Source organism: Besnoitia besnoiti (genome assembly GCF_002563875.1).
Source record: "Besnoitia besnoiti strain Bb-Ger1 chromosome Unknown contig00015, whole genome shotgun sequence".
Lineage (NCBI taxonomy): Eukaryota > Apicomplexa > Conoidasida > Eucoccidiorida > Sarcocystidae > Besnoitia > Besnoitia besnoiti.
The window spans coordinates 1,525,712-1,584,696 of NW_021703917.1; the positions used below are offsets into that span (position 1 = coordinate 1,525,712).

At 60.7% G+C, this 58,985-nt stretch overlaps 7 protein-coding genes across 7 annotated transcripts in view; 4 read left to right on the forward strand and 3 right to left on the reverse strand.

Moving 5' to 3' along the window:
• Window positions 1-846: 846 nt before the first annotated feature.
• BESB_029260 (uncharacterized protein) lies at window positions 847-6,523 on the reverse strand (the record flags this gene model as incomplete). The annotated part of the gene is made up of 8 exons (XM_029361600.1): window positions 847-1,740; window positions 1,964-2,182; window positions 2,575-3,724; window positions 4,042-4,075; window positions 4,369-4,467; window positions 4,972-5,293; window positions 5,842-5,906; window positions 6,370-6,523. The coding sequence occupies 8 exons, from the start codon at window positions 6,521-6,523 to the stop codon at window positions 847-849; spliced, it is 2,937 nt and encodes a 978-aa protein (XP_029215500.1).
• A 400-nt stretch (window positions 6,524-6,923) lies between these two features.
• BESB_029270 (ribosomal protein RPL35) lies at window positions 6,924-8,797 on the forward strand (the record flags this gene model as incomplete). The annotated part of the gene is made up of 4 exons (XM_029361601.1): window positions 6,924-7,054; window positions 7,247-7,307; window positions 8,205-8,518; window positions 8,743-8,797. The coding sequence occupies 4 exons, from the start codon at window positions 6,924-6,926 to the stop codon at window positions 8,795-8,797; spliced, it is 561 nt and encodes a 186-aa protein (XP_029215501.1).
• A 4,093-nt stretch (window positions 8,798-12,890) lies between these two features.
• Window positions 12,891-18,841, forward strand: BESB_029280 (AP2 domain transcription factor AP2XII-8; the record flags this gene model as incomplete). The annotated part of the gene is made up of 3 exons (XM_029361602.1): window positions 12,891-13,295; window positions 13,617-13,688; window positions 14,018-18,841. The coding sequence occupies 3 exons, from the start codon at window positions 12,891-12,893 to the stop codon at window positions 18,839-18,841; spliced, it is 5,301 nt and encodes a 1,766-aa protein (XP_029215502.1).
• A 4,357-nt stretch (window positions 18,842-23,198) lies between these two features.
• Window positions 23,199-30,802, reverse strand: BESB_029290 (uncharacterized protein; the record flags this gene model as incomplete). Its single annotated transcript, XM_029361603.1, has 9 exons — window positions 23,199-24,211; window positions 24,876-25,317; window positions 25,885-25,962; window positions 26,210-26,288; window positions 26,768-26,941; window positions 27,336-27,449; window positions 27,885-27,979; window positions 28,477-28,680; window positions 29,306-30,802. 9 exons carry the CDS (start codon window positions 30,800-30,802, stop codon window positions 23,199-23,201), a joined length of 3,696 nt encoding a protein of 1,231 aa, XP_029215503.1.
• A 2,762-nt stretch (window positions 30,803-33,564) lies between these two features.
• On the forward strand, window positions 33,565-43,211 carry BESB_029300 (uncharacterized protein; the record flags this gene model as incomplete). The annotated part of the gene is made up of 5 exons (XM_029361604.1): window positions 33,565-36,664; window positions 37,063-37,821; window positions 38,063-41,373; window positions 41,816-42,796; window positions 43,164-43,211. 5 exons carry the CDS (start codon window positions 33,565-33,567, stop codon window positions 43,209-43,211), a joined length of 8,199 nt encoding a protein of 2,732 aa, XP_029215504.1.
• Window positions 43,212-46,822: 3,611 nt separating this feature from the next.
• On the forward strand, window positions 46,823-48,843 carry BESB_029310 (putative eukaryotic initiation factor-4A; the record flags this gene model as incomplete). Its single annotated transcript, XM_029361605.1, has 3 exons — window positions 46,823-47,188; window positions 47,729-48,193; window positions 48,445-48,843. 3 exons carry the CDS (start codon window positions 46,823-46,825, stop codon window positions 48,841-48,843), a joined length of 1,230 nt encoding a protein of 409 aa, XP_029215505.1.
• A 5,885-nt stretch (window positions 48,844-54,728) lies between these two features.
• The window catches only part of BESB_029320 (pentatricopeptide repeat domain-containing protein), a gene marked incomplete at both ends in the record, with an annotated part of 7,243 nt that continues 2,986 nt past the window's right edge, over window positions 54,729-58,985 (reverse strand). The window contains 6 exons of the mRNA XM_029361606.1: window positions 54,729-56,420; window positions 56,664-56,747; window positions 56,920-57,099; window positions 57,352-57,444; window positions 57,789-58,066; window positions 58,320-58,985. The exon at window positions 58,320-58,985 is cut by the window's right edge and continues 2,986 nt beyond it. Of these exons, the coding sequence (XP_029215506.1) occupies window positions 54,729-56,420; window positions 56,664-56,747; window positions 56,920-57,099; window positions 57,352-57,444; window positions 57,789-58,066; window positions 58,320-58,985 (2,993 nt within the window). The remainder of the gene's footprint in view (window positions 56,421-56,663; window positions 56,748-56,919; window positions 57,100-57,351; window positions 57,445-57,788; window positions 58,067-58,319) is intronic.

The following is a 58,985-nucleotide window of genomic DNA, read 5'->3' on the forward strand; positions in this document are numbered from 1 at the left end:
CACTTCCTCCCGCGTTGGTCATTCGCCTAGCAAACTGTACTCTTTCGGAATTAACAAGAGGGGCAGTGCAGGCGCCGAACGCATCATTCACAAGAGACTGGAGGAGGGTCCGCAGGTGAAGGGAAAACAGAGTGCAATAAGGCAGGGAGATCAGTCGAGCCGAGCGATGAGCACGGCCGTCCTGTGTAATCGACTTCTCTTACCGTCCTTATGCACGACCTGCATGCGCAGAGTCCTGCCTTCGCATCCGCGCCGCCGCTACCTCTATGTATACCTACACGTAATTTCCTGCAAGCACGGTCCCACGTGCATGGAGCTGGAATGGCACACACACTAAGGCACGAATACACAAAGCATGCAGGCACGGAGCGCCAGCCGGTCCTCGGTTCGGATCACAATGAATCTTTAGGGGGGTTGCCCCTGACACCTACAACAAGTGAAAACACTCATACAAACGTTTTCAGATCCGTGCCGCTCAATGTAGAGCAACGTCGGTTGCTCTCCTTCTCGTCTGGATCCCAAATAATGTCACATCACACTTGAATGCCACACTTCAACGGCTCAAAAAGGCTTCCTCCGTCGCGCAATCGAGACTCTGCCTACGGCGTCTCAATTTCCTTTGCCTCCCGCACGTCCAAGGCCTCGATAGCAGCCACTCGCGCTGCTGGGCTTCCTCCTACTCCGGGTCCGAATTTCAACACTCCATTCATTCTGCAAGGAGCAGACGTGGGTTACATCCAACGTCACCCCATCCAAGCCTCACGTTGGTTCTCGCACACGCCGTTCGGCCGTCACTGAAGCAGGCGTGTGGCCTTCCTGGCGAGAAAAGATGCGTTTCCTGTCGCTTTAGGACAGAACCATTTGTCCGCCCCTCTTCGCCTGTTCGAGAAGCTCTGTAACCCTGTGGTCTGTCGCGCCCTCCACGCTCGCGCGCTTCGCATGGTACAGCAGTTTCTCCGTCCTCGGCGACGCCGCGTGGAACAGTGGAGATCTGACGCTCAGTCGCTCGGTGCTCACCGGCCCTGAACAGTCGGAAATGTCTCGGATGGCCTCGAAGGTGTCCCCCTTCTTCAGCGACGCGCGGGACGCGCCCTTTCGCATGCTGTGTAGGCGCTTGGTGTGGCTGTGCCTCATGTCGGTCGACCCCGACGCCACACTCAGGTTGTCGCTGCATTGTCGCTCACAGCAGGTGGAGAAGAAGCAGCTTGCTGCCCTCACGCGGGCCGAAGACGGGGAGGCGCGGCGCCGTCCTTTCTGGCTGTGCATGCCGTTAACCGTTGAGTGTTCCCGCGAGATGTCAACTTGCCTGTAAGACTCGCTCGCCGGAATGCTTCCAGCCTTGGAGCCAAGACTCGAACCCCGGACATCCGCGCCGATGAGCTCCGTGACCATCTCTGGGCTTTGTTGAGACCCTGGAGCTTGCGAGTGTCTCCACATGACCGTCGACGAGCAGTCCGATCCAGCCGAACGGTGCGACAGGCCAGCGTGATGTCGGCGGTTCCACTGGCAAGCAGGAGAGCTCAGACACGGCTTCACGGCAGCCGCGCACGGCATCTCGGCGGCGTCCTTGAACGCCGCGGCCAGGTACAGTTGCTCCTCCTCCGGAGTCATCGCCTGCGACCACGCTGGCTGACCAGACGCGAGAGGCGCCGACAGAGAATGCGGCTGGTGAGCACCGCTCTGGTGAGCCGAGGACATCCCGCGTCCCAAGATATGGGCGGCTGTAGGCAGATCCTGCGACTGAACAAAAAAGGCAAACAGAAGAAAAGTCCAGGTGCGAAAGTGGAGGCGCGGCAGGAACCGGGTCTGCGAGCCCCAGAAAGGGGGCAAAAACGCAAATTTCTGGGCGGCACAGTGGGAGACGGACAGGCAAACAAGTGCTACGCGGCCAGTGAACGCCGGAAGACCTTATAAAGGCCCAGAAACTCGAACTGCGCCGCGCGGAGAAAAACGAGGGGCGTACTCGGAGAGAGCGAGGGACGAATTCCACCGGAGACGAAGGGGGCGACGGCGGGCCGGAAAAGACACTGCTCAGTCCTGGAGTCCTCGACGCAGCCTGTGTCTTTTCCACCTTGTTCACTTCCCACACGAAGTTGCGAAAGGCGCCCTGGTTTGGTGGCAGAAGTTCCTCAGGAAGCTCAGCGCCAAAGGCCAGTGAATACAGGCCTCGCAGGCGCACTTTCTGCAACAACAAACAAGACGTCGGTATGGATCGCGTGAGTCGCACGGTAGTGGGGGTTGTGCGCCACTAATACAGAGCGTAAGTCCCCACTACGTGGCACGGAGCGAAAATCTCCGCCATGGGCGCAGAGTCCTCTGTGCGTGTGTGTCTTCTGCCTCGCGCGTCGGTGCATCCACTCTGCTGAACCGCCTCGTGCCGCACACTCTTCCGCCCACAGGAAGAAAGAGAGCGGGTGAGCAGATTCGCCCGCGCGCGCAAGACCAGATCGGCTCAGCTGCGAGAAAGAAGTCACGGCAGTTCACGCTTCGCAGCAACGGTGGGCACGCGCAAGAGCCGTGACCGTCTGGGTGCAAGAATAAATCGCGCAGATTGCACGGTTCAATTTGACTCACCGCTTCTTCTGGGCTGAGAGCCTCGGACCTGGCGGAGCGCCCATCGACGGAGTTCGCTTCCGACGCCTTCTGCGACTCATGCCGAGACGAGCCGCGCCCTGGGGTCTCGGAGTGCGTAGCCCGAGCCGCGAGAAGAGTGGCGCCGCTGCCTGTGCCTTCCTGCGCCTTCTCTGCGGCTGCTCCACAGGGGGAGGAGCTGGCGCGTCTCGTAGATGTAGACTCCTGTTGTCCGTTTGCGGGCAAGGTCGCCGAGGCTCCTGCCGCAGGCGAGTCGCGGGGGGCGACCTTGGAAACGCCGGAGGGAAGGGCTCCTGCGGCTTGGTCCTCGCGGCCTGGGCAGAGAGGCCCGGAGACGCCGGCTGACTGCTTCTGCGGCTCGAGCGCGGGACAGGCGGTTGTCGTTTGCAGCTGTGTTGTGGCTGAAGCGCAGGCGCGGGCGCCGGCCGCTGCCTTGGCTTCAGCGAGCAGACTCTCTAGGCGGCTCACGGTGTCCTGCAGCTCCTCGACAAGCACGGCCTGGTTGTCCAGCGTAAACCTTTGTTCAAGCACTGTTGCTGTGACTTGCTGGAGATTCTGCGCAATGACAGCCTGCGGCCAGATGCCTCGCTTTTCGCGCGCGCACGACTGCGAGCGTCTGAACGGCGTCCCCAGGGCAGTATTCACCGGATTCGGGACAAAGAGCGAAATCCCGCCTTCTCTCGGGGTGCGCAGAAACCTCTCTCCCTTCGCGAAAGACCCGGCCCTGGAGAGGCCAACGAAGCCGTCCCGCCCTCGCTGAGTCTCTGACGATCCCAGGTGCTCGGGAAACTGTCCCTGATGCAGTCTATACACGTCCTTCCACTCCATCGGTTCCTCGCCTTCAACACAAACGCGGAGTCTTTGTTCCACTGTGCCGAGGTCGATGGCCAGGGGTTCGCACGGCTTCAGAGACACGCAAGAATCGTGCTTCAGTGCAGTCGAGGCTTGAGCCGCATTCGCAACGCCCGGTGTCCCTCCCTGGACGGATTTCCCGGCAGCCGCGACATCAGATCCAGAGAGGTACGCGAGGCTCAGCTCATAAAAGAAATCCGCGGGGACGGGCAAAGGCACCTTGCCCGCGGAAACCTCTGTAACCAGTCGCCTCAGAGAAAACACCTCCGCTCGAGCTCGCCTGCGCGGACACAGAGAGACAGACAGCAACGACAGTGCGCCCGATGCAGCGTGCCGCTGCGCTACACACATTCGTGTTGCCTATCCGCTTTCACGTGGGTAAGAGGCGTTAAGCTAAGGAACTTTCCGCCCGCAACGACTTGCGCTCCCGTCAGGCGACCCCGTCAGTGTGTCAATGCATACACAAATACACATGCCTCCAGGCCTGAATGCGCATGCATACACAGACAGCCGGGACGACTGCAACCTGCGGAGGTCACCAGAAAAAAGAACGAAATTTACAGCGGATCGGTGCCCTACACAAAGCAAGGTACTTACTGCAATTCTACTATCAAAGCCGCAGACCTTGCTTCTGAAAAGAGACACAAGGGATGCATAGCAGAGGTGCATTCCACTTTGCCTCTCAAAATCTCCGTCCGTAAGCCTGCTGTCTCCCACTGCAGGACAGCTCCGGACGCTGACTGAAACACGGCAGAGCGGCCGGGACGCAGCCGGGGGAGACAATGTGGCTTTACACGCCCACTGAATGGAAAAAAACGAAATCCGAGCAGAAATCTCAGGGTAGGCCAGGGCGGTCGTCCCTCTCACTTCCCCGAACTGAAATGTGGCTGAGGAATCGCTTAGTCATCAAAAAAACCTACTTACGGTCTAGCTCCTCACCTGCCTGCTCGGCGCGAGCCTGCAGCCGGTTGACCGCCACCCCGGCGCCCTTAAGCGCGCAGAGCTCAGTTACGTCATTGCTTCCTGAAAAAGCCAAATAAAACTCACTCAAGCGTGTGTTTCACTGAGCAGAAAAAACACGGCTGGCGGGCAGATGAACGTGGCAGACAAGCAGGCCGCCGTGAGGCTAACAGTCTGCTAGTCGCCGACTGAAAGAAACCACCGCCAAATTTTCGTAGCTAAGGGAATGCAAGGAAACAGGTGATTCCCATAGCGCTGAAGGTCATGTGATGCTGTCGCGTGCATTGCAAGAGGCACCAGCGATGCACTGCCTCGTCACTTCATGGGTAGAAGGGACTTCACCAACTTCTCCAACTGCGAATTAAGTCGTTTACTCTCCGCTACACAGGCTGGTCCCAACGGTCCCTGCTTCGCCCGGGAGAGCTGCGATCTGGTGGATGTCTCAGTTGCCTCAATCTCTCTTCAGGCTGTACCTTTTTTCTGGATCCCCATGTCCTGCCCCCCCGCCCCCTCTCCGGGGCCGTCCCCACCCAAAGTACAAAAGGCTTGCACAGCGCCTTGACGCACCTCCGCTCTGGAGCTGTTTGAGCGTCTCCTCAAGGTTGGCGATCGAGTCCTTCAGCTTCTCGACAGTTTCGCCTCCGTCTCTGAATTTAGCCTTGACTGCCTTCGGCTCCTTTGCGGACGCCTTTTTGTGAGCAGCCGTGGACGGAGTCGAGACAGCCGCCGCCTTCTTCTTGGAAACGGCGACGGGAGTCGAAGTTTTTCGCGCGTGCTCGCCGTCATGAAGAGCGTTGGGAGAGAGGCGCGCGACCGTGGAGCTCGCGGGCTTCGATTTCTTCTCGCCTCGGACCGGCATCGTGATGACGTTGCAGGAGATGGCAGGAGGCTGAAGAAAAACACAGGAAACAGCGCAGCGGGCGAGTCGATATCGAAACAGTGCCTCAGCAATGGTGCAGCGTGGAGAAGCGGCGCTGGCGCTCTGCACGCTAGGGACGGTCATGCGAAGGACGGTAGCGCGAGGTTCTGAGTCCAGGCACACGGAGCAAGGCGGAAGCATGCAGCAAGAGACGTGCGCGGCGGCCGCCACAAGCGCTGTCCAACACTTTTCTGCATGAGTGAAACTGCAACAACGAGCAAAGACGAAACTCGTGCCCAGGCGCGCCCACCGAGGTAAACGGCTGCACGAGCGGGTACCCCGCGGGATTTGCCGCCCACGGAGGTCGCCGTCCGCGACGGCTGCGGGGCTTTCAGCAAAGAAACTGCCGTCAAAAAACGCCGCCCGCCGCCTCGCTCCTCTGCAGATGGAAAGGGCGGCCGGTGAGGAGCTCTAGAGAGGAGAGAGAACTGCACAGACGCGAGTTCATAGGCGGACGTGTGCGTCCAGCGTTCCACGGTTGACTCGAAAATAGGCGTCCGAGGTGTCACCTGGCGTACCAGATCTGTCGTCCCTTTCTTTGGAGATCGTCCTTCGACACTGTGGCAATCAGCCCACGCCAGTGCTGACAGGAAAATTTTCCAGTGTCAGAAAGAAGTTCTCTGATCGCGCAACTCTGGAAAGCGTGAGTGAGTTCGACTGAGAAGGGGGGGGAAGCACACGGACGGTCCACGTGCAGCGGGGTAATAAACGCAATCTCGAGTTTTTTCGCGAACTGCGCTCGGGTTAAACAGAAAGAGTACAGTCCAAGACGACATTCGTCTTGTCAAACCGTTGCGCAGAGGAGAAGTGGAGGCACCAAAGGCACGGCTGCGTCGGCAATGAGGCGTCAACAGCGCGCAGTCTCCCGCTAGCGACGAGGAGCTTGTGCTTCGGCTGGGGAAAGAGTCAGTCTCGTGCGTCGGAGAACTGCAGCCGGGTGACTAAGTAAGGTTCTCCACGAAGCGGAGTTGGAAAAAAAGGGAAAATGCCGGCACACCTTCTGTACAGTTTGTGCTTGACCACATCTCCGGCGAAATCCGCCTTACTCTTCGAAGCCGAGCTCCGGAAGTCTGACGCGGCCGGCGCGCTGAGCAGCGCAGACCCCAGCGACCTGCGACAATCGAGGTGTTTACGGGCCGAAGCCAGGGGCACCGGAGTCACAAGCAGGACAAGGCAGATTTGAGGAAATACGGAGGGCATGAAAACCCCAAATGGATGATCTGGTGAAGTGACTGAGACAGAAGAACAAAGGGAAGAATTTGGGAAAAGATCTCGTGCAGGAACCTAGGCCCCGTCACGGGTCTCGGACCAGGTTCTCCGTGAGCTTACTCGCTCCGAGCAAGGGACTGACAACCTGGTCGACGAGAACGAGTTCACGGGAAAGCGAGGAGTTCTTATGCTTCGCGTGCACTTGACTCAGTCCAACACTTGCAATAAAAAAATCGCGGATCTGAAAAAAAAAGCAACGTTTGTGCTACGGGCAAAGAAAAGTGACTCAATCTTGGCAATCCGCGACAGCGTGCCACATGGCGAGTTCCGCGCAATGCGACCCCGTGGCCTCTTGTCTCCATGTAGCAGGCGAGGTGACAGCTGGTTGAACATGTTGCAGCCAGCTTATCTGTTCATTGACTGTTCACAGCGCAGCCGCGCGCACGCGCGCGTGGACGGGCCGGCTAATATGGTAGACAGGAGGTTGGATCTGCGCATCCCACCAGGTTCGGCTTATGTGCAGTGGGAAAAGTGGAAAGAGGCCCCTCGTGGTAAAGGAGCCCTGCCGCATGCACATACTTGAATAACGGATGCCGCAGGAGAGGGTAAGTGGGGTTCCTCTGAGTTCGTTGCTGGAGGCTCTACGGCGGAGAGTTCTGCGCTTTCCGATGCCTACGCATCCTCCATTGCTTTACTTCTCGTGATTTTCTTCAGGGCCCGGATTTGTGGTTCTCTTTCTGCTTCTCCCGCCTCTCCGTCTCTCTGCTCCACAATGGTAAGGCCCCACGCTGCGCTTCGTCTGGCGGACGGCGTTGTCGTCTTTTCCTCCCACCCCTTTTCTCTCGGACTGTCGGTCTGTGCTATGCACTCCCGCTCTCTCTTCGCCTTGCAAGATGGGCATTCGCACGTCTTGTTTGCTGGATCCATGGTGCTCGCTACTCCGATGCAGCAACTTGGGGAAATATGGCTGCCATAGGGAGCGGCGTTGAGGACGGCGGAGAGCATGTGCTCAGCTTTTCTCGCCGCAGTCGACGCACTCTGCGTGGCGCACATTCTCGAAAGAGACGCAATTTGAGGATCGCTATTCTCGATACGCAGATGACGTGGCATCGGGGAGCACTTCGAAGTGTGAACCTACTGCCAAAGTCTGACGCACGTGTGTATGACTGTGTGTACAGTGGAAGCGGCGGACTACGCAGTGTATGTCCACCGCAAGTCACCAACCTTTTGCAGTCAGCCTTACCGGGGGTGGCACGCCGAGAAAGGAAATTGAAAGTGGTTTGTGTGGGGCTGTGCTGTTGCACCTTGCATAGACGGCCACCGAAGAAACGGGCTTTTTTGACCGCGGTCGCTCTTCACTGTCGCGACTGTCCCTTCGCGATGATTTACTAGTTGCTGGAAGCTGCACCAATCCTTTCCCCCGTCCTCAGGTTTCGCTCACATCGAATCTGGTGTGCAGCACGTGCTGCCTTGGTGTATTCAATACAAATGCACCAGATTTCGGGATGCAACCAAGAGCATTTTTCAATTTCGCTCTCTGTGTTGTTCCCTTGGGGATTTAGTGCGTGTATTTACGTTTGCTTCGGGCGGCTCTCGTCTACGGGGAAACTCTCTCCAGTGTGTTGGTTCTGCATTACCCACCCTCCCTTTGATATATGCATGTGGCGTGCAGGTGAAGGTTCGCGCGTACGAGTTGCGGGGGAAATCCCAGAAGGAGCTGGTGAAGCAACTGGAGGACTTGAAGAAGGAGCTCGCTCAGCTCCGCGTTGCCAAGGTGACTGGAGGCGCGGCCTCTAAGTTGTCCAAGGTGACGGAAGTCCGCAAGGGCATCGCTCGTGTCCTCACTGTCTACACCCAGAAGCAGAAGGAGGAGGCGCGAGCCGCCTTCAAGGGCAAGAAGTTCCTTCCGAACGACCTCCGCAAGAAGAAGACCAGAGCCATCCGGCGCCGCATGACTGTCTCCCAAACCAGGAAGATGACCGTCAGGTGAGAAAGAACTCTTGTGGTGCCGCCAGCTCTCCCCGACGTGCGGCCAGCGGATGCTGGTAGCGCGGGAACATCCTTTCGAACGAGTTGGTTTGGCTCAGAAAAGTGCAGGCACTGCGTCCCGATGTGAGCATCTATCGAGCGCGACGGAAGGGAAAAGGCTGTCATCACTTCGTAGCATACTCTTGCCTTCCACCGGTTCTTGTGTATGTGTGTTTGAGCAGAAAGATGAAGCGGACTCAGAATGTCCCCAAGAGAAAGTTCGCCCTGATCGCCTAAATGTTCTTCATCGTCCGCCTCTCTGCAGAGTTGTTTCGTTCTCTCAAGCGCCCCGGAAAGGAGTGAGGGGCAAGTGCCTGGAAGGGCGACCCAGCTGCAACGCTGCCCCGAAACGGGGAAATGAAGGGGGTAAGAGGGTCCTAAGGCGACCACTCTTCCTTTCTCCGTTATGTGTGATCAAGGAGCCGCTTTTCCCTCTTCTTTTTCAAGCATTCAGGAGGCAATACTGAGGGCGAGGAATAACGGCAAATGAGGGACGGTCTACTCCCGAGTGTTGTCGCTCGTTTCTTGAGAAACGACTCTTTTTTCGGTTCCTGGGGTGTCGAGACACACTGGTTCAACCGGGGAGGTGTGGCTGTGACGCTGGGAAGGAAGGGCGAAGCTCTTCGTTTCCTGTTGTCGCGTTTCCGTCTTCGTTTCAACTCTTTCCTTTGTCTGTGCTAAAAGTTTTGGAGGTCCACGGCGGCCGCTGGATGTCGGAGGTACCGAAAGTTCTGCTCTGCTGTCCCGACACCTGAGGCAAGCTCGCGCTTTCGTTGCGACAAATCAGGCCTCAGTCTGCTGTTCCCCACAAATATGTGGCTCGCGTAGTAGAATTCTACAGTTGTAACCACGAGTCGCTCTACTACTATCTTTTCGCATACCGCTGCAAGCAAGGCGCCGGGGCACTCACTCTAAATATGCGCGCAATAAAGGAAAAGTGACACCAGCACGGAAGCAGTTTAGCCTCATGTACTCGGAAGGTAAATCGCAACTCCAGTATGCAGGCGCATCCTTGCGCCTACGCGAATAAGGGGTGATCCCAGACAACTTAGCGCGCCACAGCGGAACAGCATAGGAAGTCACAGCGGGTGGAGCGGCTCCACGACTCGCCGCAGCGCAGCGAATAGGACAGTCAATGTCTCAGCACCGGCATGCCGGTTTTGCCCGGGCGGGACGTTACTGTGTCGCTCGCGTATCTCTCATCGCAAGTGACAACGCAGTACTGTAGCCCAACACCGCATAGTATCATGGCTGCGTCACCATTGTCACAACCGAGGAAAGCATGCAAGGAGTCCCACATGGTTCTTTTTGCCTGCTCGGGGAGGAATGCTACAGTGCCTATCACGTTTCTGGGAATCGTAGTCGGCGTATGTCCGGCCAGAACTGCGTCGATAGTGCCACCGGTATTCCGGGCATCGTTCTTGTCGGCTGAAATGATGATAGGCGAACAAATCCTAGTTCACTGAGGAAGGTTGGTACCGCACAGACGTGTTTCACTGACAGATAGTAGATACTTTTTGACTCGACTTGCCGAGAGGAAGAGCGGCGGCGAAGAGCTCGCCGATGGACCGCGGTGAATGTAACAGAATCTGCAGAGGGCACCGAATTCGGCCGCGTGATGAAGACGATGCATCAGACAATCAACGGAGCGCTGGAGGTGTCATGCCATCCCCGTGTCTGCTCAATTGGCGTTGGCACCTCGAGGATTTGACGTCCGCACAAAGAGAGCGCCGCCAGCTGACTGGCGACCTTAGTGCCGCTTGGTCCACGCCTGGCTAACCGCGCGGTGGCGGCTTACAGAAAGGTGCCACCAATATGAGAAAGAGATCTGTGCTTATCAGCACACTCCAATAGGAACTCCTACCTGAAACCTCGCGCGAATAGTCCTTCGCATGTGCTGGGATTCCGGGGCGGTTCCTGGATTCCGAGTCTAATAGCAATCCCTATGGTGCCGTCTTGAATGCAGGTAGGCTGGCGCGGAAACATCCTTCGCGCTACATCTATCTACAGTTTGGAAAGTGTGCAAACTGCCGACCTTTCTTCCGGTGTCACATTAACACAGTGAAAGGAGGCAGCACGAAAAAGAAAATGGAAGGAGTAGCGTATTTGAGGATGTGCTCTCCTGTCATTCGCTACTGCCTTAAATTCGGAGAGGGCGCTGGAACACATACGCGTGGAGCCCTTCGTCAGTTCCTGCCTGCAAACGTATGCTTGTGGAAGAGCAGATACATGCGTCGCCAATGCGACTAAGCAGGAAATGACGCACTTGCAGGTATCCAATTTGGCTCGTTCTCTAGCTCTTAAATACATCTGTGCGCGGAGCTGGGAGCCACCAAAGTGGGCGTGGACAGTTCGCCTAATTTGCTTCCCTGAAGGTTCCGTTCAGTTTGCTCCAGGGTCACACAGCGGAAAGCTTTTCGCCCTGGGGATGCAGCCAGCGGTACGTTTGTCGCCGTGTGGCCGAGCTTACACGCGCATGTCAGTGGCCTGGGTGAAGAAACGCGTGTTGTCCGTTCTCTGTAATAGAAGCTTTCCTGTGGCGAAATGCGCTACGAAGCGGCACGGAGATAGTTTCGCCTGCGGTGTGGCAAACGCATGATGCGGGTGTAGCGACGGCGGCGCTGGAAACGATCGGCAGCGCGTTTCGCCGCAGTTCACGTGGTGCACCACCCGTGGTGATGCGCGAGTGGCGCAGTAGGGTCGGGCGTGCGAAATCGACCGTTTGATGACGCCTGGGTGTGGGGCAAACGATCAGCGCTGTTGGTCAGGCTTCTTTTCCGCCGCGTTGTTGTCGGGGCCTGCGCAGCCACCGGAAGACCAGTTGAGAGATCAGCCTCCAGTTACTAGACAGCACAGAGACGTTGCCGCATCGTTGGTTCGGAGCCCCGCCTCTCCTTCCTAGTCTCTCGGTGCCGACGTGCTTCTGCTAGCCAAAATTTTGGCAGATGGCGAATATTGACTCCTACATCTCAGCTATGCTAGATCTCTTCTCGTCGCTTTGCTTCTTGTCGTCTTTCCGGCGCCTTCGGGGCGCGTTTTGTTGTGTCGTTTAATAGCAATGGTCTGGATCCTCCGCTCGGAGCCGGATAGCGCACGCACGCAGGCTGCGTATGATGTGCCCTGCGACACATCATCCCTGGATATGTACTACGAGCACAAGGAAATGCAACGGAAGGCGCGCGCTATTCATGGAAGGATATTTCAACAGAAACGTGGCCGTCTCTCTGTTTCTGCCTGTGACTGCTGCTGCCGATTCAGCGGATTTGGTCGCGTAGCTGATAAATCGAACCAACTCAAGCCGTAGCATGTAGGAACACGGCTGTAACCCTGCTCCGTGCTTTTTTATTCTACAGAGAAGGGTGCTCTACGCTTCAAAGTGGAGATCAGGACACGATGGAACTGGTCGCATCGGAGCGATTTCTCAAAACTTCTTGCGAATTTTGTCTCCTGCGTTACTCAAAGAAGTTGATGGAGGAAGTCTTCCGCTTTGTCGCGCTGCCTCGGTTGTAAAGCCGTTTTCTTCTGCGTCGCAGCTCCTGTGGTTTTTTCCCAAATCGGCCGTCTCTGTCTCATCGTGCCGTTTGCACGCATCGAGAGGAAAACCGGCGACGGCAGCAGCCTCTTCGGGCGGTTTCCCGTGAAAGGCGAAGCAGTGTTCGCGTTTTTCTTTGTCGAGATCGATCTACATGTACTGGTCCGTAGCAGCGGCCTGCGACCTTTCCGACGTGCGTCAGAGTCGGCAAGGAGAGTGCCCCGGGGGAGGACTGCATTCTCTGCTTCATCTGTATTCAAGGGGAGAACTATTTTTTTTCGGGGCGCTGCATAGCTCATGTTGTTAGCCTTTGTGACTGTTCCCGCCGTTTTTTTCGTCGCAGCTCTTGCAGCGTGCGTTCGCCGGCCGATTATTGGTCTCGGCGGTTCCCGTTCTGCGTATACATGAACCGAGGGATAGCCCCGTGATTCGTGTTGTCCCTGTAGATCTGCATAGCAGCGATCCGCTTCTCAGTTTTCTGGCCGCCGAGCTACCGGGCGTATTTTCCACCGCGGTGCCCCGTTAGTTTCCCCGACTCACTCTCCTCCCGCCGCGGATATCCCGATTTTCCTGTTGGGTTGCCGGTCACGACCAGCGTCGTGCTCAGCCGGCGTCCAGCTTTGGGATTTTGGTATTTGCCGCCCTCTCGCATTTTTGCCGGGTTCCGGTATTCTTTGTGTCTCTCCTTTCCTCTCGTTCATCGCACGGCTATGACCGCATGCGTTTTTTCCTGCCTTTTCTCCCCGATTCGCTTCCGTGACCGCACTCGGCAGCCCGCTCCGTCGTCTTCTTGGAACGATGCATAGTGCCGAGGTTTCTCCGCCACCAGCCACGCCGCGAGTTCCTGATTCCTCTCTGTCTTCCGACCCAAGTTTTGTGCCAGACCGAAAACTATTCAGGCCGCCAGACGCTCTGCTGGCGACAACGATGGCAGCGCCTTCCACAACAGTCCCTCCTCCGCATCTGCCGCCGGGAGCGCTGCAGCCGACTGGCGCGCCGCTCGGCGCAGAAGATGCCCCCATCACTCCTGGCGCAGCGGCGAGCACAGCTGCGAGTCAAAGCAGCGATGCCAGTTCTCTCTCCCCCGGCCTCGGAGGAGCGCCCTCTGCGGCTTTGCCGAGTCCCTCTTCGGCGGCGAATCCAGCGTCGTATGAACCCGTTGAAGCTGAGGCGGGACACATTTACCAGCCCGGCACAAAGGCCGTAAGAGGCACCGGGAAACGGGCGTCGGGAGCCGCTCCACCAGCAGCATCGCCGCAGGCCCGTCGCGAGGTTCTCCACTGCACACGACAGGGAGTCTGGGTTGCGCTGGAGGACTGGGGGCGGATCTGAGAGACACACCTAGGCATCGCTGCAGCAAGGGAGACACGAGGCCGGCTGTAGGCGCGCGCCGGCTAGAGTCGTTGTACAGGCCACGATGTGTAGACTGCAGTGGGGAGCAAATCTGTATCCTAGGGCTCCGGTGTGAGGTGAAAACTCTGGAAAGCCGCGCGTGGCTGGGCTCACTGTGTCTGTCTGGTGCAGGAGGTTCGGTTAGTATACCGTATCAAGAAAGGGCCTGGCGCGGGGCGCCATCAGAAGTCCTTCTCCATCTCGGTGAGTCACTTTCCCCCCCCCCTCAATTGGAGTACTTCCTCCCGTGCGTGCGCGCCCGACGCACACGTATGTAGTTGTTCGCCGTATACTCCGTCGGCAGCTTCCGGTGCTTTGTTAGGCCTCAGTCTCCGGCAGAGTTGCGTCGTTTGCGAGTTGCGTACAGCAAGGATGTTTCATTCTCGTGCCTTGCGGCGGCGTCGTTCGTCTCCCCGCTCTGCCTTTGAGTCAGTTAATAGTCGATTCTTCGCGGTGGCGTGTGCCGCGCGAATTTGTGAAGATCAGGTAGACACTTCGTGTTGAACAGGTGGGTGGCTGTCTGCGTTCTTCAGCGCTATGGTGTCCAAGGAGCGTGGGAGCAAGCTGAGGCAGCCCGCCAATTCATCAACGCAAACGGGACGCTGCCGCCCCATTTTGTAGTGGCCTCTCTGCCGTCGCGAAACAGCCCGAATGCGTCATCCGGCGGCAGCAGTCAGAAAAACCGCAGAGTCGCTTCGTGCGGATCTGCAAACGCGACGACCAGCGCCGCAGGGGCCGCCTCCCTCCCGGGGGCGCTCGCCTCTCAGGCCCCCAGCGCCGGGGCCGGAGTCGCGGGTCCAAGTACCCCTTTGACCGGGAATTCGGCTGCGGGTCGTTCGCCCCGAGGCACTGGGAGATTTGCCGTCAGCGCAGGCCGCGGCAGCGCCACCGCCGCACGGGCTGCCGACGGTCCAGTCGACCGGAGACGAGGCGCAGCTGGCAGCGGCGCCTCGCAGGGCGATGAGACCCGCGACGAGGCAGGCACGCCTGCAGGCTCTGCGGCGGCAACTCCGCGGGGCGCGCGCAGTCGCGGCGCGTCGGCGCGGATGGCGACGGCGCTGAACGCAGCAACCGGTGCGCCTGCAGGACCTCGAGGACCCCCCCCACCCGCCGTGGGCGGCGCCGCGGGCACGTTTGGGGCTGCTGGGCTCCACACGGGCGCATCGGCGCCAGCAGCGGCAGTGCAGGCGCCACCGGCTGTCGGCGCCGGAGCCATGCGGCCAGGCGCCCCCGGCGCCGTCCAAGGCGTCGCAGGGTGTCTCTTTCCAGCGGCCGCCGCCGTTGTCTCTGGAGCCGCTGGAGGGGCGGCGGGCGTTGTGGGGGCGCCGGGGTGGACTCCGGGTGCAGCGGTGAGGGGCCCGAACGGCAACATTCTCACGGTGGAGGATCACCAGCGGCTCGCAGCGGTAGCCGGCGCGACCGCGGGGAATGGCGCCGTGCTCAACCCCCTCAATCCGTCGCCAGCCTTTTTTGGACTGTTTCCAGGCTTTGTGGCCGCGCAGGCGACTGCGGCCTCGAGCGGAGCAGCGCCTGGCGATGGCGCGAAAGCTGTCGCGGGTGTTCCAGCTCTAGGCGTGTCTTCCGTAGCTCCCGCCGCAGGTGGAGGGCTGCCTGCCGCATCCGGCGTCCGCTCCCTCGCAGCCTCGGGTCTTCCAGGATCTCACGTGAACAACCCGGCGTTAGGCATCGTTGGAGGGGGCTTGCGCGGCAACTTCCTGTTTTCGTCGCTCCCTGGTTCACACGTGTCCTTCTTGCAGCGGGAAAATAGTGGAGGCGACGCGGCAGGGAGCTCTGCGCAGCCGCCGCAGCAAGCGGGTGCGGAGGGCAGCGCCACAGCGCAGCCGAAAGAAGAAGGCGAGCAACGTAGTATCCCAGAGGGTTGCTTCAGGCTGCTTCTCCCGTTCGGAGCCCTGTCGCGGACCTTTTTCGCTCCGGCGACCGCGGTCGCGGCTGCCGGAGTCGCTCAAGCGGGTGACGTCTCCACACCGTCGAACGCGACTCCCGGCGCTGCGCCGGCAGTCGTGGGAGGAACGCAGTTACATGCCGCCCCTGGGTTGGGGAAGGGCTTTGTTTTTCATCCGCCGCCAGCGACGTCGCCGTCCTCGTTTTCTACAACGGCCTCGTCTCCGAGCGCAGCGGACGGCAAGCCTCACCACGCCGCTCGTGCTCCGCCGCCCGCCGGCGTGGCGCCTGCGCATCAGCCAGGGACCGCTGCGGCCTCGTGCGCGCCTGTGGGTTGTCAGGCTCAGAGTGTGGCCGCTGGAGGGTCTCCAGCGTGCAGCAGCAGCACCAGTGCTGGCTGTGCAAGCACTGTAGACGAAGAGAATCAGAGTCGAAACGGGAGAAGAGGAAGCGAGAGTAGCAGCTCGAGTACGAGCTCCTCGCCGGTGAGTAGCAGAGGCATTGCGGGTGTCGCGGGGAAGGAGGCGGATGGCCGGCGAGGAGAGGAGGAAGTTGTGCGAGTGCAGCGGGCGAATGGCGTTGTCGTGGACTCGGCGGTGGGCAGCGGAGGCAGCAGGCAGCCCGCATCCCGCAACGAGCAAATGGAGGTGAAGGGCGAAGGAGGGGCCGCAGCAGCTGCGGCTCCTCTGGTTGCGGCCGCAGGCGAGGGAGTCGAGTATGACAGTCGCGGCGGGGCGGGAGTGCACATGCCGGTGCATGAAGGAGATGCGGCGGCGGCGCGTGAGGGCGAAGCTGACAAGAGGTGGAGACAAGGAGACGAACAGACAGCAGCCCAGGCGAGCCGAGAAGACGGCTCCTTCTACAGGCGAGAAGAAGAGGAGGGACAGGCGGCGGGGGGACGAGGCAGCGGAACAGCCGGCGCCAGGCGGCGCAGATCCGAGTCGTTTAGTCACAGCCGAGGAGGGAATCCGTCCTGGCTCTTCTCCCTCGTGGACGGAGAGGGGGACGGCGAAGAGGGCTCCGGTCCCGACTCGAGAGATCGGGCATCGTGCGAACAGGAAGATCAGAAAGACGAGGAGGGAGAGAGCATTCGAGAAGGCCGCGACGGCTTTTCTCGCATCCGAAGCTACCAGTTTTCGAGTATTCCGTCGCCGCCTGCGTCTTCCTTCTTGTCTTCTTCCTTCATCCCGTCGCCGCCTCCGTCTCCGCCGTTCTCCCTGCCAGTCCGGTGTCGCCCCGGGGGGTTTTTGTCGTCGCCGAGCTGCAGCCTAGGCGCAGGACGAGCGCTCAAGCGCCGCTGCGTGGATGTGTCGCCTCTCCTCCTCGCGTCGTCGTCGTCTCTCGTGCTCTCGGCGACTGGGGAGCGCAAGCGGTTCTTGGAAGACCGTGCAGACGATTCCGGTGGCCGGTCGACCTCTCCGCGACGTTCAGCCAAGGGCAATGTCCTCTCTTCACCATCCACGTTTTTTGGCAGACGTGCGCCCTCAGGATTCACGTCTTCGCCGACTCTCGAGAGCAAAAAGTCGTCGTCCTTGTGTTTTTCGGCCCTCCCGCCCTCCTACACGTCGCTGCGACAGAGCGAGCGTATGCTGGCGGAGAAGCGCCTCAGGTCGGGCACGGGGTCGGCAGCGGACGTGGATGAGTCGAACCGAAACCTCGGCGACGACGAGGAAGACCAAAGCAAGAAGAGTGGCTGCCTCACGCAGAGCGCGGACGGGCGGCACGACGAGGACTTCCTGGATGACGAGGACGACGCCTCTCGAAGAGGGCGACCAGCAGGCGAAAGCCGACACGAGAGAAGGGGAGAGCGAGACAGTGAGCGCTTCTCGCTGCCAGAGCGTCATGCTTTTGCAGATGGCGATGGCAAGGACGAGGCGTCTGGTGGCGGTCTGTCCAGTGGGAGGAAGAACGCGCTCGCATACCTCTCTTCGCCGATCAGCGACCTCCTGGCGTCGCCTGTCTTCCCAGGCAACAGCTCTGGCTGCTGCTGCAGAAGCGGCAGGGGGGGTTCAGAAGGCGCCGGAGGTCCTTGCACATGCGGAGCTGCAGAGAAAGATCGAGCATGGCGCCGGCGAGGCGCGCCGTCGCAGCCTGGACTCGGCAGTGAATGCATCTCTTCGTCTGTCACTGAATCTCCTAGTCTCTCTCCTTCGCCCTCTGCCTTCCTGCCCTTCTCGCCCTTCTGCGTGCCGCCGCGGCAGTCTCCGCCGTGCGGCCCCTCGTTGTTTCCGGCGCCCATCGGCTCTCCGTCGTCGCCGCGGCGCGGGCCGGCCGGCAGCGGGCGGCGGCTCGTGTTGCTGCCGCAGTCGGCGTCGCTGGGGGCGAGCCCGTTTGCGTTGGAGCCGCACGGGACGCCGCAGCTCTTCAGCAACTCACTCCCGCCTGTGTTCTCCGAAAACCTCTCTGCGTCGCCCCTGTCCTTCGCGCTGGCGTCCCCTTCCGTCACCTCGTCTCTGATGATTCCGCCCGCGGCGCCTCTGCCGAGCAGCGCGGCGCGCGCCGCGCAGGCCTCCGCGGGGGGCTCGCTCTCGCTTCCGCGGTCTGACGGCCAAGCGTCGTCCCCGTCGCCGGGGAAGGATTCGCAGTCCGCGGCTGCCGCGCCAGCGGAGGGGCAGCCGCCCGCTGCGGCGAAGACCGCGCCTGAGGCGGGAGGCACCGCGGCGCCGGAGAACTTCTCGTTCTTCCAGTCTCACGCCTCGTCTTCGTCGTCGGCCTTCAGTAGAGCCTCTCCGCTTCTCCCTGCACTCGACCTGGGTGGCGCTTCGGAGGTCCTGCAGGCGGCGGCGAAGGCGGCGGCCGCGGCCTCAGCCGCGAATGCCGCCGCGGAAGGATTTGGCTCCGGAGCCGTGGCCACGAGCGAGGCAGGAAAATTCGGTGCGTTCTTCTCAGGTGGCTCTGGAGCCCCTCCGACGGCGCAGCCCGCATCCTGCGCGAATGATAACGTGTCTGGAGAGCTGAGCGGGACGCGTGCAGCGCAAGCAGGAGGCGCGCTGACGCAGCAGATGTCGTCCGCAGTCAAGCCTGAAGAGAGAGGGGGGGCTGGTTTGCGTTTGCCCGTGGCAGCGGCACCCGCATGCGGAGGCCAGCTCGGGCTGCCCCAAGGAAACGTGCTGCCCGGCGGAGACCGAGCCGGAGTCGGAGGTCCTTCGCTCTTGCCGCCCCCTGCCGTCAAGCACGATGTCGGAGGCTCTCTCCAGCGGACGCCTCTCGAATGCAGTCCGCAGTCCTCAGGCCAGCGAGGCAACTACGCTGCGAGCGGCGCGTCTGCCGCGGCTCACGGTCCCGCGACGGGCGGTTTGAAGGACCCGAGTACGGCTGTGGTGGCGGGCAGGGAGACAGGGACTGGAGCGCCAGGTGGAGACACCGCAGGCGCGGGCCCCGGTGTTCCCTTCGCGCCGTCGGGCACGACTGCAGGGCCGCTGCCTGTCTCAGTTGTTGCAGAGGCCTCGGCTTGAGGAGGCAGTTACGAAATGAAGGGCGAAAACATGGTAGAGGAAAGGATTCGGATGTGTGATCGTGTGGGCTGTCGTAGACGCCTGTCTGTGTTGCTGGCAGTATCTTGAGTCATGTGCCGCGGGAAGCGGCGTATGCCGGCTAGGCCAGCAGTGTAGAATGGAGGAAGGAAAGGAGCGATTTTAGACTAGTGTAGAGGACATTACGCCAACACACGTGGTATTTCCGCTTTTGGTGGCAAGGAGCCTGGTCGCCAGGAGCTATGTAGTGAGGTAGGTTGCTTGTGATTCTTGCACACTCTCAGTTCATCTCAACCGGCCGTCGCGTCGCTCATCTCTCTTTTCTTGGTCTCTCGCGGCTCTCGCGCTCGACTTCGTCGCCAGGAAGCACGCGCCTCAGTGCCTCCAGGCAGACGCCTTCCTGACGGAGCGACGTAGAGTCGGTGAACGGAGTTGCGCCGATGTGTTCCCTTGTGCATTTGTCTTTGCGAGTCAGTCGCGCCGTTTGTTTTATATAAGTTGCGGTGTGCATGCACATGTCATGGAGCGCTAATTGCGGGTTTTCTTTCCGTCTGTGTCTGTCCCCATCTGCTGGAATCCAATGTTTTTTGAGTCCCGCGTGAACGCAGCGAAACGTTTCACGTTGCTCTCGCTCGCTGCCCGCTGATTCCTCTCTCTCTCTCTCGCGCGGCTGCTGGACCGCCGGGCGGGCGGGCGTCGCCGTGTCTCGCGTTTCTTTTCCTTTTGAGTGCGTGGTAGGTTTTTGTACGCGCAGCACAGAAGCACATCCGAGTGACGAGAGAATGCAGTGGCGCCTTCGACGTAGGGTTGTCTTCTCCAAGGTGCGCACATGTCTTGTCTTTCCTCTGTTTTCAATTCGGCCTTCCACTTACTCTCGACTTTGGCCGTTCGTCTTCGCTTCCGCGTGTATTGCGTCCGTCGTCTTGCGCCTCCGGCGGAGGCGCGACGTCACTACCGTGTGTGCCTCGCCTCATCAAATTTATATAGCTCTCCCCGCCTGCGTGTGAATCAGTGAGCATACACGCATTGCCATGTACGTGCGGCTGGGCTGATTATCGCGTGACGCGTTCTCCCTCGCTGCTGTTTGTGATTTTTCCTTTAAGAAGGTATTTCGGTTTTCGCGTCTGCGCCGAATCCGCGCGTGTGCGCAGAGGCAACCCGTTCACGCCCTGCGCGCGCCAATCTTCAAAGAGGCGGGGCTTTCGCGTTTTGGTCTGGGACCTCATGGTACTCCCCTCACTCCCCAAACAGCTTGATCAGAACTCACCGCCATGGTAGACGAGCCAGAATTTGGTTTCGTGCTTACGGCGTACCAACATGACTACATATTAGGACGGTCGACGCGAGAGCAGTTAAAGACAGACGTCCGCATTTTTCATTTGAGATGGAAGGTCTCCGTGCGTGCGTTAGAATGAAGTGAAGGATCGCCACCCGTGGAAGCTGAAGAGAGCAGGTCCACCAGCAAGGCGCACACGCAGTTCTGTGAGCCTCGCCCTGCCCTCTCGCCTCTTCTGCATTTGAGTCCTCCATTTCACTCGGCTGAGTCTTTCTGCTGCAGCGCCGCTACTCACACGCGGCGAGCTGCGACTTCCACAGACCTGCCTTCCGATTTCTTCTGTCGCCGGACAAGCAGTGGAAACAGTCTGAGAAGGCAGTTTAACTGAAGAGGAAGGAAAGGGCTGCAACGCAGCGGGGACGCGTGCGTGTGGAGCGGATGGAGAGGCTGTCCGCGGCCTGCGCAAAGTGTAGGAGGACGGGTACGGCACAAAACGACGCGTGACGGAGCCGGGTGGCGGATAGCAGCAGGCGGTGAAAGGGACGGTGAGGCAAACAGGGAGGAACAGACAGCCCTGGCACGGCTACTAAGGGCGATACATGGAAGGCGGGTAGTAAACAGTGGAGGAATGAAACGGGGAGAAGTGCAGAGCGGCATCGAGGGATGGAGCGGGGGGGGCTTGAGTTCTGCGATGAGAGGGATGGAGGGTGGTCGTGGTCTCGAGCAGGATCATGAAGGCGAGGGAGGCATGCTTTGTTTTTCCGTTCTCGAGGGATAGTGGAACCTGAGAAGGTACGCAGAAAGGGTGACTGGCAGGTATATTCATGGGGACGGCGTTGGCGTTTGTCTTCTCACTTCGCTTCTTTTCACGTGTGCGGCGCTCCGTTTACCTTCTTCGGGTGCGCCGTTTGTCTTACTTGGTTATGGCCGTGCTCGGGTCGGTCTGCATGTGTCTCGGTGTCTCGGTAGCTGGCTTCTTGATTCTTTGTGCCGTCTCGTCGAAGGGGAGCCCAAAAGAGTCCTCCTTCCGCGCGGGGCTCATCCTGTTGGAAGGCCGCGCTGCTTGCGCTGCGGCGGGGGGGGGGGGGGGGGCAGGGGGGGGGCAGGGGAGGCGTGAGGAGAACGAGAGGGGCGGTCGACTGGTCGCCAGGGGTTGCTGTGGGCTGCGATTTGCTGGTTCGCTCGCGCGGAACTTCATTGCCGGGCCGCGCCCGCTACCGTGTGCCTCTGTGCGGCGAATCACGGCGCCTCGACTTCCCCTCGGCGCACGCATGCGCAGTGTGAGCCCCTGCTGGTGCATCCGTACATGCGTCTGGGCGTCGAATCCAGTGCGGCCTCAGGCAGTCTCGGAGACGAGAGTAGGTCGCCGCAGAGGCAGTCGGCTCTCGCGTTTTCCTCGGCGGTGTGCGCGAACGCGAAAGCGCGTGGATGAAGAACGAGCTTGTGCGACGGCTGGAGTTTGCTCCTTCCTCAGGTTGGTTCGTCTCCAGAGGACACTTGCACGCCGGGAGAGAAGCTCGCGAACTTCTCGCCTCGATCTCTCAAGCAATTCTGCCATTCCTCTTGGCTCTCCGTGTTTTGTATAATATTGGGAAGCACTGCACGTTCGAGAGCAGCGCCAGCCGGCAGGCTGGCGTTTCTCCAGTTTCACTGGCGCCCCACCGCGTCGCACGGCGTGCGCAGAACAGCGTCAGAGCTAGATCTCTTTCCTTCGCCGAAAGCAAAGGCGTTCGCGTACAAACCATGAAGAAAAACCGTCAACTTTTTTGCTTATTGCCATAGGAAACGAACTCCGCTCCAGCGCGTGGCTCGGCCTTCAACGTCGCGCCGTCCTATGGCGGCAGTTCTGCCGCACTCTCCTGCCAGTCACTGGGAGCAATGTAGCCCCGCTAGGACACACAGACGTGCATTCAGCTCGCCGTGGAAGCCGCACGCATTTATTTCTCCGTGAACATCTATTCATCCACGTATCGTAGGTAGATGCGAGCCAGCACATACTTCACTGAGCACTTCTCCTTATCGCTAGTAGGCTCGGCGGCATTGTCAAAGAGATGCGGGGCAGCGCAGGCGCCAGAGTGCATGCTGCAACATGACTTCTGGCCTCCGACAGGCATCTGTACGTATACACGAATATCTCTCAAAAAGTCCACCAACAGGTCGGCATAGGCTCGACGCCGCTCGCTGTGGATGCAACGCTACGCAGGTGCTTCCGATGTAACCTCAGCCGATACCGGTTGCATATCGTCCCTCGGTGGAAACGCTCCTTCGCGTAATTCCATGCCGTGGGCATCAGCAGCGGATCTTCGCATTCCAGGTCGCCTTGCCTCGTAACAGAGACAGACAGCGTAGATAAGTATATATGTACATATATAAGTACAAATATATGTATAAATATATATCTATTCGACAACGTGCATGTGTGAAAGCATGTTTATCGAGGCTGTGCGCACGCCAGCCGTTGCCGCCGTGAGACTGTGAAGACTTGGTTTAGGGTTTAGGCTTTTTCAAACCCTAAACCCTGCGTGTGTTCTGAGGCGAAAACGCGTCGAGGGGACGTAGCAGGGTGAGGAGCAAGAAGCAGTGAAGATCTTAAAGAGTACAAGCATTTGGAGGGGAGCCCAGACGAAATGGCATTCGTGGAGAGGCAGTCAACCAGGCGGGCCTCGGAAAACGAAAGGAAAGAGGCAATCCCACGGAAATGCTTGAAAGTGCATGCATGCTTTACACGCGCCGCGATAAAAAGGGGTAAGATACTTCCGAAAGGCGCGCAGAAAAAGACGAAAACAGATTTGAGACTCGCGCGTCTCACATGTGTGCGTACAGACATGTCATCGACGAGCTGCATCCGTCTAGCTCCATTTCTCGTTCCTGAGCGGTAGGGAAAAAACCATACGCATGTGAAGTGCGTATGTGTGTATGCTGACAAGCTGGGCAGCCTCCACGGCTACGCCGCAGGCACAGGTCGACGCCGCGCCAGGCCTCTCCTGCGCATCCGCCATCCGTTTTCTTCTCTTTTTTGAGCGCCCTTCCGAAGCTGGCGAGTTTCCCGGATGAATCTGCCTGTCACAGCAGGTCCAGGGGCGCGCGTTTTTTGCGATGTGAGCTGTGGCGGCTCTCTGCTGGCCGTTGATGTGCGTCTTTGTCAGCTCTTTCGCGGTGCCCTGAAGCGCCGCGTCGATCTTTTTCTCCGGTCGCCCCACCCTCCTCGCCTTCGCGGCTCAGCCACCGCGCCGGCAGCTCCTGCGGTTCGTCGAGAAAGAGAGGCGCGTCTGCAGGCGCAGCGAACGCGGACGAGGCGACTGAAGAAGACGACGCGAGAGAGGCGAAGGCGGAGGGCGACGAAGGCGCACTGGTTTCCGGCGCAAGCGGAGTTGAGAGCCCACAGAGCAGAGGCGAAGACGGCCGCACGCGGTCAGGGCTCCATGCCGGATCTCCGCGCTCATGTTTGTTCGCGCACGGCGGCAGGACTTCCCGCCCGGTCTTTTTCTTCGCGCCCTCGCTGGCCTGTCCGCTCTCTTTGCGCCTGGGCGCGAGGTCAAGCAACTCGATATCTTCTTTCTCCCGGCGCGCCTCCGCGTCTCGCCTCTCGCTGCGCCTGCGTCCTTCCGCCGCCTCGTGTGGCGCGACGCGCTCCCATAGCAGATCCTCGTTCTCGTCTCGCGTGGGTCGGCTTCTTCTCTCCCTGCCGGCGCGATCTCTCCCCGCCCCCTCGGCAGCCTCCAGCTCGCCTCCTGCGCGGGCGTCGGCCGCCTCGGGCTCTGCGACGACGGCGAACTCGCTGGAGCTCTGCGAGGAAGGATGCGTCAGCAGCGTCTGGTAGAACGGCCGCTCCGTGCCGCCGTCAGGGGCATGTTTATCCGCGCGGCTCGGGCGCCAGCTGCCTTCGCGCCCGCCGGCGCCCCCGCGCGCGTCCAGCACTGGAAAACAGCCAGTCGCGCGGTCAAAGCGAACCTCGACCCATGAGCTCTCCTCCGGCGCGCCCGACGACTCCGAGGCCGAAGAAGCCTGTTCTTGGAGCCGCCAGAGTTCTTCCGCAGTCTCTCCGGAGCCCGCTTGCGGGTCGATCGAGGACGGCTCTGAGGGGGACAGTTAGAAGAGAAGACCGCGAAAAGGAACAAAGAAGAGGGCGTGCAACGGAGGCGCCGGAAGTCTCCAAGCGAGTGAGAAGGCCGCAAAGGTCATAAGCACGCAAGGAGACTGGCGGGCAGGAGAAAAACCGAGAGCCCACAACGCGATCGGGTACACAGCGCTTAGGCACGCAGGGCGAACGGGAGAGACGAGATGCGACCCCGAAGAAAGGAAACGAAAGATTGGAAAGGTCAACGAACACGCAAAGCAGAGCAGAGGGCAGGCCAGCAGAGCAGAGGGCAGGCCAGCAGAGCACCTCGCACGTCTCCCTTCGCTGTTTGCCGGCGCATGCCCTCTCGTCACAGCGCTGGCCCCTCAACTCTCTCTCGGCTTAGACACATAGGTGTCTCCCTGAGCCATGCGTCCTCGATTCCAGCTATCTGTCTCGGGATTGCTACCTATCCTCTCTGCGTGCTGCGTCGCCGCGCATCCGTGTTCGCTTCTCGCTATCTCCGCGTTGTCGATGCATCTGCTGTATTCCTCTCTTCCGCCTCCTCGCTCACTACAAACGCAAGTCTGTGTATATCGTATATGCCTATATGTAAATATATATTTATTCACGCATATTTGTAAAAATGTGTGTGCGTCAGTTTCCAGTTCCAGCTGGCTCACGGCTGGCTGAGGCGGGCGCGAGCACGTCGAAGCTCTCTTGATCTCCTGCGTCCGGGTGCTGGCCGCTTCTCGCGCGATCTCTGCGTCTTTGTTCGTCCTCTCGCTGGTGCTCCGCCGCGCGCTCCACAAGCGCCGCCGGTAGACGCTCGCCGCTGCTGCGTCGGGCGTCGTGGAGACTCAGGGCCTTCGCAGGCACGAGCGGGGCCTTCTCGTGACTCGCGCCGCGACCCTCGTGCCCGCGCGCAGGCTCAACGGCCGCAGGCAGCGCCTTCGCGTCCCCGATTGACTGCTGGGACTTCAGTGAGGAGGAAGATCCGCCGCGTTTCGCCCGGAAACGCTCCAGCGCCCCTTTGATCTCCGTGATGCGGCGATGGAGCACTTCCCGCGTGCGCACTAGGGGCGGAAGCGTCGCGCCCTTCAGCGGAACGAGGGCCTCTGCGTCCTGAATATGCAGAGAAAAGAAAAACGCAGAACTCCCGAGCGTCAGCTCCCTGATTGCCGACGCGGGACCCCTCTCTACGCGTCCGCGCAGATATACACACACATTTATAGAGATACTCATACAGATATATATATATATATACATATATATACTCATACATATACGCGTATGCGTACATATATACATATACACATATGTGCATATATATACATACGTGTGCATGAATATGTGTAAAGATCTTTCCTGTTTGAATGCGTTTCTCGAGGCCCCAGGGAGCAGAGCGAAGCCCCAGCACACGCCGCGGCGACAGTCTGCCATAGGCGCTGCGCTGCAGTGGCCTGAGTCTCAGTGGGCCTGGAGCTCCCCCCTTCAAGCAGTCCAGTGGAGAAGCGGCGTCCCGCCACCATAACTGACTTGGATGTCTGCGTCTCTTAACCAAGTCATCTTCGGTATTCCAGGAACTAAGATGTTTTTGTTTATGCGAGTGAGTGAACGCAGAAGGTGGCCGAATTTAACCGGATTTGACGGTAGGCGCCTGACCCCGGAGCTGGCAGCCCCGCCGCCTACCCGAACATCGAAAATGATGTCTCGCCACTTCGTCGACACCGACGGCGTGTTGTGCATCGCGTCGAGGTCAGCGACCGCCTGCAGCGACGCACGCAGCAAAAAAACCAAGCCAGCGTCGCACCGCGCGGAAAGGAGCGTGCATCTGTCGCTGCCTGGGCGTTGTGTGGCACTGAACGCCTGTCCCGGCTCTATCAGCGCGTACAAGTGGTCAATTGGCGCGCCTCTTGACGCATGTGCATAGCGGCGGGAGGGGGGGGGTATGTCAGACAGATTCCCGGGCGTTCTGCAGGCTGCGTATCCCGCGCAGAATCGACGCCGCGCGTACCTGCACCATCGTGCGCGCGAGGCCGCGCTTGTCGAGGAGACCGAGGTCGACGGCGCGCCGTGCTGCGCGGATATAAGTCCTGAGAGAACCACGCAGAGGCCACGGTTGGAGGACTGAAAAGCAGAGACTTGCATCTCATAGCAGCCGAAGAACCCACGTCTGCGCGCAAGTAACGGCACACGTTCAAAAGACGGATTCGAAAACATATGCGCGTGCGATGTGCATGCAAGGCTCAACGCAGAGACTCCGATTCGGCTGCGGGCATGCACGAACACCCCAACTCCACATCAGTGTCCAAGACTGCCTGCAGGTCGCCTAGCTCGCAGACAAGCGGAGGTCGACGCCTGCCCAGCTGGGTTCTCGCAGAGGCATCCAGGAAAACGACGCGCCACTCAGCCACTCGCTGGTAGCGCCTCGCCTCGCAGACAGGCACACGGACAGACACGCGGGCGTTGAGCGGAATAGATAGCGAGTGAGGGCTGAGGGCAAGGTATTACTGAGTTGGCGCTCCCGCGCAGAACAGCGCGCGGAGATTTGCCACAGGCGGGCACGTCCGACCTGAAGAAGACAATGGGCACGCCGTTCACGAAGTAGTCGCGCGGCATTTTCGAGTTTCTTCCGTAGTCGCCGACAAAATGAAGGAAAATCGCCTTCACGGCGTGAGGCATCTCGCGAGCCATCATCTCGCCTGCGTGTCGATCCATCTCGCCTGTGTCTCCAATCCAGACGTATCTGAAAAAGCGCACGACACACGCCGGAAACGCCGTCCTGCACGCCGCCAGCCAGCGGCTTTCTTCACTTCAAGACATCGACACGCAAAGATCTCTAAACGGGTGCGCGCCTCTCGGCGTTACCTCGCTCCGCGTCGCGCGACTCAACCGATCTTCTGGATGCAGAGGCGCGCAAACCCTATCCGCTTCGAATGCGGCCGCCAGCGCATGCGCAGTGACCAGAGTCTATCGGCAGGCGGCTTCGCGAGAGCATGGAAGACACGCGGCTGTGAATGCCCTCGGGACTCTCTCGCGTGTACGAAGACAGGAACTCCGGCATGCAGCCTCGGGTTCGACAGGAGAGAGTCCCCCTCGCAGAACGAAGACGAGGCAAGGCCCGCCTCTGCGAGACGCACCTGATGTTGGGGTGCGAGGCGGAGAGCTTGGAGTGCAGCAGCATGAGATTTTCGAATTTCCGCTTCCCTTTTTCGCTCGGAAAAATCCACTCATTCAAGGTCGAGTAGAGGACTCTGAGAGCCACACAGACACACACACACACGCAGAAAGAGTGAAGCCACGAGGTCCTCTGGGGCGTCGCCGGCCGATGTGCAGATGCGGCGGCCGCCCACAGAGCGGATACAAAAGGAGCTACTTTCGGGACACAAATCCGGAAAAGACCTCGTCTCAAAGCACGCCCTCGACAGCCGGAAATCGCCCCGCGAGCCCGCCAGGCTTCATTTTCCTCCTCGCGTCTCGGCTCCACGCATCCGGCGCGGAATCCGCTCTCGCGGCCTTCGCTCGGCGGCGACTGCCACAGTGAATGTCGAGGTATTCGTGGAGTTCGTATGCGACGGTTGGCACTTGACATAAACGCTGGATACGAAAAGAGGCCGCACGCGATCAATTGGCAGCTCGCCAGCCCCGTGTCTGCTTTTTCCCATCTCATCGTCTCTGCCTTGCCTTACTTATTTTTGCAGTCGATGCCCCAGCCGCGGATGCCTCGCCTCTGCGCAGTCTCGCGCAGCTTCTGATTCAACATGCTGTCCGCCGTGATTGGCACCTGAAAGGAAAAACTCCTTCTCTCTCCGTACGCGTGAAAACCCGTCTATGGGGACACTCCCGACCGCGCATGCAGGCTCACGTATGCAGGCCGGCGGGGGTGCGCGGTTTTCGAGAGAGACGCAGGCATCTCTCTTCAGAGTGAGTATTCAGGGGGCCGTCAGTCACGAGAGTCACGCGCGTATCGTCAGGCCACCCTCTCTCTACACGCGGAAAAAACATCCTGCGACTCTGCCTCACGTAGGCGCGCGCGCGAGAAGGCCTCGTGAGAAGGCGGCACACTCCGAAGACAAAAAGAAGCGACTCGCGAGGCGCGCGAAACCGAGTCGAGATGCCTCGCGGCCGGTACGCTACCTGCCACCCAACAACGGGGTCCTCGCGGCAGCGGGCGACACATACGTGTTGGAGGGCCTCTCTGTCTCGAGTCTCGAACTCTGCTCACGAAACTGAATAAAGACGCGACTCTGACGCTCGAACAGCGAAGACCTCGTACCGCACCTGGGGAATGCGCGCAGTGAGGACACCGAGCGAGAGCGGCTTCTGATCTTTGCGGAGGCCGTAAATAGAGAGCTCAAGCAGAAACTGGAAACAGCCCGGATAGAAGGAGCCGCGCTCGTACTGCGTGTCGATGCCGCCGAGGGAAACCGAGAGGAACGTCACGCCGCCGCTGGAGCGCAGCGTGTCGTCGATGTCCACGAGGACCTAAGGAGGGAAACCACGCGGAAGAAGGAAGAACACACGCGAAAGAAGGAAGAACACACGCGAAAAAAGGGCAATAAAGTAAGAGAAAACAAGCCGGGGGGAGAGCGCACAAGACCGCACACAGAGGAAGCGAAGAGAATCTGAGAGAACCACGCCGAAGAGACAGCGGGCGAGAGAGAGACGGAGGAAGAAAGATAGAAAAAGCGGGAGAACGAAGTGCACGACGGCGGCCATCGCAGAGGAAGAACGCATGAAAAGTTAAAAAAGCGGGCAGCGCGCAGACACAAACAACGGCAGCAAAGAGACCCGAAAAGGAACAGAAATGACGAAAAACGACATCAGAAACCGAACCTCTGCAACCCGAGTCACGCGTGGACGAAAACGGCGAACGTCCGCAGGAAAGCCTGTTTCGATGTTCGTTCGAACGAAACCGAAATCTGCAGCATGTATCTTTCTCTTTCTCCCTCTCTGCACTGTGCATGTTGACAGAGCGCCATGGAACGCTTGACGACTGTAGCTCTAGATATATCGTGTGAGCGGATTTGCTTTCTATATTGGGCGGCTGCAGCCGCGCACACGAGCTCATCATCGACCATCCGGGAGTCTTGTGCGACACCACACGCACCTGGAGGTCTCCATACTGAGACGCCTGAGCAACCTCGACATCGGCGCCGTCTGCAGGCAGGACGCTGCCGCTGCTCGTTACTTTTCGAACGGTGCGTTGCTTGACGGTGGCGCCGCCTGCCGCGAGCGCCGAGGAGACGTGCGAGACGTTGGAGAGCTGCCGGCGAGGCTCGGCGTCTTTCGCGCGTTCGCGGAGGTCTTCGGCCGCCGCTGCCGGTGCTGCTGCCGCTGCTGCTGCCGCTGCTGCTGCCGCTGCTGCTGCGACCTGTGCGCGCTCGCGAGTCGGGCGAGCGGCAGAGAGCGGCGGGGCGAAGGAGGCGCTGCCGCTCGGCCGAGTGGGGAGTCTCGAGGAAAGGCCTCGCGCCGCCGCCCGCGGCGAGCCTTCCTCGCCCTTTTTTTCCGCGAAAAAGTAGGCGTAGGCCCGCTGGCGGGCGGCGTCGCCCGCCGCGTCGGGGACTGCAGCCGAGACAGGCGCGGGCGCAGCCGTCGCTGCCTGCTGCGGAAACGAGTGAGTGGACCAGCGCGAGAGCGCCGCGGTCGTCTGCGCATGCGGCGCCGCGGCAGCAGAAGCCTGCAAGCAGGCGGCCTGCGGCCAGGAAGGCAGCGAGGCGTACCCCGGCGAAGCGGGCGAACTGAGTGTGCCCGCAGGGTGTTGGAGGAATGACAACGACGAGGAGCGAGCGGAGGCGCTGAGCCCGTGCGAGGCCGAAGAAGGCAGCCCGCGCGGGCGATGATGCGACCCCGCGGCGCGCGCGTAGGTAAAGTCCAGCGCCTGCTGCGCGGCGTCGGGCGCGCAGGCCAGCGACGCCCCAGAAAGCGACGACTCATCCCAGCGAGACAGCGACGTGCGCCGGCTCACGCTCTCCGGCGGAAGCGTTTCAGAGCCCTTCGCCGGCTGCGAGCACGAAGAGGAGGCAGACTCGTGGTTCACGAAGAAGGAGGCCGCAGCGGCGGCACCGGTGCCGCCGCGCCGCCCGGCCTGCGCCTGCGGCCGCGCGCCGACACCACAGACCTCCTGCGCTGGGTACTCTCTGCTCGCTCTCGCTTGACCCAGCGTCCTGCCTTCACCTCCATCCTCCTCCCCCGCGCCTCCGTTGCGGTCACTGCGCCCGCGCGGCTCCCCGTCTCCCCGCTGCTCGCCTTCAGAGGGCCTCGCGCGTGCACCGTCGGCGTCGGCGTCGGCGTCGGCATCGGCGCCGCTCTCTGAAGAAGGCGCGCTGTGGCTGTCGGGCGCGGCAGGCGTTGAGAACGGCGACAGCGAGGAGAAGGATGGAGCGTCGCTCTCGGGGTTGGCAGAGCGCGAAGAAGGCAGCAGGCACCGCGGCGACTCCCCACCGTGGGTCGGCGACCCCAACCAGGCTCGCACGTCGCTCTCGCTCGCCTTCGCCACCTTCTGCGCGCCCGGCGGAGACGCCGCCGACGGGAGCCGAAGCGGCGCCGGCGCGGGCGCCGGGGCGGGCGCCGGGGCGGGCGCGGAGGCCTCTCGCCAGGTGTCCATGCTCAGACGAGCAAGGTAGGGCAAGGGCTCGGGCGACGGCGACCCCTGCGGCGGAGGCCAAGGGACGACAGCGCACACAGGCGGCGGAGGGCGTGGAAGGGGCGACGACGCAGGAGGTCGAGTGAAGAACGCAAGGACGAAGACCGGAGTGAGTAGAGAGCGACAGACGCATCAGCCAAGGAAGGTCTGTCGCGTGATCTTCACTTTGCACACGTAGAAGAAGACGGCGGGTCGAGCGAAAGGCGCTCAGAGGGCGGGTGGGAGGGGGGGAGGGCGTGGCTGTTTCCTCTCCCGTTAGCTGCCACGGAGGAAATCGCTGTTGAGGCGCCGCACTCCTCAGACGCGCTGTCTCTTCCTCTGCGCCACGGACTCGTTTTCTTCCGCATCAATGCTACCGTCGGCCGCCGGCTTCAGGATCCATGTATCCCCCTCCGCCAGGTTGTTAAATCCTCCCTCCTCTCTGGAGAGCTTTCGCTCGAACTTCGACGCGATGCAACGGCGGCCTCCGCGCCTCGTCCCTGGGGGTGTTTTTTTCCCGCGCGCCCTCCGTCTTGGAGTTTCCCTCGGCGTCTACCCGTTCGTCCCGAACTGCCCAGGGACCTCGAAGATGTGCTCACCCCGCTTCGCCTCGCTCGCGGGCCTCTCTCGAGCCCAGGCAGGGAACACGGGAGAGAAGGAGAGAAGAAGGGACGCAAATTAATTAGAAGAGAAGAGTACCGGCGTCGAGGAACACAAGCTACGCCGACGGCATGCAGCCCTCCTCCCTGCGCGCAAGCACAGCACATGCGTATGGCGTCCATGCGCCGCTCACTCGCGCCTGTCTATAAACGAACTAACAAACAAAAAACTGGGAGCAGCTTGCAACTAGAGCAAAATACGTAAATCTAGGCAAGGCAACGTGGACGGAAACGGCCGTGAGGCGCGCGGCTTGAGGGCACTGCGGTGGAGCGTGGAAAGCAGCGACCGAGAGGGACGGTTGCGCCGTCGTGAGGCTCCAAACAGCATTCGCGCTTCTTCCCGACGCTGGAGCAACATGCTTCTCTTTCTTCTTCGCTCTTCGGGGCCCAACGAAGTGACAAAGCCGGTCCAAAAGGCGAAGGGGCGTGCGCCGGCGGTCGCCCCCCGTCCCTTCTTCGCCTCTTCCACGATCCTCGCCTCTGATGAGGCTGCCTTCGCTCTCTCCCGCGCCCGACTTTGCTTCCGGGCTCCTGAATGCTTTTGAGGGAAATACAGATATCTCAGAGCAGAGAAGATAGACAGCCGCGCCGTCGAGCCAGCGAAAGCGCCGTCGGCGCCGTCGGCGCGCGAGGGAAAGATGAAGTAGACGGCAACAGCCGCGCGTTCCTCCTCAGGTCTCCTCTGCGTTTCCGCTCCCTGGGGAGGTCGTCTTTTTTGCCGGCATTTGCCTTCCTGAAAACGCGCACACTGACCACAGAACGCAGCGCGTGTGTACATCGCGCGCCTGCGCATGCGCGGGTCGCCCGCCCTCTCTTCCCGCGCGTTTTCGCATCGATGTCTCACGCTCGTGGTTGACTCCAGCGAAGCCGTCTTCTTAGCGCCTTGCGCTCCTCTCCCTTGCCTGCGAGACGCCAGTGGAAAGCAGGCGGACGAGGTTGGAGAGTTCTCTGTCTGAAAACCGAGAAGGGAGAGACAAGAGACGTTTGTGCCCGGGTTTCTGTCTTCTCTGTTCTTCGTCTCTCTCCCTCTGGCGAGCGCGGCGCGGGGGCACGGAGCGAACCCAGGGGGAAGAAGGAGGCGCTTGCGACCGGCGCTCACCCCTTCCCTCTCAATGTCTTATCTCTGTCGCCGTACTTTCGCGACGGCTCGTCTCTGGAGCTCCTTCTTGCGGTTTCGGCTCCTCCTGTTTTTCTGGCTCTCTTGCTCGCCTTCTCGCCCGTCGTACGCACACCGGGGAGGGCGGGAGGGGGGTGAAGTGCATCAGGCGCAAAGAACGGCGAAGAGCGAGCTCCGGCTGACGCGAGGAGAGAAGAACCTTTTGCATCGGAGTCGCCTGTCCCTTCAGCTGTCTCCTCGGTCTTTATTGAGAGGCGAAGCGGATGTGGCTTCCTCTCTTCTTCGCCGCGCCTCGAGCCGGTGTGCCGCTGGCGCCACTCAGCAGAAGGGCACTCCCCCTGCTCCACGGCCTATGTAGCTCGATAATCATAGGAATGTCTGTCTGTTTTCCGTCGAAATTTCGCGAGGCAGCGGAGATGGTACGGTCTTCAAGGATTCTTCGTTTTGCGTGCTCAAGTCGCCTCGCAGCTTCACTGTGCTGTCGGAGAGAGAGAGACGGAGACCGAGGGCAGAGTTTGATGCGGCGAGCCCCTCCCTTCAGAGGAATGCAGAAAAACGCGTGTAAAGGCCGCCACGCTTCGGTTGTCTCGTCCCTCAACGGCTGGAGTCAGGCGTCGGTTTTTCGAGACTCGGGGTCAATGGAAACATACCGTAGTTTGTGTATATATCTAGGGACAAGGCGAAGTGCGCCCACGCGAGCGAGGAGAGACCCGTCTTCACAGAGAGATGTAGACGTTACGCAGGGTTGCCCTATGGCGAGAAAGGCGACTCACGCATGATGCCGCAGCTTCCTGCTCCCGCCCTTCAGCGTCTACCCCCCTGGATTCGCTAATCTGCGGTTAGGCCTCAGGTTCATCCTCGCGGCAGCTACGCGTCACTCCCTCCTTCTGGCCTTTCCGTCACGACGAGTCTCTCTCTCTTGCGTCTTTGTCTGTCTGTCTCGCGTGGTTCATTGCTTTTTCCTCGCAATGAGGTTTGAACTAGTGATTGACCTGCCTGCGGAGGCAGGCTCTTCTTCGGAGCCCTTTCCAGCGGAGAGAAGAAGAAAGACGCCAGATACGTCGCACCGCGGCGAGGCTGCCGCGAGGTCTTCCTCGCCCTGCCGTCCCTCGTCTCCGTCGCCCTCTGGCGGCGGGTCCATACACCAGGCGCGGCGGCGCGAGGGCAGCGCGCCACGGAGGGACGGCGACGCTTCGCCGCTTCAGTGGCCTTTCTTCTCGCACCTCGTGAATCCCCCGCCAGTTCCTGTCTTTTTCAGTTTCCACGTGGCAGCCCACCTCCTCCAGTCTCGGTCTGCGGCGCTTGCGAGTTCGCCTGCGCCGGCGCCTTTTTCTTCTCTCCTCTTCGCGGACGGAGAGTCGCCCCGGGGGCACGCCGCTGCCTCGTCGAGGCCGCCGCCCTCCGTGCCCTCCTCGCAGGCGTGCGCCTCTTCGTCTACCGCCGCGTCTCTCCCGCCTTCTTTCTCCGCCTCTGCGCCCCTCCTGTCTCCTCTGTCTCCTTCCGCGTCCGCGCAACCCAGCGCTTCGGCTCCTTGGTCGCGTGCCGCGTCGCGCGAGCAGGGCGAGGCCTCGCAGTCTGTTTTCGTGCTTCCGTCGTGCTTCGTCGCCGCGGAGTCACGAGCGGCGGCCTCTCCCTCCCCGGGGGCTTCGCGCCCCTCCTGCCTCGTGTGCATCTTGGGGATTCCTCTGTCGCTTCCCTGCGCGTCATTCCTCAGCGCGCTCGAGGCGTATTACCCGGCGCTCGCCAGTATCCATATCTTCTCCTCTGCGTCGCTGCAGCGACGCGCCTCCGCCGTGCCCCCTGTCGCTCGCCTCCGCTCCTGCGCGCCCTATCTGCGCTCGCGCTCTTCGGCGGACGCGTCTACCTCGCCGGCGACGGCGGGCGAGCGGCGCGCGCCACCCGGAGGCCTCTATCTCCTCCAGGGGTGCTGCGCTGACCGGTCCTACGAAAACGCGCGGGTAGGGAGACGACGCGCGCAAGCAGTCGCATCAGAAGCTCTCGAGACGGCGGAGGCCGAAGAGCGAAGGGGGGCCGCTACGGAGATCCCAGAGGGCGACGGAAAAGGCGCGGAGACGCAGCAGAGCCTTGAGAGAGAGGGAAATCGGGAAACCGTAACTGTCGCAAGGACCGGAGAGAGAGAATGCTGGTGCCGCGGAACCCGCCTCGAGTGGCTCTCTGCGGCGTCGGCGGCGTGGATGAGGGAGATCGAAGCGAGCGAGGGCGACGGAATGCATGCGACAAGCGCCCGCGGGAGGATGATGGAGCGTGGAGAGACGCTGGAGACGCCCTCGGAAAGCGCGCTGGATGCTCGGGTGCGCTCCCACGAGGAAGGCGTGGGTTTCTACGGCGCAGTGCTTGTCTTTAAGCACTCCTGCGACGCCACGCGCTTCTCGAATGCGTTCCACGGCTTGTGTTTCCGCCATGAGTTGCCCGCCTGCGCCTTGAGAAGGAAAAGCCTCTCCTTCATATCCTCTCTCGCGTCCTCGCCGACATCTTTCCATGACGCCTCGGCTCCGCCGCCTTCGTCCTCAGCTTCGCCCGCTGCCTCGTCGGCCTCGTCGGTCTCCGGAGTCCCTCTGCGGGCAGAGACAGGGGGCTGGAAGTCCCAAGCCGCTACTGAGAGGGAACGGCGTAACGAGAAGCGCCTCACGAAGAGGAAAACCTGGAAAAAGAGGCTGCCTGACGCGGCTGCAGCGAACGCAAGCGCCTCGCCCTCTAGTGCGTCTTCATCTAGCGCCTCGCCCTCTAGCGCGTCTTCATCTAGCGCCTCGCTTTCTAGCGCGTCTTCATCTAGCGCCTCTCTTGACCGTGAATGCACTCCCAGCAGTGAGCCTCCTCTCGTGGCTTCCAATTTCGCTTCGCATGGCCGTCTGCCTTTCCACGCCGCCTCGGCGGCCGCATGTGTGCAGGAGAACGTGGCGAGAGAAAACGAAAACGATAAGTGTGACGTGGCTGGTGAAAGCGAGGGAGGCGCGTGTGTCTGGAGCTCTGCGCGCTGCTATGTCATCCCCCTCAGCTCTCTGCACTATCGGTCGGTCTTCCGCGACGCAGCGCCCGCCGACGCGCAGGGCGAGGCGGCAAGCAAGAGAGAGGAGACCGAGGGAGGAGCGAGTGGCGGGGAACCTGATGCCGCTTCAGTCTCGCAGAAGGCCACAGAAAGCGCGCGTGGGCAAGAGAAGGGGCTGCATGCGTTGCGGAGAAGCCTCACGGATGGGGATCTCCTCGGCGGGCTCAGCTGTCTGCCGTTGGCGAAGAGCGGGCCTGCGGCGCCCCCCTCCCGTGCCTCAGGGGCTGCCAAGGCGGCGCCCGCTGCGTTCTGGGAGATTCCGGCGTGCCCAGCCTGCCTCGAGCGCGTCGATGAGACGGCGACGGGGATCGCGACGCAGCCCTCAGGTTGGAAAGTTGAAACGCCGCTTCTCTCGCTGTTGGCAGTCGCCGCTGAGGCGCGCAGACGCCGGCGCGCGCAGAGGCGGGACTCTCGAAGGAACCAGGAATGGCGAAAAATAAAGAAGTTTGGGCGGGAAGCCGAGGAGGACAGGGCGGAAGACAGGGCTGCAGGGGGCACGGAGGAAGAAGCGGCACAGCAGCGAGGAGAGTCACGGGGGACGCGTCAGACTGCGAATATCAACTGTTGCCCGTGTGCGTCTTCTTCGCCTCCGCGCGCATCTTTGCGTGGTCCTCTCTCTTCGCTCTCCGGAGCGGGGACTGCCTCGCTGTCTCCCTCCCACTCGTCGTGTGTCTCTTTGGGCAACCCCGGGGGGGACTGCGGGGCTGAGGGAGTGCTCGAGATCCTTTTTCCGCGCTTTCTGCCGATCGCCGCCGCGGAGACAGCGGCCATCGCCTCCTGTCGCGTATGCTTTGCGTTTCTCCTCGCGCACTACGAGGCGGCGCTTGCCATGGCGCGGCGCGAGCGGAAGAAGGAGAAGCGGGAGGCGAACGCGGGTGGCGGCGCCCCAGCAGAGGACAGCGAGGAAGATACGCAGCGCGAGAGAGGGAGAGGCCTCGTTCGCTGCGGCTCCTGCACGGAGGAGAACGACTTGTGGCTCTGCCTCGTCTGTGGTCACTGCGGTAAGATACCTCTGAAGGAAAAAAAGAAGCAGGCACACGGCCTGCCGCCGACTCGCTGCACAGCGTCGGCGTCAAGAGACGAAGGTGCGTAGCGTGGGCGTGTGTCTTCACAACGCCCTTGCAGGCAAGTTCTCTGTCTGCGCATATGAGCTTAGGAGCTTCACCGCGAATCGAACTCCAGGTGGCGGCGCTCTCGATAAGTTTCCTTTCTGGCTCAGTTCATGCCGAATCCCTCTCGTGGGGACCTCGCCGCTTCGTTTTGACTCGCGGGGCATCTGTGAGGCTGCGGGCTCGACTCTCCACGCCCACCGCTCTCCCGCCCGCCTCTCTCCCGCCCGCGTCTCCCCCCTCCTATCCCTCAGCGCTTGGTTTTTTCGCATTGTCGCTTTGTTTCGCAGGCTGTGGGCGCTACCGTCTGGGTCACGCGAAGGCGCACAGCGCGTTGACTTTTCATCGATTCTGCTTGCACCTTCCCTCCGGGCGCATCTGGGACTACCGGGGCGACGTGTTTGTGCACCGTCTCCTCCTTCCGCTCTCCTCGGCTTCTTCGCTTGCCTCCCTCGTCCTCGCGCCGCTGCCCGCTGCACAGGTGCTGCCGCCTGAGTCGTCGCCGGAGGAAGACGAGCCCGCCCCCCCTGGCGCCCGCGGTCTCCTCGCCTCCTCGCGGGCCTCTCTGCCGCCCGCGGCGGCCTCCTTCCAGCCGACAGCCAGCCCCTCCTCCCCGTCCGCCGCCGCCTCCGCCCGTGTGTCACTCTTTTACACACTCTCTGCGTCGTGGTCCTGCGACTGCCCACCTCCCGCGGAGGCTGGCGAGCGCGCGCGCCCTGCGCCTGGAGCCCGTCTGCGCTGCGAGGCCTACAGGGCCTCGATCTCCTCCATCTCGTCTCCTCCTCTCGCACACGCGACCGGCGGCGCCGCGCGCTCTCCGCAGTCCTCGGCGGCGGCGAGCGGGGGGGATCGCGACGCACACCGAGCTCTCACGCGGGACGGCGGCCTGCTTGCGGAGCCCGAGGGCGAGGGCGTCGAGGCCGGAGAGACCGCAGAAGACGAGGGCGACGGCGGCGAAGGCGAACGAGCCGACGTGGGTGCCTGGCGAGGAGGCAGTCGAGGGGAACGCGAGCCTCAACACAGAACCTCACCCGGAGTCGACCAGCATGGTGAGATACAGACGCCTACGGTGTGTGGGGCCTTCGCCTCTCTTGCGCACTCCGGAGAAAGGCGTCGAGTCGCCGCTCCTTCTCCCGGCGGTTCGGGTGTTTCTCCTCTAGAGAACCCGCCTGAGCAGTTTCGTCTTGGGGCGCGATGGGGGGCGAGGCAGTTCGCATGGAGGTGTGTTTCCCTTCTCTCTTCCCCCAAGTCGTCTCGCGCGTGTGCCTGGTCTCTGTCTTCTCGCTTCAGGAGAAGCGGTTTTGCCGCGCCGCCCTTCCTCCGTTTACTCCGCGCCCTGCGGCTTTCGGGTTTCTGAAGGAAGCGGGGCGGCAGCGGTGGCGTCCCGCCGCTGGCTGTCGGGTTCGGGGGAGAGGGAACAGGGGCGCCAGACCGCGGAGAGGAGGACAAGCCGCGAAGGCGAAGACGGAAGAGAGGAATGGCTGCCTCCGGCGCAGGCGCCGCGAGGAGAAGGCGCTGCGCGCGAGCGGGAAGAAAGCTTGGCCGCTATAGGGGCTGCCGCGTTCCGACTGCTGCAGGGGGGCGGGCGCGAAGCCCCACGAGAGGAGGCGGTGCCGCAGGACGTGAGGAGGGCGCCCGCTGGGCGCGTTCATCGTCTCTCCGCGGCCGGCGAGGGCACCGCGGCCGGCGAGGGCACCGCGGCCGGCGAGGGCACCGCGGCCGGCGAGGGCAGCTGCTCAGAGGCGCGCAGAGCGCGAGAAGACAACGAGACGCGCGTGTGTCCCCCTCTGTCGCCTTCCTTTCGTCACCACGCCGAAAGGGAGGTGTGGCGCGCTTTGCCGATCGGCGCTCCCGCGGGCTCGCTCGATTGCCTTGCCGCGGAGAGGCAGGGAGAGGGAGGAGAGCTCGAGAGAGGCGAGGAGGGAGAAGGAGCGACGGCGAGGCGAGATCTGAGTGTGTTCGCTTCGCTGCACGAAGTCCGCAGCTCGGACGCGGCTCACGACGCCGGCGTCGTGAGCCGCGCGTCGTCTCTCTCTCACTGTTTGGCGAAGCGGGGGGGCGAACGAGCCGCCGCGGCCTCGTATCCTGTCTCTTCTTCTTCGTGGCCTTGTGCGACGCGGTATGAGTCTCTGTCGGCGGAAGCTCGTCGGGCGAGCGAGCTGGTATCGTCCTTCGTGTGCCCGCCGGCCTCATCCTCTACGTCGTCCGCCTGGGGCGGGCTAGAGGCAGAAGGCGCCCTCCGTGCCTCGCGCTCCCTGGCTTCCTGCGCCTCCGTCTCTCTCGCCGCTTCTGCGCCGCGGTCGCTCCCCACTCGCGCAGGTTGCGCGGCGCAAGAGCCGGCGCCTGCGCGGGGGCTGCCTCCTTGGTTCGTATTCTCGCCCTCTTCTCTCGCGTCTGATGTGCAGTACGCGTCTGTCTCGGTCTCTTCGCCTTCGGGCGGCACTTCGCCTCCAGGCTCAAATGCGCCGGATCCCTCGTCGGCGCCGTCGGCGGAGAGCCGCAGCCCCCGTGCCTCGTCGGCGTTTTCCCCAGCGTCTTCATTTGCGACTCTCTACTCGCCTCGGCCTGCGTCAGAGGCCACATCCGGGAACAGTGTGGGGGGGTCGCCGCTGGTGCGCCCACGGGAGGCCTCCTTTCCGTCGTCGCTTTTCTCGGCTCTGTCTGTGCCTCCTTTGGCGTGTGTGCGCAGCGTGGAAGACAGCACGTCATCTCTCCCCTCGAGTCCGCCGTCGGCGCTCCCTCCTTTCCTTTCCGTCTCTTCGCCCCAGGCTTCTGAGCTTGCGTTGCCGCAGCCTTCCTCGCCTCACGGCTATCCGCCGCCCGGCACGGCCCCCCCGTTGGTCGGGCGCCCGCTGTCGTCTTCGCATGGGGCCTCTCTCGGGACTCGCGAGAGCGACGGCGTCGCAAGTTGCCGCTCGCCGATGCCTCGCAGTGACGGCCCATGCGCCTGCTCGGCTTCTTTCTCGCCCCTCCGCCACGCTGCGTGCCGCCTCTCTTCTCGCGCCTCCTTCCCTCCGCCGCTCTCGCCTTCGTCGCTTCCGCGCGCGTTGCCGCCTTCCCCCTTCGCGCCAGCGCCTCTCGCGCGCGGCTCGCTTGCGTCGCCTTCGCTCGTGTTTGGGTCCCGGCCGCCGGTCCCTCCGTCTCCTCTGCAGTTTTCGCCTCCCTCCGTCGGGTCTCTAGATCGGGGGGCAGGAGGCCCCGCGCGCGGGGACCCGGCCTTTTCCTCCCTCGCCTCCTCCTCGTACTGCTACTACTCGCTGCCGTTTCACTCCCTCCCCCAAGACTCACGGGTGCCTTCGGCCTCCTCTCTGCGCGCGCGGTACCTGCGCGCGCTGGTGCCACCTCCAGTCTCCTCGTGGCGCAAAGCGGAGATGCAGCAGCACTTCTTTTACCCCGCCTGCGAGGGCGGGAAGCCTGCAACCAACGCCGCGTGCGGCGGCGCGCGCCTCTCCGCTGCGTTCGAGGGAGAAGAGGGGGGAGAAGAGGAAGCAGACGCGGAGTGCGCGCTGCACAGCGAGGGGGCGGAGGAGGAGGCCGAGGTGAACCACGCACCGCGGCGGGATGCGCCAGATGAGGGAGGAGTCGTCCCAGGATGGAGGCGGCAAGGCCAGTCTGAAGCAGGCGGGGACCGCGAGCGCCTCCTCCTTCGCGGCTCCCCCCAGGCTCCGTGGGCTGCAGAGCGTGTAAGCGAGCCGCAGCGTGCAGAGAGTCCTCCGGCCTTTGCAGTCGCCTCTCTCTCTCACGCTCCACGTGCTTCTCCGGCGCCCGCCTCGCTGCTGCTTCGAGACGAGGGCGAGAGGCGGGCGGCTGAAGAAGAGGCGAGCAGCGGAGACGACCGTGTGAGGGAGCAGGGGCTTGCAGGCTGCGAGGGGAGAGTCAGCGGGCCGCGCCAGGCTGCGACGTGGACCGCAGCCTCTGCGGAGAGCGCGAAAGAGGCGCCGCGAGGAGAGTCTCCAGAGGACGGTCTGTCGCGCTTCCTCTCGCACAGTCCTTTTCCTTCCCTGCCAACCGGGCTGTTCGGCGAAGACGAAGGCGGCATTCTAGTCGTTCCGTCTCTGTCTCTCTCACCACGCGAAGCTGCGACCGGAGACGAAGAGAGCGTCGAGAACTCCCCGGCTGGGTGTCTGTCTTTTTCGGCGACAGGGCATCCGCCACTCCCCCTCTCGTCGTCCTCGCTCCTTTTCTCTCCATTCGCGACGCCGCCCGCGCTGTCTCTCTTCTCGGGCCTGTCGCCCGGCGGAGAGGAGGACGCGGCGCGGGGCGACCTTGGCGCGGGTGCGACCCCAGACGCGCTTTCGAGGCTCGCAGGCATGGCCTCAAACGGCGCCGGCGGCTGCGGGTGGCCTGTGCGCGAACGGCGCGACGGAGACGCGCACGCAGACGTGGAGCCCAGGCTGAATCTCTTTGTCCTCCGCGAGAGAGAGGAAGAGGAGCATGCGCTGTGGGAGGAGCAGCTCAACAGTGTGCTGTCTAGCCAGCTTGCGTACCAGAGAGAGATCTACGAATTTCGCATCCGAAACCACGAAAACGCCTTTATCGGGGAAATCGAAGTGGCGACAGCCACAACCGAAAGCCTCAATGAGCAAGGCGTCAGTCTACAGGTAACTCTGAACGGACAGCTATGCTTGCGGCGCGGGATACGCGTCTCCATCTGCATATTGGTCTGCCAGGCTCTGTGCAAACAATCCGAGCTTCTACAGTAGGATGGCAGAGCTAGACCGCAAGCGACTCACATCTTTCACGGTTGGTGTGTGGAGTCTGATTTTCCGCGAACGCACGCCGCTCATGGACTGAGCAGTCCTCGCACCGACCTACATAGGGCTCCTCTCCTTTGGTAGAAAGAAAGGAGTAGAGAACCCGAAGCGATCGCTGCATGCAAGCGGATGGGTGAACAGCGGAGGGAACAGATGCTGGGGCGAACCTGTTTTTTGTGATTGCTTATTTCTGGTTTGCGAGTCGATTTCGAGGTTTCATTGTGCTGGCGAGCGTCCACAAGTCTTCTGAGCCGATGTGTTTCTCGCGCGTTGCTGTCTGTGTTTGCAGGTCCAACTCGCGGATCTGGCCTGTCAAAGGCGAGAAGTGCTCAAGAGGATGAAAATTTCTCAGCAGCGAGTGCGACAGCTTAGGGAGCACAATCACTTTCTGCGCCAGCTGGTTGACTCTATGAGACATGCGTCGAAACCGAAGGGCTCTCCGCTGTCCATTTCTTCTCCCTCCTCCTCGGGCGCCTCTTCGTCCCGCCCTCCTTCTTCCTGCCCTGCTTCTTCGTCCTCGCCTCCGCCTTCGTCTTCCGTCACGTCTTCCTGTTCAGCTGCGCCCTCCTCCGGTTCGTTCGCGTCTTCTCATTCTGCGTCTCCCTCCCCTCCACGCCCTGCGGAGCTGTCGTTGTCTTATGCCTCCGCGCCTCGTCCAGAGGACCCGTCTGGCCCCTTCTCGCGGTCGACAGGCTCGTTGGAGCCCAAGGGACCCGCGTCCCCTGTCTCCGCGGTGGAGACAGTCCCCTCGGAGCCTTCAGTGGACGGGCCTGCGAGTCTGTCTAGAGCGAGCGATCGAAGACCTCGGGTCTCGCCACGTAAGTACTGCATCCCTCCTCTGGTGAAGGGCCAACTGCACCCGGCGAGTGCTGAGGAAAGCCCGCCCCGGACCCAGGCGGGTCTCTCTGCCCCGGAGACCCCGCCCTCGGCCTCAGGCCCCGGGGCTGAGCGGCTAGAAGGACAGCAGGCGCTTGTCGCGGAAGCAGATTCGAAGGAGGTGCACAACAAGAAGGGCAGGGAGAGACGCAGCAGTCAAGCGAAGAAGGGGAAGAAGAAGGAAGTTCTTCACCCTGGGCACAGCGAGGGACTGCCCGAGTTGTTGAACGACACGGGCGCGGAGAGAGACAAAGTGGTAAGCAGAGAGCAGCGTCCGTCTGCGGAGGCCGCGGCGGGGTGTGCCGCCTCTTCAGCAGGAAAACGAAAAGCAGAAAAAAAGGACGCCGCGAGACTCGCCGCACTCGACGCGACAGTGAATACCCTTCAAGCCGAGGTACGTGTGGGGCGATTCTTTGGCAAAGCCTCTGAGGAATATTGTGTGTAGACCGGCTGAAGTAGGGCATCCTGGGCCGTGGGGGAAGAGAGTCAGAGCGACGCAGGGCTGAGGGCCTTTGCAGGTTGCTTCTTCGGCTGCGAGACTTGTCTGCTTCTTTCGCTCTTGCTCGTTGTTTCTCAGAGACGGCCTGCGCTGGGTGCATGTATGTGGCCGCGCGAGACCGGATTCGTCGTTTAGTCCTGCGGTCGCCTGTTTTGCGATCTCTCTGTATGCTTTTTTTGTGTCTGTTTCTCTGTTTGGGCACTCTCTGGGTGTAGCTTTCTGCTGCTACGCTGTGTTGTTTTCGGTGTCTCTTTTTCTTCAGCTCGCGCGGCTCTACGAACTCCTTTCGCAAGGCGGATCGCCGTCGTGACCGCCCTCGGGTCGCCGTGCCGATTTTTGTGCGTGGCGAAGACGCGGCGCTCTGTCAAGCGCGAGCGAGTCTGAGAAGACGAACACGAAACGAAGAGTTTCGCTTCCACAGTTCTCTTCGCGGGGACTTCTCTGGTCCCGGCTGCGGTAGAGAACGCGAAGGACGCACACGAGTGCAGACACCTAGTCGCGCCGTTGACTGCTTTTTTTTGACAGGCAATTGGCTTTACGTTCAGATACAGCGTGCCCTACGCCCTGCTTAGTTACGTGTGTATGGACCTGCTCGCGCAAGTCCATTGTGCGGGAGCGCCGGCGGCACTGCCTGCGGGGAGGCTGTCGACACTCGCCGAGAGGAACGGCCAATCTAGACTGCCTTGGCTTTTCTTCAGGGATTTCGAATTTTGAGTACACTAAAGGCCTCACGAGGCGCCGCGCTCGGCGAAAACCAGCATTCGCGCATCAGTTACCTGCACGTCGTGAGAATCAGCTAGGTGCCCCTGGAGGTATTAGAGACGTGTGGATTGCCAGCGTCATGCATGCATCAGCACAGACGAGGTCGATGGCGCGTGAGAGGCCCAAACACGCGGCAGCTGCGATATTTTCTGAGAATTGTGGGGAAGACCTCTGTGTCTGGGGTAGAAGGCAACAACTTCAGCTTGCCACTCGCTGAAAGGCCTCCGCCGGCGCGCCGCGAGGGCGAAGAGCACGAGACGAAGGACATTCAAGACGACCCACTACTAGAGAAGACAGGCAAACGGGTGTGCGGCTGATCAAGACTCAGATCCATATATCTATGTCTGTATACTGATATACATATACGTATCTAACCCCAATATACAAATATGTCAGTATACAGATAATCCCCGTGTCGACAAGACCTGCCACCGCGTTCGCCCAGTGTTAGACTGAACAGAAGAAGACCTTATCGCCGCTGCCCCAGCTCCTCGCTGCGATGGCATGTACATTCTTGGAAAACGCGGCAGCTCCGGGGCTGGCCGCTCCGGATGAAGGCGAACTGAGACATTTCCAAATAGTTTCGGATCTTTTGCGGCAACATTGGTGGCTCCATGGGCGTGACACATGCCGCCTGGTAAGATGGTCGTTAACGACGGCCATGTAGCTGATGCGGCAAAATCTCTACTTGTAACATGGGAACAGCTGCAGCATTCCGTCCCGTGCCTGTGAACTCCTAACTCAGCAAATATGTTCCAAGCCGTGGTGTCTGGTTCTCTGGGATCTACGCGCACGAGACACCACGTTTAGATCACTTCATGTTTCTGAGAGAATACTGTAAGCAAGGTGCCACAGTGTATCTATCTCGGGCATATGAGTCCTTCGAGCCACATGGGCGAGGATCTCGAATAGGAAACTGTCTAATGTGTCAAACGGCACTCGGTGGCATACGGAAGCGCGTTGTACTGGTTACGTCGCCGACGTGAGTCTACAGTTGCGTACAGCAAAGAAGGGGCTAGAAAGAAATAGAGGGGTTTCTTGTCTGGGGAACTCATCAAGTCGAAGGAAGTACCCGTTTCTGAGCAGCTAGCCACTTTCAAAGGACAGACAAATCCGTTCGAGGTCTGCTCTGCGCTTGAGGGTCACGTTGCGCTCGCGAGCGGTTCGGATGTTGGAGGCATTATTGGCGAATTCGTTTCCATCTTCATACACCGTCACTAGTAGCACATGTTTTCCCGCCGGGATTGGCGTCTGACATTGTACGGACTCGGGAGAAAATGTTTCCTCTCAACTCGCATGCTGGGTTTGAGCGGTGCTGTAGGAGGCTGATTCAGCTGCATGTGAGGAGGGATTTCGACTGCAGACCGAAGGGGTTAGAGCTGTTGTAGACAGTCAGTCCTCGAGTTACTAAAAGCAGGTGGGCACAGGCCCAACCGATCCGCGGCATCACAGATGACTACCGGAGAAGACAAGGCGAGAGGGGAAGCATATCTAGGGACAGCGTCGCTCGTATCGCCGACGTTCGCTTGGAAAACGAGAATGAGGCGCAAACGGGTATCCTAGAGAGCTCTGCTAGATATCGCGTTCTCTAACAGCCGATTCAGTTCCCTATCGAAGGGGGGGATGAGCCTGCTCCCTCGAGGGGATCGCCGTTCGGTGAAGGCCCCCCGAGACCCGCGGGGTAAACGCGCCGGTCGCTCTGCTCGGTCCTTCAAGCGAGCAATTTTCGTGTGGCTACACGCTGCGTTCTACCGTCAAAATTCAGTGGCGGGGCTCCGGACACCCAGCGTCAGCGGCTTTGCACCTGCTACCGGGCGACAGGGTCATCACAGCGTCTTCCGCCGGGCGGCAGACCCGGTCTGTGCGCGAAAAAAGGGCAGTTTTTGGCTGTCGTTCAGCGGCACACTTCCAGGAGGACAGTGACGACAGAGCGGGTTTCATCCCACTTTCTGGAAAACGGAGATTCGGGTCGTTTGCCTGCGTCGTCGCGTCCGGACGACTTCCTCTCTCTCTCCAAAGCCCCGAGGGGCCGTCGCATGTCGTCGCGGGTTACCCCGGAAACGGCGTGCACGCACCACGGTGGACTCCGCCGCCGCCAGCAAAAGGATTTTCTTGTGTGCGCCGAAGATTTCTCGGTAAAGTTCGGCGGCGGAGAGCCACGGAGGCGGAGGTTGGTCGCGGGGTCGCGAGGCGGCGGGACGTCGTGGGGTGCCTCTAGCCCCTGCTGCGCCGCCGCACCAGGCGGCGGTGTTGCGACGGGGAGAAAGAGGAGAACGGAGGGGAGGGGGGAGGAGGAAGACGACACGCCCCGCCACAGGGGAACGTTCGCCTTTTTTTGTGCGCGAGGGGCTCGGGTGGGAACGGGCACGGTGTTTGCATCCTCTGCGCAACGTCGCTCTGCCTTTCTGTCTATTCCCTCCGGTCAGCGACACAGCGCGTGCGCGAGGCAAGAAGGATCAGGGCGCGAGAAGGCGCAGAGGCAAAGGAGAACGAGAGGGCGACGAGAGCGAGGAGAGGGAGGAGAGCGAGGAGAGCTAGGAGAGCTAGGAGAGCGAGGAGGGGAGAGAGGACGCAGTGCAGCGTATGCGAAGAGGGCGTGACAGCAGAGCACGGGGTCGTGAGAGAGAGAAGGGTGGGAGCACCGCGCGCGAAGGCGCCTGGGGGGATGGATGATGGATGGCGCGCGCGCATGGGTTGTCGGATGATGATTGATGCAGCCTGGCGTCGCGCGCGTGGCGGGCGCCGCCTCCTCTTTCGGCCTGCGCGCGCTCTCTCTCCTGCTCCTTCTCTTCGTGTCTCTCCTCATCCACTCTTGATCTTTTCCTCGGGTTCTGAAGGACCGTGTACGCCGTGGGGCTTCTTGTCCGCCCGTCCCATCACGACATCGTGATTCTTCTCGGCCGACGTTTTCGAGCTCGACTGTTGTCTCGCTCGGCACGCCCTTTCGAAAACGCCTTCTCCTTCCCGTCGCCCGCGCATCGTTTCCCCACGCCGGCGCTCCTGTCCGCCTCTACAACCCCCAGCAGCTCGCTCTCTCGAGGCGTTCGGAGAGAGTTTCGCGAGTTTCGCGCGTTCGAGTAGGAAGCGCTCGCCGTCCGCTCGCGACCCACGCGGAATTTCCCTTTCTCAGGGCAATTCCCACCCGTTTCGTGCGCCAAAATGGACAACAACGAGGACAAGCAGCAACAGGGAGTCGGCGGAGCCGCGGCGCCTGTACCGGCCGCCAACGACGAGGTGATTGAGACCAACTACGACGAAGTGGTCGACTCGTTCGATGCCTTGAAGCTGAACGAAAGTCTGCTGCGTGGGATCTACTCGTACGGTTTCGAAAAACCGTCTGCGATTCAGCAGCGCGGCATCAAGCCCATCCTCGACAGACATGACACGATCGGTCAGGCTCAGTCTGGAACCGGTAAAACCGCCACCTTCGCGATTGCCGCCCTCCAGCTGATCGACTACAACGTGAACAACTGCCAGGTGCTCATTCTCGCCCCGACCCGTGAACTGGCACAGCAGATTCAAAAGGTGAGGGAAGAGGAGGAGGGCGGACTGGAGACTCTCGCGCGCATGCCGCGCCGCCGCATTTGGGTCGCCGCCGAACAAGTGGGAACCCGCTGCGGCGCACTTCAACCATATATCTCTGGAGGGGCGCGATCCACGCAGGATGACGGCCGGCCTCCCTCCTCGCCCTCCTGTGTCCACGACCTGCCTGCCCTCGGTCCCGTGATCGGCTTCTCTCTGCCCCTGTCACTAAACTGCGGTTGAGGGCGATCGGAGAGGTCGCCTGGCGTCTGATGAAAAGGGAGTCAGTCTCCGGCGGTGTAGCGCCCTCGGGGGGGGGGGGGGGGGGGGTCGAGTGTCTCCGTGGCTAGGACCTCTGGCCTTTCGTTGCCTTCCAGTACCTGCTGACCCTCTTTTTGGCTTCACTTCTGCAGCAGCCCCGCATGCGGTTCCGACCTGGGGCGTGGGTGGTGCCCTGTCTCGAGGCGTGTGGAGACCGCGCGTCGTCCGTTTTTGGTCTATCTCATCCGAGCTTGCTGCGTGTTTGTGTGGCGTGTTGTTCAGGTCGTGTTGGCTCTCGGCGACTACCTGCAGGTGCGTTGCCACGCGTGCGTCGGAGGCACTGTCGTTCGCGATGACATTGCCAAGCTGAAGGCAGGGGTCCACATGGTTGTCGGTACCCCCGGGCGTGTGCATGACATGATGGAAAAGCGTCACCTGCGCGTCGACGACATGAAGCTCTTCATCATGGACGAGGCCGACGAGATGCTGTCGCGCGGATTCAAGTCTCAGATCTACGACGTCTTCAAGAAGCTCCCCCCTGATGTGCAGGTTGCTCTCTTCAGCGCCACCATGCCGCAGGACATCCTGGAGCTGACCACCAAGTTCATGCGCGACCCGAAGCGTATCCTCGTCAAGAACGACGAACTGACCCTAGAGGGTATTCGCCAGTTTTACGTCGCCGTCGAGAAGGAGGACTGGAAGCTCGAGACGCTCTGCGATCTCTACGAGACTCTGACTATCACCCAGGTAAGTTACACAGAGAACAGTCGAGGAGAGCTCCAGCGTCCCGGGGGGGGGGGGGGGGGGGGGGGTCTCAGGCGTCATCAACGTGGATGAGCACGCGCGGCTTTGCTCTGGGTGGGGGAATGGGGGGAAGGCCGAAGGAGGAAAGAACGAAGTAGGGAAGGCGACATCTGTGTACTGTCGACGGCGCTACCGGCCCTGAGGAGGCATTTTCTCATTCAAGGGCGTGTGTGTTTGGGCTGTTGCCTCTTCAGGCGATTATCTACTGCAACACCCGCAGAAAGGTCGATTTCTTGACGAGCAAGATGTCCGAGCGCGACTTCACTGTCTCGTCGATGCACGGTGACATGGACCAGAAGAGCCGTGAGATGATTATGCGCGAGTTCCGCTCGGGCTCGACTCGTGTCCTGATTACCACCGATCTGTTGGCTCGCGGTATCGACGTGCAGCAGGTGTCTCTCGTCATTAACTACGACTTGCCTGCGACGAAGGAGAACTACATTCACCGCATCGGTCGCTCGGGTCGTTTCGGTAGGAAGGGTGTGGCAATCAACTTCGTGACCTCCAGCGATGTGGAACAGCTCAAGGAGATTGAGAAGCACTACAACACTCAGATCGAGGAGATGCCCATGGAAGTCGCCGAGTTCTTCTAAGCGAATTCCCTGAAAGGAATGACAGTCGTCTTCTGCGGGCGGCAGCGTGCGCGCCTGCGCCATAGTCAGTGATGGGGTGGCGGGGCCGCGCGTGCTGCTGCCGACCTCGTCGTCGTATACACGGTTCTCTGTTCTACGGGTCGGTCGTCCCGTTGCGGCGGGCGTCTTCCGTGTTTTCCAAGAGCGAGGGAGAGAGACGCATCATCACGCGCTGAGAGAAGAAGAGGCGTGGGGGGAACCGGGAGGAAGTCAAAGTCGTGGTTTCAGCCGCAGACCAGAAGGGCTAAGTCATTTTTTGGCCGTGTTTACATGTTCTCTAGACGCGTATATCCGTATAAGACACAGGCTTGCATGATGCAGCAGCGTGCAGTTGGCGTGGTTTTTTTACTTCCTTCGCCCATGTCTCTTCTCTGTTGTCACATTGCCTTCCTCCTTCCCGGTTTCACGCATGTAGTTCATGCCGTGACCCAGGCGCTCTGCTGAGAAGGTGATGTTGCCTCACACAAGCGTGTTTCACACGGTCAGGACGTGGATTTTGCTCCTTCCCAGTGATGGGCTTCCGTCCCTCTATATTGTTTTTTCGCACAGGAACCTCATCTGACTCTTGTTTCCATTCACTATGCCGATATAGGAAGCACAGGCGTCGTCCTCTTCACCTACCTCCCTATCGGTTGTTGTCGGCTCCTCTCTCTTGCTCCTTATTCGTATTTGACGTCCCGAGACGCATTCCCACCCTTCTCAAACCCCGAGAAGCACGCGAGGAAAACGTCCAACAAGGCAGTAGTCGTATTGTCTGTGGCATCTTGACATTCACTGCATTATGGCCTCAGGTTCGGTGTGTCAACCAGAGCGAGAGGAGTAAAGGATTCCACGAGGAAACCGTAGGCTTCCGTTGAAGGAAGATACAGCAGATCTTCCGGCAGTGAGTCTCCGCTGCAGTCAGTTGTGACCCACCGACCGGGACAGGCTTTCTCATCACATTTACACTACAGCCCCGCAAAAGCACCTTACCGCTCAGCCGTAATCTCGGTGAACCTGGGTGTAGCATTCCATGACGGTGTTACATGAATACATGATCGTGGAGGGCAGTAGATGCGGCGAAAGTGCCATTCCCTCGACAGCGAGAAAGAGTTGCCTTCGATTGCTACCGAAACGGGTCGCCGACGGGCGACAAACAAGACAGCCTTCGGGCGAGGGCTTACGGGACACAACACACGGGATGTGGGAGTTCCACGGTTGCACACGCATTGGCAGCTCATGCAGTGGTGTTAATTTGAGGCAGATTGCTTCGTTTTAGACAAGCGGCTCGGAATGAGCGGTTACCGTGTTGTTTCAAAACTCGTAATCCTACAGATCAGCGCTCTAGTTTTTTGCCAGTGCCGCGGTACGTGTTGTTACGTAGTGCCTCTGCTGACCGTTCCCGTCTCCATTTGGTCGCTGGAATGTAGCCGCCTTTGACGATACCTCCAATCCCCCCTCCCCCCCGTGAAAGGGCTGCCGCTACGGGCACCGGCCGCAGTGGCTGGGGGAGTAGCGAACCATTAGGAAACCACTCTTTGCCCTCTACCAAACCGTCGGCGGTGTTGCCTACATCAGCTGGGCATGTTGGAGTGTTTTCGAACTTGTACGCCATAATATATCTCCTTCCTGTGCCGACTAGACCCGAGCGGATACACGCGCTCTGCGACAGGAGGGACTCACACGCCAAAAAAGGAACGACACACTCAACCTGCGTGTAATGCACCACCCCCGATAACCCCAATCTTGGCTTAAACTCGTTTGTCCATACCCTCCTTCGAATACGCACTGACGTGCTACCCATCACAAATGTACGTCCTCTTGCACCTTTTTGGCGGCCCGCTACACAGCAAGCATCCCCGAGAAGTTTACGATCTCCCGCGTGCGTGTGTCGGGCTAATATCCTTATACGCGGACGGGGCGGCGTTACGCCCTCGCGCGTAGCGCAACCGCGGAACCCGTGGCAGGACATGCGCGTGGATAGGGTTGACATGGAATAGATGCACAGCGTCTCCGAATATATTTCAGCTAGAACCAGGATAAGTCACAAGTTGTAGTCAGGCTGGAGATACAATGCCACGCGTCGTCCCCCAGCAATAGGGGTCAGGCTGGCCGCGACAGTCGACCTCATGAAGATGCGTGTAGAGGTAAGTGCGTGACGCAAGAGGCGTGATATTACGAGCTGTCCTCTAATCAAACGGTGCAAGAGCACAGTGCTTTTTTCCAAAAACTCCCGAAAATAAGGGTACGGGAGCGCAACTGGAGGGAAAAATGCCCATGAGTGGTCCTGATATCGCCTCATTCCGGCTTTCACATTACGGGGAAGACATGTACATGTTCTTGGCAATCGTGTGCGAGCTCGGTGGCCTTTTCATGTCAGGTGTGCGTAGCATACCCGTGGGGAGTGCCTTTGCATGTCTAAATCCATAGAACAAGTACGCTTTCAATCAGCTTACAAGCATATATATGTGGCCTTGAAGAAATACGTTACTGTCACTCTCCGGGGTCGCAAGGCACGCATACGAAGTGCGCCCCGAAGTAGGAGCAACCTACCACACACAAAAAAAATGAATCATTCGTAATTTACTGGATCAACGCGAACAGGCGGGCCTGAGATAGAAACGCTAACGAGTCCTTTGTGTACATGCTGTACCGATCCTCTCAGGAGCGGTCGTCCACTATTTGCCCCTGGGCTCCATATACAGTGCCTTTACTTGAATACGCGTCACATGATTTCTGTCTTAATTTACAGCCACGGGGATACAGACGCCGGATGCTGTTCGTCGCACCCTTCACAATCTGGGCCAGACATTGAGTCGGTCGACTGCACATCCACATGGAATTGCAGTGCCGGCCCCCCCTCCCCCCTGTTTTGTAACATACGCCCATATATTGCAGATATATGGGCGTAGTAATCGCCGTTCCCGTTAGGTTGGCGACGGTCACACCCGGAGGATAGGTGCGCGGTTTGCATAGCAGGGCCGTGTCCTTACGAGAGAAGACTCAATCGTGGGAGAAAATTGTTAGCTTGGTGCACGCTAGCGAGGCGAGTGTGTCGATACGCATTTGTTTCGTCGCGCGACGTAGCGCTAATGTTTCGGGCTGTTCAGGTGCGGACAGAGATATCTCATATCTAGCTCAAGGTTTGCTGTAACTGCTCTTGGGATGTGACTGGAAGCCGGGAGAGCCAGTGTGGGTCTGTCGAAGATAGCAAATTTGAATTCACGTAATTATAGAGATGATCTCTTTGTACAAGAGGTCTGCGCTTTCAGCACATGCCGTTTCCCACATGACTGAATCTTGTTTCACTATGGGGGGAGAACGCCGTTTGAGGCCACCGAGAAAACTCAGAGTGACGCGGAAAAGACATACTGACTGTGTTTTTAAAGGGAAACATCCCCAGGTACGCTGCCTCAATCCCCCGTCGGATTCCGGCCGAGGCCCGAAAACACGTTCTGCTTCCCCCCCACCCCCCCCCCCCCCCCCCCGCCTTGTCCTCAGCGGACCCCATGGCAGCGCGTCCCTCTGATACACAGAACAAAGAAATCCTAATTTAAACTCTGCGACGTGGACCTCACATACCGGATGGCACCCATGCAAATAACCAGGCCCTTGTATAGAGCGGTTTTGGGCAATGAGCGAATACAAATGACTGCGTGCATGCACACATACAGCGCGAGAAGGTAACAGGGGAACGACACACACTGTTGTGAAAGGTGAACGAACTTGCATGGAGGGAGGGAAACTACATGATGAACACACAATAACGGGTGGCGCAGAAACAAGAAGATGAACAGAAAAGCGATACCCTTTGCCGACAAAAAAGAAACGAAAGGCTGCCCCTATCGTAAACTCATCGCGCGGGACGCAGTGTTCGTACACTTGCTTGGCACAGCGGGGCAACAGAGAAATACGGGAAGACATCGCACCACATACCAAAATACTTTCTCTGTTTTCTTCCGAAACTGCATGCATACAGACTCTGTGCCCTTCCCTCAGGGATCCGTCGACACGAGAAAACGCTTTCCGGCCGTTTTCCCAAGCTGTCCGGATTCACTGTTGCGACACAGCGCGAAAGAAATCAATACAACTGTGACACCAAGATGCAGACTGGCTCTCGCGCTTGGCTTGGATCACGCACCCACACAAAAAGAATGTCTGCTTGATGAAAAAACCGAAAAAACACTGTTTCTGCAGCTGCTTCCTTCTCTGATCTCACTCTGTTTGTGTCCCTTCCCGTTTTCTCAGAAAGAGCACCCCGAAGTACCGCCGCATACGTAACTGGCAGTCCCGCTGCGGTTCCCGCTGTCGTCTCCCCCCTGTGACACTTCTTTCTCTCTCAACTTTTGCACCTGGCTCAACTCCTACACCACACACTGTATAGGCGCACGGAAACGTTCCCCTCATCACACCCACTTTTTGGAGGAGACCGAGTCTCGCACCGGCCCCGGCGTAGCCAAGATGAGCTCCGCGCTGAAAAACGAGCACAGTGGGAGAGGAAAGACTGACTCGAGACTCACTCGGTCTTTCCGCTCGCAAAACTAAGAGCGACGACTGTGGATCCAGCTTCTCCTCCACCGACGGGGTGGAAACGCTGGGAGAGTTACATACGCACGGTTTATACGCGCAATTCTGTACGTTGTCCGAAATGTCGAGAATTCGAGGGTATTGCCGAGAGTTTGAGAGCAAGAACTTGCACAGTCTCCAGCGTTATTGTCGCAAAGCAGACGGAGAATCTTGCTTCCAGAGAAGACACTGAAGGGAGGAGAGGAGGTAGAGGAGGCGGGGCGGGCCCTCGGTCGGAAGCAGTAAGCGGAAGACACTACTCCAACACCGGATCACCAAAAAACCGAGACGTAAAAATGAGATACGTGAACCACATACCTGGTGTACGAATTATATGCTACATGCAGGGAAACTCGAGAGTCGGACGGCGAATCATTTGAGCACTCGAAATAAAACAAACAGCGACCGCGAGAGACGCCATGCACTCACTCCCAGCTCCTCTCCGCGGATCCATTCTTGTTTCAGTCTCCGCCTCTTCGAGTTCACGACTTTATGCCTCATAACGGACCGCCGCGACGACCACGCTCGAGTCACACGCACACGACCCCTGGCGTTCAACATATATGATTCGTATGTATATATATGAACAGTACATGCATTTGTATACGTGGGAAGGATGGATGTAAGCGGGACTTGGCAGAATGACGAATGGGATGCACGGAGAGTTTTGAGACACGGCGCCACACCACAAGAGCAAGTGAGTGCACCGAGACGTCTTGTCTCGGCACCCAGAGGGAAAAACATGCTAGCGCATCATCACGAAACCTCAGCCTTTAGCTAGCGTCCTCCATGGAGAAGCGCCCGCGACACACGAAAAAACGACGCATCCACTATGAAGTTTATGGAAGGCCTGCGAAGCGCCCATGTCACATTCAGTCTCCGAACTACCGGCACATAGACACGATTGAGTTCAGAGGCAGACACAAAAAAATGGAACCCAGCACGCGACGGTGCAACTTTCATACGCCAACCACACTCGCGTATTTTACCTCATCGTGAACAGACGCGCAGAAAACGAATCAAAAACTATCCACATCCGGCTGCACACACACGCGGATGTGTACGTACAGCCACACTAGCACGATGTCGACGCGAGTAAAACGATTTCTACGGATGAGTTACATGTTTTAAATACGCTCCGGGGCCTCTGCAGCCGACGTAGACAGACATCTCTGCGCAGGGAACGGAGGACAAGAGACACAAGTACACCTCGCCTGCGTTTCCGCGTCGGGCCCCAAACTCGTGCCTTCAGACCAGGGCGTTCGTTTCGAGTCCCCCTGCGTCCGCGACCTGCCCTCCGGCTACCCTTCACACTGAGGCCGCCTTTCGCGCCGTTTTCGTCTGCCTCCCTCGACGCATTCGCGTGACTCAGCGCCCCTCCTCACGCTCCCTCCAGCGGGGCCCCGGCACCGTCCGCCGCGACTGTCGAATGCTGCACTCGAGAGTTGCGCCTCGGCGAGTTTGCCTGGGTGCGCGAAGCGGCTGACTTGAGAGTTTCCGCGCTTGCTAGCAAAGCCTTTGTTTGCTACACCGTGCTGCAGAAACGCGCGCGGCCCTGCGAAACCAAACGTCTCGGGCTGCGCACTCTCAGTAGCGTCCCGATGAGCCGTTTTTCTCTTGACGCCCCGGACCCCCGGGTTACAGCCGCGCTTCACCGGACGCTTCGCTCCGCGCCCTGCGCCGAGTCCCTCTTTCTCTCTGCGCGCCTTCACGGGCCCCAGGCTCTCTGCGGAGAACTCGAAGTCGTCCTCATCGCTGCCTCCCCGCCCGCGCTCGCCCTTCTGCGCCGGCGCGACCGCGGCGAGTCGCTTGAGTTCCTTGGTGACCGCCATGACTGTGGCCTTCGCCTGCTGCTCAGATACAGCCCGGCCGCGGAGCTCGGGGTGCGACAGGCCGGAAGCGAGTTCGTACAGCGACGGCGCTTGCGCGCCCGAGGCAGAGGCCGCGTCGGCGCGGGACGGCGCCTCGAAGCCGTAGAAGGCCTGCAGCAGCGGGAGGTCGCGCAGGTTCGAGTTCATTGCCTCGCGCTCGGCGACTTCGCGCTGCTGCCCCAAGTGGTTAGCGAGGCGCATAAGCAGGGCGGCAGGGAGATCCTGGGACTCGCGCTGCGCCTGCAGCGCGAGCGTCGCGGCGAGGAAAGGCGAGCGGTTGCGGGTGCAGGCGGCGATCAGCGCGGTATACACGTACCCGTCCATTTCGAAGTTGAAGCGCCGCGGGAGCTCCAGGGCGAGCTCGAGGGCACGCGCCAAGTCGCCGCACTTCCCGTACAGCTTCACGCACTGACACAGCGTGTAGCTGCTGGGCTTCACGTTGTTCTGCAGCATATGACGCAGCAGCGACTCTGCCAGCGCCACGTTCCGGCGCGTCGCGGCGCCCTGAATCAACGTGTTGTAGACGATCGCATCGGGGGCGATGCGCGCCTCGCGCTGCATCTGCTCAAACACGCCGAGCGCGGCGTCCAGCGCGTGCTGGTTCGGCAGACAGCACAACCCCTTGATCACGGTGCTGTACGTGATCAAGTCCGGCTTCGCGTGCGGGTGACTCTGCATGTCTTTGAAGAGCTCGAGGGCGTCGGCGACTTGCCCCGAGCGGATGCAAAGGTGCAGAAGCGAGTTGAAGGAAATCGTGTTGAGCACCTGCGCGTAGCAATCCTTCTCGCCTCCATCCTTCGCGGTCTGCCGGTCTCGGCTCGCCGCAGCGCCGGCCTCCTCCCTGGCGTGGGCACCGCGTGCCCCGCTCCCCGCCTTCTTGTCGCCGTTTCTCGCGCTCTCTTTGCGCGACTCCGCGCCACCCGACGCCTCTCCGCTCGCGTGCTCAGAGTCCACCACTCTCCGCGCCTTCAGGCGCCGGTACGCGCCCAGCGCCAACTCCAGGCCCCGCCCGCGGAAACGCGCAAGGCCCTTGATCAGGATGGAAAACAGCACCGCGCCCGCCGACCCAGCCTCGACAGTCGATTCAAACAGCTGCACCGCCTCCGCAACCAAGCCGTTGCTCTACAAACAGCCGCACACACCCCAAACACACGCCCGACGGGGTCAAACGCACGACGACAGACAAGCGCACACGACCCCGGCGCATGCGGAGGACGAGGGCGACGCGGGGAACCTCCGCACACGCGACTAGGGCCGCACCGACACTGACTGCGCGACCTCAGTGAAGAAGCAGACCAAGAAGGTACGCGGGACTGGGCGTTAGACAATACAGGACGGCGGAGAAAGTCAAAGAGTCGCTCTTACCGTTAGGCAGTCAATCATGCAGCCCAGTGTGTAGTTGGTCAGCTCCACGCCGTTGCACTGCTGCTCGCGCCAGAGCTCCCATACCTGCAGACGCCACAGAAGAAAACGAAGACACGGTCGAGTTCCGCACACGCACATCTGGCGCAACACGCACTGCAAATATATACATATATATACATATATATATACACATATATTTGCAGAGAAAAGCGCAACTCTGCAGAGAATCGATCGCAGAGAAGACTGCAGCACTCACTCGCGTGATGTTGCCGAGCTTCCCGTATGCCTTGATCAGGGTGCCATACGCGTGTGCATTCGGCTTCAAGCCCGACTTCTCAAATCGGCTGAGGAGAACTTCGAGACGTTCGAGGTCGCTCAGGCGCGCGCAGGCGTCAACGCAAGTACTCAGCAGGACGAGATCTTCGCAGACGTCAATCTGAAAAAGTAAATGAGGAAGAAGATAAGACATGAGCGTCCGCGCGCCAGATTCAAGACCGCTGCAACTCGACATCGCGCGCACAGACGCAGCTCTCTGGGGCGACCTCCAGGCGTGAGCTTCGCAAAGAGACACTAACGTAAACCGCTCCTACGTTACGCCCTAGCAGCGCCTCCACGTGGGTAACTCCGAGAGGCGCCGTGGCGGGGGGGAGGGGGAGGGGGATTCGTAACTTTGTTTCTGCGTATGTACCTGATCCATCAGTCGGAAGGCCCGCAGCATGTGCTGGCGACTCTGCCCCGGCTGCAGCGACTTGATGATGGAGCTGATGGTGAACTTGTCAGGCTGAAAAACAAGAAACGCACATCGGAAAGGAACCCACGACCTGACAAAAAAGATGCAGTGGACGAGTGGACGCGGTGAGCGGCGAGACGTCCGACGCCCACCCCCGCACGCGACCCAATTCAAAGAAAAAAACAAACTCTTGCATCAACACTCCAGGCAGAAGCGCCACTACTTTGGCAGCCGCTTGGGCGACCGCCGTATCCCTCTCAGCCTTCGAACGCCTGATACCTCGTGCCTCACCGGATTAAACCGGTGCTCACAGCTGATATCCTGGCGCTTGCCCCCTTCCCGCGAACTCATCAACGCGACTGCGCGCGGGACAGGAATCCAAAATTGTCTCTCACCGAGAGGTTGGCCTTTCGAATGCGGTCTATGTACTCCCAGGCTTTGTCGAGTTTGCCTTCGCTGACTGCGGCGTTGACGAGGAGGTTGAAGGTGACCTCGTCGGGGGCGATGCGATTCCGCCGTTCCTTGATCGCACTCGGCTCCCCGCAACCCTCCATCCGCGCGAGGATCTGCTCGGCGAGATGCAGCTGGCCGCTCGTCGTGAAACTCTTGATCAGCGTGTTGTAGGTGACCAGGTCGGCGCATCCCGTTGACTCCATGAAGGAAAACAACCGATCTGTTCCCAGGACACAACACACGCACACAAGCCGTACACCTTCGCTCCTCTTCCACATGCACAGAAGGCCACAACGACGACCCCCCCGGAGAGGGGGGGGGGCGGCCTGAGCCGCGCGTCGGCTGCTACTTTTCTCTAGTGCCCCGCCGCGGCGGGCAGGGCGCCTCGCGCCGCTCGGATTGACTGCCTCCCCCGCTGTTGCTTCCCATCCCCCCACTCCGCTTTCTGCGCACGGGTTTCCTGCGGGTCTCACCGGTCATGGCGCGGTCGTTGGCGGACACGCAGACGAGGAGGACGTAGTTGAGGAGCTGGGTGTCCGGGGCGACGCGACCCTCGGCATGAAGGCGCTCCAGCACGCGAATGGCGCCGCGACTGTCTTTCGTGCGATGACACTCGCGCACCAGCGCCATGTAGTGCTGAAGCGCCACGCGCTGCTTCGCGCTGTGCGTCTGCGTCGAACCCGCCGCCGCGCCTGGCTCCTCCCGCTCGCTCTTGCTGTCCGCGGGAGCCGACGAGGACGGCCCTCGAGGAGGCGCTGCCTGCGGCGTCGCGCAAGGGGGCGACAGCGCTGCGGGGGGGACGGCCTGCGAGGCCGAGACGCCAGCGCACTCGTCCGCTGTCTCTTCGTCATCGGGGAGCACGAAGCGCGAAGCAGACGAGGCGTCCTCCTCGCAGAAGATCGCCTCCTCGTGCTGCTGCAGCGCGTCTCCCTCGGCCGCCGCCTTCTCTCCGCCGAGCGCGACCTTGGGGCTCGCCTCCAGCATTCCGGCGCCCTCCAGCGCCAACACGCCGCTCTGCGTCTGCGCGGCGTCAAGCGCCTCCAGGGGACAGCAAGGCGCGGGGGGGAGGGGGAACGGCGGCAGCGACAAGGCAGAGGGGATGAACTCGCCGAAGCCCTGCTCGCCGTCGCTCTCTGCCG